This window comes from Hordeum vulgare, chromosome 6H (assembly GCF_904849725.1).
Source record: "Hordeum vulgare subsp. vulgare chromosome 6H, MorexV3_pseudomolecules_assembly, whole genome shotgun sequence".
NCBI classification, from domain to species: Eukaryota; Viridiplantae; Streptophyta; class Magnoliopsida; order Poales; family Poaceae; genus Hordeum; species Hordeum vulgare.
In genome coordinates, this window is record NC_058523.1 from 65,596,024 (window position 1) to 65,668,112 (window position 72,089).

The 72,089-nt window shown below is 42.7% G+C and overlaps 2 protein-coding genes and 2 non-coding genes across 4 annotated transcripts in view; 3 read left to right on the forward strand and 1 right to left on the reverse strand.

Annotated features, from left to right (window-relative positions):
- LOC123405101 (disease resistance protein RGA5-like) overlaps positions 1 to 887 on the reverse strand; it is a 4,714-nt gene extending 3,827 nt beyond the window's left edge. Inside the window, exons 1-2 of the mRNA XM_045098935.1 lie at positions 481 to 887; positions 1 to 383 (exon numbers count right to left, since the gene is read on the reverse strand). The exon at positions 1 to 383 is cut by the window's left edge and continues 10 nt beyond it. Coding sequence (XP_044954870.1) covers positions 1 to 383; positions 481 to 887 — 790 coding nt within the window. The remainder of the gene's footprint in view (positions 384 to 480) is intronic.
- Positions 888 to 22,204: 21,317 nt separating this feature from the next.
- LOC123405102 lies at positions 22,205 to 40,922 on the forward strand. The gene is given in 5 exon segments (XM_045098936.1): positions 22,205 to 22,435; positions 38,013 to 38,409; positions 38,412 to 38,648; positions 40,682 to 40,815; positions 40,860 to 40,922. Coding segments are annotated over 5 exon segments (1,062 nt in total).
- Positions 40,923 to 42,022: 1,100 nt separating this feature from the next.
- Positions 42,023 to 42,109, forward strand: LOC123406774. Its single transcript, XR_006612430.1, has one exon. It is a non-coding gene; the product is annotated as a small nucleolar RNA SNOR75 (small nucleolar RNA).
- Positions 42,110 to 42,385: 276 nt separating this feature from the next.
- Positions 42,386 to 42,480, forward strand: LOC123406531. Its single transcript, XR_006612218.1, has one exon. It is a non-coding gene; the product is annotated as a small nucleolar RNA Z103 (small nucleolar RNA).
- The last annotated feature ends 29,609 nt before the right edge of the window (positions 42,481 to 72,089 follow it).

The window sequence follows — 72,089 nt, forward strand, 5'->3', positions numbered from 1 at the left end:
TGAGATGTTCTCTAAGACAACCAATGATATCTTGCACCTCGTGAGCATGAGATGACTCTTCCTTCATCCCAAGCTTCAATTGTAGACCACTAAGGAGGCTTGCCATATCAGGTCTTTGGGAAATGGATATAAATGCCTTGCAACCGAATTGTCCTCCGATCTCATCATACACTTGCTTGGCAAGTGTAGTTTTACCAAGACCACCAAAGCCAACAATAGCCACCACCTTGAGGTTATCCTGGGTTTCTGTCAAGCAACTTACAAGCTCTTTCTTTGGGCCATCAATACCGACAAGGCCTGCTGCTTGCTTGTAGATCGCCGATATCCGAGGATCGACTGAAACGATCCGAGAAGTAGAATTGATACAATCATCAATCTTGTACCTTTGTATCAGAACAAGAGAGCTAGATATTTACTGGTTTCATATGAATGATATTGAAAGCTAGGAGCTCCTATATTGAAAGAAAAACAATATTGTACCGCATGCGTCGTTCATTTGCCTGTAGAACAAGGACCTTGAGCTCCTCCATCCGATGAGCAATGCGATGACGCTTGCGCAACGTCTTGAGACGTCTAGCGGTCTTCTTGATAAATCCCGTTTTGACATCAGTGCCTCCAAGGTCACGCATGAAGTCATCTATGCAATTCTCCATGTCATAGGACATCTCCCTGACATGATCTCTCCAGTTTTTGGCCAAGGGATCAAGCTCGTCCATGAGCTCAAGCTTCTCAAGCAGGGCTTTCATGGTGCTTAGCTCATCCTTGAGGAATGAGGCCTGTCTCCTCACCCCTGTGAGCTTAGTGTACTTGTCACCCATCAGTGTGGCAAGCTTGCTGATGAGGGGGTTCATCACCCCTATGGCGGCGCTGACGATTTGTGCAGACATCTTGATGTGAGTTGTCTTATCCTACGCGCTCAATAGCCATGCCCGTGTGTTGCTCTTACCGATGAAGCAGGCGAAAACTTGTCTATTTCCTCTTGTGAGAGAAGATAGGGGCACAACAGCAAAATCCAACAGGTGAGGCGGAGCTCGAGAGGTGGACGGCGGCTGCACGTAGTTGTATAACATATTATGGGCATAAATCAATAGCTCAGCCTGAAGATGCTTCTTCAACTAAATGACACAATGCATGTGTGATATCATCATTCGCTTCAGCTAGTGGATGGACGATCGCTGTCATTGTTTTAAAAACAGTTTTAAGTAACTTGGCTGGACTTGTACTTTTTATATTTGCTTAGTAATTAACTAATTATAATATGTCATATTTTAATTTATGTTTGATGTGATCAAGTATGCTTATAGCCTTATAGGTCAGGCGGCCTGGGCTGCAATCTAGCGCAACACAATAAATGTTTGTGACAAGCCAATTCTATTTCACAGAAATCTACCTAGACTTCATTGTTTTTCTGCAATTTATGGTGCAGTAAAATTGCCTCGTTGATGGATGCGACAAGTATTTAGATGGAGCATAAAAGAATTTGAAGCAAACAAAACCTGAAGGGCAACCATTTTTTGGATAAATAAATGAATGCACTATGCTTCTATGGAAAACTGGCTTGGTCTGAATATCATCCTCAGGTTGTTACAATATGATCCAAGGAATACTTCTAACGTATAGCTTCTGTGTCATTCTTCAGCTCACCGAGTCCCTTGATATCCTCCAAGGAGCTCCACCCCAGTTCAATTCAAAGTTCAAACCCATCTAGAGTGCACAAGCCGTTGTGTTTCAGTAGAGAGATTCACGTATTGGTCGGCTGAAACCAATAAATACGTCAATCGAAACAATTGGTTAATAGCTGTCAGATCGATTTCGTAGTGGCATAGTTCGTTCGATACTTATTTTTTTTTACTCTGGGATGCTTACAATGCAAAAGAGGACGTATGTGCTTGGATTCCCCGAACCGTGCAAGTGATCGAACTTGTGATAGGCTAGATGCATTGGTCCCTGATGCTGTCCCATCTGCTGCGCCTCCACCACTTAAATTCAGGAATATAGAGATAGTCCGTATTTTCGCTACCAACAAGGTGGTCCGAGGTTAAATAAAAAGGTAATCCGACTGTCACAGCCGTATATACGAACTGACGCCTCACTCGACAGTTCATTTGGTCCAATCTGGACAGTAGAATCTGGGCACCTTTGCACGCTCGATGATATTCTTCTTGCTGCTCTCTTCATCCGTGTAGCATTCTTCAGAGATCTCATCTCAGGTGCCAAGTCCATAAATATCACGCAGGTTTCAGCGTCGCCGGCAAAGAAATCAAAAGGAACGCGGTTGGTCGCGCGCAATCTTTGCAGGCATCGCACATCCTGCATCGAGAATTCGAGATCAATCTTTGCAGGCATTGCTTTTCCCGATTAAGTAGAGTCTGGCTGCCGGCGCGTTCATTTGCCGGCTAACCCTGGCTGGCCAGTTGCAGATTCTTCAGAAACTGCGGCCGCGCGTCCAGGAATTTTCCAGTGGCCGGTTACGTGGTGTCAAATAATCAACCAAATATTCCCCGCAAAAAAGAAGAAGGAAAAAAGATCAACCAAATATGTGGTGTCAAAAGCGGGATATCGCAATTAACATCCCTGAAAGTCAAGTAGTCAACCAGCCCCCTTTTTTTCCTCCTGAAAAATCTATATTCTTGCACTTCTCATGTCATATCGTGGTTGGCTATTCCAGCTAATTTCCTGAAACCACGGATGAGTGATAAGGCAGCAAAATTCTTAACTGACAACAACGTCTAATAATGCTTGCACAAGTAACAACAGCGAGACTACTTATTAATTACATGTTTGACAATCTATGCTAATCCTTAAAAAGAGAAAAGACAATCTATGCTGCAAACTTAGCTTCGGAAGCCTAAAGGTAGGAGAGATAGACACCCGCTAGCCATCTTTATGCACGGTGTGCATGTGTGACGGTGGAACCAGTCTCACGTAAGCGTACGTGTAAAGTCGGTCCGGGACGCTTCATCCCACAATACCGCCGGAAAAGAATAAGATTAGTAGCGTCAAAAAAATTGACAAATCATCGCCCATAACTTTTGTGTTCTACTCGTGCATAGAATCTACGCATAGAAAACCTGGCTCGGATGCCACTGTTGGGTAACGTAGCATAAATTCAAAATTTTCCTACGCCATATTCAGATCTTCCTATGGAGAGACCAGTAACGAGAGAGGGGTAAGAGCATCTTCATACCTTTGAAGATCGCTAAGCGGAAGCGTTGCTAGAACGCGGTTGATGGAGTCGTACTCGCGGCGATTCAGATCGCGGTGTGATTCCGATTGAGTGCCGAACTACGGCACCTCCGCGTTCAACACACGTGCAGCCCTGTGACGTCTCCCGCACCTTGATCCAGCAAGGAGGAGGGAGAGGTAGGAGAAGTTCTCCGGCAGCATGACGGCGTGGTGTCGATGGAGAGACGAGGTCTCCCGGCAGGGCTTCGCTAAGCACCGGCAGAGAGGAGGAGGAAGAAGGGCAGGGCTGCGCCGAGGGAGAGGGAGAAGTCTGTCTCCCAAGGGCCAAAACCCCTCTCTATTTATAGGAGGAGGGGGAGGGGGTGCGCCACCCCTAGGGTTCCCCCCTAGGTGGTGTGGCAGCCACCAAATGGGAGGGGGGTGGCGGCCAGGGCAGGGAAAGGGGGGGGCGCCCTAGGTGGGCCTTGGGCCTCCCTGCGCCTAGGGTTCCCCCCTTCTCTGGTGCGCATGGGCTGGGTGGGGGCACACCAGCCCACCTAGGGGCTGGTTCCCTTCCCCACTTAGCCCATCTAGCCTCCCGAGGTCGTTGCCCCCTTCGGTGGACCCCCGGGGCCACCTCCGGTGGTCCTGGTACGTTACCGGTGATGCCCGAAACACTTCCGGTGTCCGAAACCATCCGTCCTATATATCAATCTTTACCTCCGGACCATTCCGGAGCTCCTCGTGACGTCCGGGATCTCATCCGGGACTCCGAACAACTTTCGATAACCTCGTATAACAATTCCCTATAACCCTAGCATCATCGAACCTTAAGTGTCTAGACCCTACGGGTTCGGGAGACAGGCACACATGACCGAGACACCTCTCCGGCCAATAACCATCAGCGGGGTCTGGATACCCATGGTGGCTCCCACTTGCTCCACGATGATCTCATCGGATGAACCACGATGTCAAGGATTCAATCAGTCCCGTATACAATTCCCTTTGTCTGTCGGTATAGAACTTGCCCGAGATTCGATCGTCGGTATACCTATACCTTGTTCAATCTCGTTACCGGTAAGTCTCTTTACTCGTTCCGTAGCACGTCATCGTGTGACTAACTCCTTAGTCACATTGAGCTCATGATGATGTTCTACCGAGTGGGCCCAGAGATACCTCTCCGTCATACGGAGTGACAAATCCCGATCTCGATTCGTACCAACCCAACAGACACTTTCGGAGTTACCCGTAGTGCACCTTTATAGTCACCCAGTTACGTTGTGACGTTTGATACACCCAAAGCACTCCTACGGTATCCGGGAGTTGCACAATCTCACGGTCGAAGGAAAAGACACTTGACGCTAGAAAAGCTTTAGCATACGAACAACACGATCTAATGCTATGCTTAGGATTGGGTCTTGTCCATCACATCATTCTCCCAATGATGTGATCCCGTTATCAATGACATTTAATGCCCATGATCAGGAAACCATGATCATCTATTGACTAACGAGCTAGCCAACTAGAGGCTTGCTAGGGACATATTGTGATCTATTTATTCACACATGTATTACTGTTTCCTGTTAATACAATTATAGCATGAACAATAGAGGATTATCATGAACAAGGAAATATGATAATAACCATTTTATTATTGCCTCTAGGGCATATTTCCAACAGTCTCCCACTTGCACTAGAGTCAATAATCTAGTTACATTGTGATGTATCGAACACCCATAGCATTATGGTGTTGATCATGTTTTGCTCGTGGAAGAGGTTTAGTCAACGGGTCTGCAATATTCAGATCCGTGTGTACTATACAAATATCTATTACTCCACTCTGGACATGGTCCTGGATGGAGTTGTAGCGGCGTTTGATGTGCTTCGTCTTCCGGTGAAACCTGGGCTCCTTGGCTATGGCAATGGCCCCAGTGTTATCACAGAAGAGTGTCATTGGACCCGACGCGCTTGGAACCACTCCAAGGTCGGTGATGAGCTCCTTCATTCAAATTCCTTCATGAGCCGCTTCTGAAGCAGCTATGTACTCCGCTTCACATGTAGATGCTGCCACGACTTCTTGCTTGCTGCTGCACCAGCTCACTGCCCCACCATTCAACACATATACGTATCCGGTCTGTGACTTAGAGTCATACGGATCTGTGTCGAAGCTAGCGTCGACGTAACCCTTTACGACGAGCTCTTCGTCACCTCCATAAATGAGAAACATTTCCTTAGTCCTTTTCAGGTACTTAAGGATATTCTTGACCGTTGTCCAGTGTTCCATACCGGGATCACTTTGGTACCTCCCTACCAAACTTATGGCAAGGTTTATATCAGGTCTGATACACAACATGACATACATTAGAGAGCCCACGACTGAAGCGTAGGGGACATAACTCATCTTCTCTCTATCTGCTGCCGTGGTCGGCGACTGAGTCTTACTCAATCTCATACCTTGCAAAACTGGCAAGAACCCTTTCTTTGAGTTTTCCATATTGAACTTCTTCAATATCTTGTCAAGGTATGTACTTTGCGAAAGACCTATGAGGCGTCTTGATCTATCTCTATAGATCTTGATGCCTAATATGTATGCAGCTTCTCCAAGGTCCTTCATTGAAAAACTCTTGTTCAAATAGGCCTTTATGCTCTCCAACATTTCCGTATTGTTCCCCATCAATAATATGTCATCCACATACAATATGAGGAAAGCTACAGAGCTCTCACTCACTTTCTTGTACAGACAGGCTTCTCCGTAAACCTGTATGAACCCAAACGCTTTAATCACCTCATTAAAGCGAAAGTTCCAACTCCGAGATGCTTGCACCAACCCATAGATGGAGCGCTGGAGCTTGCACACTTTGTTAGCACCCTTAGGGTCGACAAAACCTTCTGGTTGCATCATATACAACTCTTCCTTAAGGTTCCCGTTAAGGAACGCTGTTTTGACGTCCATTTGCCAAATTTCATAATCATAAAAGGCGGCAATTGCTAACATGATTCGGACTGATTTCAGCTTCGCTATGGGAGAGAAAGTCTCTTCGTAGTCAACTCCTTGAATTTGTCGAAAACCCTTTGCGACAAGTCGAGCTTTATAAATGGTTACATTACCGTTTGCATCAGTCTTCTTCTTGAAGATCCATTTATTTTCTATGGCTAGCCGGTCATCGGGCAAGTCCACCAAAGTCCATACTTTGTTCTCATGCATGGAGCCTATCTCGGATTTCACAGCTTCAAGCCATTTGTTGGAATCCGGGCCCGCCATCGCTTCTTCATACTTCGAAGGTTCACCGTTGTCTAACAACATGATTTCCATCACACGGTTGCCGTACCACTCTGGTGTGGAGCGTGCCCTTGTGGACCTTCGCGGTTCAATAGTAACTTGATCCGAAGCTTCATGATCATCATCATTAACTTCCTCTTCAGTTGGTGTAGGCGCCAGAGGAACAACTTCCCGCGCTGCGCTACTATCCTGTTCGAGAGGGGGTGTAATTACCTCATCAAGTTCTACCACTACAAGGATTCTGGTCTACTACAACAAAATTTATTGCGACAACTATCTTTCGTTGTAATAAGATCCTATATTGCCACAAAATTCTAGTTCGTGGCAACAGGATCTATAGATTGCCACAGGTTTGTTTTGTCGCGCCAAGTACTCATTTTGTTGCAATAGAAGCCATGTATTGCCACAAGTTGCATCAACGTTGTAATATGGTAGTGATATTGCGACAGTTGTGTACCGTTGCATGAATTGTTCATTTTGTTGCAAAAAGGACTAGGTATTGCAACAAAGTATACCTTTATGGTAATATTTAGACATATATTGAAACAATTCTAACATGTGGCGCTAGACATAGATATTGTTGCAATAACTTGTCTTTGTATTGCAACAAAAACATGTATTGTTGTAATAGGGCGACTTTTTGCCTCACCTACGTTGTGTTGCAATAACTAGTACATATTGCGACAATTGTGCATCCATGGTAATACATACAACATATTGCAATAATCCTCTAGTTTTGCGAAAAAGGAGCAACATATTGCAACGATATTCTCTACGATGCTCTTGATTTTGTTTCTTTATTTAGTATACTATTTCTCAGGATGTGATTCAAGGGACGCACTAGTTTATAAGATATTATATGACGAAGTACTTTTAAATACACATTAAACATATCGTTGAATTATTTTTGAATACGCATTGAATATTTTAGTAATATACGTTGAAGAATTCACAATACATAATTAACATTTATAGTTTTTTTTGAAAAAAATCTTAATACATAATGACGGTGCAGCCCACCAGGGCGGCTACATGTATGAGGTCAGTGTTCACTACAAGCTAGCTTAATATTCCATCGTGTTTGACAAAATTTATCCGGTTTAATTCGAGTTTGTTTGGAATGGATGCAAGGACGGTTGTTCGGTGGACTACCAGATCACCATCCAAGATCGAGTTTTGAAGCCACAGGAACTGGGAGAGATCGAGAGGGGAGAAGAGATTAAAGGGAAGAAGGAAGCCATGACATCAAGAAGAGATTGATACGCAACAAAGGAAGAAGAGAAAAACGGACGACAATCATGACAGGCAACCACCAAAGGATAAATTTTGTATTTTGACCCTTTTCTGAAAGTTGATCGAGATCTGATCCCAGATTGGAAAACTTTTGAGATCTGACTCTTTTCGTATTGCAGGGGTCCATAAGGGTATGGTATAACAACATACCGCCGAGGACCTTGATGGTAGGATGCATATCCTACCATAATATTTTTCTAAGTATCGAATACAATGCGTGTTCGCACCTACGTCGGACATCTTGGCGGTAGAGTTGTATAGGCTATCGTCAACATATTTGACGATAAGGATGCGTCATGCTGACGTGGATAAGTTTCCTACCGTCAGGGACCTCGACGATAGGCTGTTATACCCTAACACCATGAGCCCCGACTATAGGAAAAAGATTAGATTCCAATTTTTTATAAATTAATGTCAAATCTTGATAACTTTCATAAAAGATCGAAATACGAAATTTTACCACCACTAGACGGGCGCCCCATCAAAACCCCACCGGCCGCGTCTCCTCCTCTGCACGAGCTCTTCATCATGTGGCGCGCTTCATCAGACACCCGGACTGTCGTGTCTGGTCCTTCAAATATCTGGAATCTGTTTTAAATTGTTACAGACACTGCATATGGATGTTTTGCTTATGTCTGAATATCCTGAATGTAAATTATCATTTTAAGTAGTTCGCTGTGTTATCCATATAGCATTTTTTTAATAAGAAATCACCATGTGTATTGTACTTGTTTCTTAAATTTGCCATGCCAAACGTGTTGTACGTTCCACGACATTTTTATATAACTTGCCATGGAAAATTTATTTTTTGTTTCTATGATGCCAATTTTTGCTTATTAAAGATGATGGCAATTTTTCGTAGCACAACACAAACTGGATTTTACTTGTCAAAGCGATAGAAAAGAAAAGAAACTGAGCTTTTCTTCTGATTTGCACGGGGCGATGGACAATGTTCAGGCCATGGGTTTCCCATCGAACGATGTTGTTCGTTGAGGTCGATCCTCTTACCCAAGGACTCGTTCGGTCTAGCGGGGTCTTGAGATTTCCCGTCGGTGTGTACTTTTTAACCTCCCGCTAAAAGATCCTGAATTAGTGTCTTTGTTTCCACCAAAAAAATAGTCTATATCTAACCTTCCCGCTAAATACCTTCCTAACAACCCACAATTATTGTTCTATCTATAAACCAAACCACGGCGTCTTCATGGGCGATTGGATCTGAGCTCTCGTCCCTGGTTCCTCTCTGCTGCCCCCCGTCATGACGGCGTCAACGCAGCAAACCACACTTGAGTCAGCTGCACGGGGTCAGGTTATTCTTCCTCGGTTCCTCCCGATCTCCTCCCATCCTAGAACCTCCAGATTTCCTTGATCTCGCCCTCCTCCCTCTCCTCTACGCTCGCTGGCGTGGGCCGCCTCTCTGTGTCCTCGGCCATGCTGCCCAGGAGCGATGCGGTCTGGCGTCGGCACCGACGGAGTTCCCATCTTTTCCCCATGCATCGCGACCGCAGTGTCATCAATCCCGTGTCTGGACCAAGCACGACACCATGTCGGTGTTGCTCGCCACATGGACGACCCGGAGGAGGAGACATTGCGACCAGGTTTATCACAAAGCCGCATCCCTGAACCTCCATATCAAGCGCGGTAGATCAGTATTTTTTTGGTATTCCCTACTCCATTGCAAGCCGCATCCTTAAACCTTCATAGAATGATGTATCGCTGAACCTGCAATTAGCCAGTGCTGTACACCTGTCTCTTATTTTTGACTGAACATGCATGTCAAGTTTAATTGGCTGAACCTGCAAGTCACTTCAATTGGCTGAACCTATAAAGTGTATTTAATTACAGTTTGATGTTCAGAGTAACATCAAGCTCTTGTTTTTATATTAAATTCGCTGCCGTCTTAGATTGTCAATATTTTTGGGCGTCTCCTGCTCTCCCTCTTTTAGATTTAGTTTTTGGTCTCATACTGAAGCTGCTAGATGTAATGTAGACTCAGGGCCAGAACAGAGAAGAAGCAGAGCAGGTTCATCACCCATGAACCTCCATAGCTAGCCCTGTAGATCAGTCTTCTTTTTTTGGTATTCGGCAGCCAATTAGGCTGCAACTTGTCTTCCTTCCAAGTGCGTGGCACCTAGATCGGCATCTCTCTGCAGTTTTTGTTAGATTGCATAGGCTGAATTGAAGTCAGTGTCGTGAGGATTCAGATAAAATTCCATCTACATGTGTTTTTTGTTAATATGTGTTTGTATGATCATCAGAGCTATAATTACATTCAGAGAGCCACAACTCTTGTACATCATCAGGAATATCACCGATCATGTTTGGGTGCTAGCTCTCTGTTTCACTATACAGGCCAACATGTGTCGGGAGCATGACATTTCTTGATCTCGATTCACTTTGTTATATTTCTTGTTCACCTATAATTTCAAGATGGTTTAGCTGACAGCTCGCATGTAATTTCAAGGTGGTTATAAATCTGCACTTTTACCTCTCTACAATTATTAATCCCTTAAAAAGTTATTTTGAGTGTGGCTAGACTGGATGGTTGAAATCATATATTTACATTTGTTCTCTCCCAGATCATGTAGCAGTGTGATTATTTTTTGCAGTTTTCCTAAGTATCCTGTTTTCTTATTCTAGCTTTTGTATTGTTGCATTGACAACACTGGGGAGATTTTACACTCAAGGAAGATTGAGCAATCAGAGTATATATATTGACGTATGATGATAAATGAACAATGTCGAATTATCTTCTAAATTTGTGTGGTGTATTTTCTGCTCAAAAAAATTTGTATGATTAAGCATGTGTATTGGTAAGCCCTCTCCGGTTTTAGATTTGTGGTCAGATCATTCTATATAGGCTGACTAAACTGAGTTTATGATAATTGAAATAAACTGACTAAACTTACTGTATGAATGAAACTGAGAGTGAAGTAGTATTTCTTTGTACTATTGCATAGCTTGACATGAAAAAGTAAGCTCTATGGGATGAGATCATTGATTCATTTTAATTGTATAATTTGTTCTCTGCATTATTGGGATACGGAGGATTCAAGCTGAAAAATATATTCAATGGAATAGTGGACTCAAGGTCATGCAAAATATTATCGCAATCTAGCATCTAGGATCAAAAGAAGACAATCATAGATAATTTTCCTGTCACTTTTTTATTCCTACTTTAAATATTGTGATTCTTTTGATATTTTTTCAAATTATGATATTGCCTACAGAATGGCACAATGATGAATTCAACACAAGATCCTGATGGTAGGAGACCGAGTACAATACAGAGACAACTTGGTAATAACACCTATGTTCACTTGAATTTATGCCACATCAGAGTAGGTAATTAACATTTTGGGTTAACATGCAGTTTGGGGTGCGTCAGGTAATGTCCACCCTTGAGAGGAAAGAAATGACACACATGACTCCTGCTCTCTTGTTTGATTGTATGGTCCAGATACATTTTTTCTATTTTTGCACCACAACTATAGATTCTATACTAGTTGCTCCCAGAACTACACTATATTTTTTATACAAATTTCTTTCGGGACAAATTTATGGAGTTAGATTTACCTATCATTCGAAATTTTTGATACATCAAACATATAATGTAGGTGCTTCTGTGGTTACAGTATAGACTCATAGTAAGCATAGCTTTGCAATTCTAACGATATATTGTGATAGGTTTTCTTCATAGACCATAGTAGTCGAGTTAGTCTGACGACATTTATTTTTAACAATGTTGCTGGAATAATGGTATGTTATATGTTATGCTGGTGTCCTTAACTATAACTTTTTTGATTTCTTGATAGCAGGATCCAAAGAAGTAGCTAGACTGGACTCGAGATCACAGAAGACCCAAAAAATTAGCTGGACTGGAATCAAGATCACAGACAGTTTAGTAATTATTATGGCTTTCTATCAAAAAGAACTTAATTAGGATGGATGGGTTACATTTGAGTTTCATTTGATGGTTTGCTATGACAATTATAAACTCTATGAATCTATATATTACTTCCTCTCTAAATTAATATAAGAGCGTTTAGATCACTTTTAGTGATCTAAACGCTCTTATATTAGTTTACGGAGGGAGTATATGTATGTTTTTAATATTGTAATTGAATGCCTGTAAAATTTTACCACAACCCACTCTTGGTTGCCACATGTTAGCACCACGGAAAATAGTGCTGCATTAAATCTCAGTTGCCATACCTACCTGTTCTATTGCACTAGGATGTTGTAACAGAGCACTTTATATTGTCAGAATAGATTTGGCGCCACAATTGTTTTGCATGGTGTGACCAACGTAGGTTTTGTTGTAATAGAGTATCGCCACGAAAACTTTACATTGTCGTAGTATCTTCTCGCTACAAACATGGTGCTCGTTGTGATAACTATTTGCTGCCGTCAAGCTATGTTTTGTTGAAATAGAGCATCGCCATGAAAAGTTTAAATTGTCGCAACAGTTTCTCGCTACAAATTTTTTACCTGTTGTGATACCTATTTATCACCACCAAAACAAGTTTGTTGCAATTTCCGGTTACAACGAATGGAATATTTGTTGCCATAAGTTAATGCCACAAGTGTTGCAGTTCGTGGCAAAACTCCTAATGCCACGAAAACAAGGATTTTCGCCATAGTTTGTTGCCACGATTGACTATTGCCACAAAAGAGCATGTGCCACAAAACGAGCGTCGTTGTCATAGGTTATTGCCACAAATGTCCTCCGCCATGAAGTATCGAGCACCACAATTTGTTGCATGTTGCATTAAAGCTATCTCCACAAATCAAATTGTGGAAGCAGGTGAGTGTTGCCACGGGAAAACATGTGGCCACTTCCCACATGGATGTTGCAATAACACCGCTTTATTGCCCCGATTGCTTTTTCGTGGCAATAACCTATTACCATGTGTCCAGTCGCAACGGCTGCCAACGAATGTCATTTCGTGGCAATAGGTACTTATCACCACAAATCGGCATGTAATGCGACGAACAATTTTGTTGTAATAGACCCAAATCCTTGTAGTGTACCTTCCTCCCACTTACTTCTTTCGAGAGAAACTCTTTCTCTAGAAAGGATCCGTTCTTGGCAACAAAGGTTTTACCTTCGGATCTAAGATAGAAGGTATACCCAATAGTTTCCTTAGGGTATCCTATGAATAAGCATTTCTCCGCTTTGGGTTCGAGCTTTTCTGGTTGAAGTTTCTTCACATAAGCATCGCAGCCCCAAACTTTAAGAAACGACAACTTAGGTTTCTTGCCATACCATAGTTCATATGGTGTCGTCTCAACGGATTTAGACGGTGCCCTATTTAAAGTGAATGCTGCAGTTTCTAATGCGTATCCCCAAAATGATAGCGGTAAGTCGGTAAGAGACATCATAGATCGTACCATATCTAATAAAGTGCGATTACGACGTTCAGACACTCTGTTGCGTTGCGGTGTGCTAGGCGGCGTCAGTTGTGAAACGATTCCACACTTCCTTAGGTGTGTGCCAAACTTGTGACTCAAATATTCTCCTCCACGATCAGATCGTAGACACTTAATTTTTCTGTCACGTTGATTCTCAACCTCACTCTGAAATTCCTTGAACTTTTCAAACGTCTCAGATTTGTGCTTCATCAAGTAGATATACCCATACCTACTCAAATCATCGGTGAGAGTGAGAACATAACGATAGCCACCGTGAGCTTCAATGTTCATTGGACCACACACATCAGTATGTATTATTTCCAATAAGTCGGTTGCTCTCTCCATTATTCCTGAGAATGGAGTCTTAGTCATCTTTCCCATGAGGCACGGGTCACATGTGTCAAATGATTCAAAGTCAAGAGACTCTAATAGTCCATTAGTATGGAGCTTCTTCATGCGCTTAACGCCGATATGACCAAGGCGGCGGTGCCACAAGTATGTGGGACTATCATTATCAACTTTACATCTTTTGGTACTCACACTATGAATATGCGTAACATCACGATCGAGATTCATCAAGAATAAACCATTCACCAGCGGAGCATGACCATAAAACATATCACTCATATAAATAGAACAACCATTATTCTCTGACTTAAATGAGTAGCCGTCTCGCATCAAGCAAGACCCTGATACAATGTTCATGCTTAAAGCTGGTACTAAATAACAATTATTAAGGTTTAAAACTAATCCTGACGGTAGATGTAGAGGTAACGCGCCGACGACGATCACATCGACCTTGGAGCCATTCCCGACGCGCATCGTCACCTCGTCCTTGGCCAATCTCCGCTTATTCCGCAGTTCCTGCTTTGAGTTGCAAATGTGAGCAACAACACCGGTATCAAATACCCAGGAGCTACTACGAGCGTTGGTAAGGTACACATCAATAACATGTATATCACATATACCTTTAACGTTGCCGGCCTTCTTGTCCGCTAAGTATTTGGGGCAGTTCCGCTTCCAGAGACCCTTTCCCTTGTAATAGAAGCACTCAGTCTCAGGCTTGGGTCCATTCTTTTTCTTCTTCCCGGTATCTGGCTTACCGGGCGCGGCAACGTCTTTGCCGTCTTTCTTGAAGTTCTTCTTACCCTTGCCCTTCTTGAAACTAGTGGTCTTGTTGACCATCAACACTTGATGCTCTTTCTTGATTTCTACTTCTGCAGACTTGAGCATCGAGTACAACTTGGGAATGGTCTTCTCCATCCCTTGCATGTTGTAGTTAAGCACAAAGCCTTTGTAGCTTGGTGGGAGAGACTGGAGGATTCTGTCAATTATAGCATCATCCGGAAGTTCGACTCGTAGTGAAGTCAGACGACCGTGTAACCCAGACATTTTGAGTATGTGCTCACTGACAGAACTGTTTTCCTCCATCTTACAGCTAAAGAACTTGTCGGAGACTTCATATCTCTTGACACGGGCATGAGCTTGAAAAACTTGCTTCAGCTCTTGGAACATCTCATATGCTCCGTGTTGCTCAAAACGCCTTTGGAGCCCCGTTTCTAAACTGTATAACATGCCACACCTAACCAGAGAGTACTCATCACTCCGTGTTTGCCAGACGTTCAGAATGTCCTGGGCTGTTGCGGGAGCGGGAGGGTCACCTAGCGGCGCACCAAGGACATAAGCCTTTTTAGCTGCTTCAAGGATGAGCTTCAGGTTGCGAACCCAGTCCGCATAGTTGCTACCATCATCTTTTAGCTTGTTTTTCTCTAGGAATGCGTTGAAATTGAGGTTGACGTTGGCCATCTACAATATTTATAAAGACAACTTTTAGACTAAGTTCTTGACAATTAAGTTCATTTAATCAAATTAAGTATGAACTCCCACTTAAATCGACATCCCTCTAGTCATCTAAGTGATACATGATCCATGTTGACTAACCCATGTCCGATCATCACGTGAGACGGACTAGTCACCATGGTGAGCAACTTCATGCTGATCGTATTCAACCATACGACTCATGTTCGACCTTTCGGTCTCTTGTATTCGAGGTCATGTCTGTACATGCTAAGCTCGTTGAGTCAACCTAGGTGTTTCGCGTGTGTAAATCTGGCTTACACCCGTTGTATGCGAACGTTAGAATCTATCACACCCGATCATCACGTGGTGCTTCGAGACAACGATCCTTCGCAACGGTGCACACTTAGGGGAATACGTTCTCGAAATTTTAACAGGGATCATCTTATTATGCTACCTTCGTTCTAAGCAATAAGATGAAAAACATGATAAACATCACAATGCAATCATATAGTGACATGATATGGCCATTATCATCTTTGCCCTTTCGATCTCCATCTTCAGGCATCGCATGATCATCATCGTCACCGGCGTGACACCATGATCTCCATCATTATGATCTCCATCATCGTGTCTCCGTGAAGTCATCACGCCAACTACTACTATCACTACTACTATAGCTAACCGTTAGCAATGAAGTAAAAGTAGTAAGCACATGGCGTTGCATCTCATACAATAAATTAAGACAACTCCTATGGCTCCTGCCGGTTGTCATACTCATAGACATGCAAGTCGTGAAACCTATTACAATAACATGATCATCTCATACATCATACATGCAACATCACAATTTGGCCATATCACATCACATGTCAAACCCTACAAAAACAAGTTAGACGTCCTCTAATTGTTGTTGCAAGTTTTACGTGGCTGATTTGGTTTCTAGCAAGAACGCCTTCTTACCTATGTGACAGCCACAACGATGATATGCCAAAGCTATTTACCGTTCATAAGGACCCTTTTCATCAAATCCAATCCGACTAGAGTAGGAGAGACAAACACCCGCTAGCCACCTTTATGCACGGTGTGCATGTCTGTCGGTGGAACCAGTCTCACGTAAGCGTACGTGTAAAGTCGGTCCGGGACGCTTCATCCCACAATACCGCCGGAAAATAATAAGACTAGTAGCGGCAAGCAAATTGACAAATCATCGCCCACAACTTTTGTGTTCTACTCGTGCATAGAATCTACGCATAGAAAACCTGGCTCGGATGCCACTGTTGGGTAACGTAGCATAAATTCAAAATTTTCCTATGCCATATTCAGATCTTCCTATGGAGAGACCAGCAACGAGAGAGGGGTAAGAGCATCTTCATACCTTTGAAGATCGCTAAGCGGAAGCGTTGCTAGAACGCGGTTGATGGAGTCGTACTCGCGGCAATTCAGATCGCGGTGTGATTCCGATCGAGTGCCGAACTACGGCACCTCCGCGCTCAACACACGTGCAGCCCGGTGACGTCTCCCGCACCTTGATCTAGCAAGGAGGAGGGAGAGGTAGGTAAAGTTCTCCGGCAGCACGACGGCGTGGTGTCGATGGAGAGACAAGGTCTCCCGGCAGGGCTTCGCCAAGCACCGGTAGAGAGGAGGAGGAAGAACGGCAGGGCTGCGCCGAGGGAGATGGAGAAGTCTGTCTCCCAAGGGCCAAAACCCCTCTCTATTTATAGGAGGAGGGGGAGGGGGTGCGCCACCCCTAGGGTTCCCCCCTAGGTGGTGCGGCAGCCACCAGATGGGAGGGGGGCGGTGGCCAGGGCAGGGAAAGGGGGGGGCACCCTAGGTGGGCCTTGGGCCTCCCCTGCGCCTAGGGTTCCCCCCTTCCCCCTTCTCTGGTGCGCATGGGCTGGGTGGGGGGCGCACCAGCCACCTAGGGGCTGGTTCCCTTCCCCACTTAGCCCATCTAGCCTCCCGGGGTCGTTGCCCCCCTTCGGTGAACCCCCAGGGCCACCTCCGGTGGTCCCGGTGGTCCCAGTGGTCCCAGTACGTTACCGGTGATGCCCAAAACACTTCCGGTGTCCGAAACCATCCGTCCTATATATCAATCTTTACCTCCGGACCATTCCGGAGCTCCTTGTTACGTCCGGGATCTCATCCGGGACTCCGAACAACTTTTGATAACCTCGTATAAGAATTCCCTATAACCCTAGCGTCATCGAACCATAAGTGTGTAGACCCTACGGGTTCGGGAGACAGGCAGACATGACCGAGAGACCTCTCCGGCCAATAACCATCAACGGGGTCTGGATACTCATGGTGGCTCCCACTTGCTCCACGATGTTCTCATCGGATGAACCACGATGTCAAGGATTCAATCAATCCCGTATACAATTCCCTTTGTCTGTCGGTATAGAACTTGCCCGAGATTCGATCGTCGGTATACCTATACCTTTTTTCAATCTCGTTACCGGTAAGTCTCTTTACTCGTTCCGTAGCACGTCATCGTGTAACTAACTCCTTAGTCACATTGAGCTCATGATGATGTTCTACCGAGTGGGTCCAAAGATACCTCTCCATCATACGGAGTGACAAATCCCGATCTCGATTCGTACCAACCCAACAGACACTTTCGGAGGTACCCGTAGTGCACCTTTATAGTCACCCAGTTACGTTGTGACGTTTGATACACCCAAAGCACTCCTACGGTATCCGGGAGTTGCACAATCTCACGATCGAAGGAAAAGACACTTGACATTAGAAAAGCTTTAGCATACGAACAACACGATCTAGTGCTATGCTTAGGATTGGGTCTTGTCCATCACATCATTCTCCCAATGATGTGATCCCGTTATCAATGACATCTAATGCCCATGATCAGGAAACCATGATCATCTATTGACTAACGAGCTAGCCAACTAGAGGCTTGCTAGGGACATATTGTGATCTATTTATTCACACATGTATTACTGTTTCCTGTTAATACAATTATATCATGAACAATAGACGATTATCATGAACAAGGAAATATGATAATAACCATTTTATTATTGCCTCTAGGGCATATTTCCAACACCCTTCCCTAGACCTTAATTGGGGTAGGGTGCGTCCACACAAACATTCACCACAATAATTGAACAACCACGATTTGGTAGAGAGGAGGAACCCTTTGGTGGCAACTCCACATTATTGTGCCATTGTCGCCGGCATCCACCGAACCCTATCGAAAACAAAGGTTTTACACAGACCCCTACGTCCCTCCTCCTAACCGAGCCTCATAGAGGGGGCCAACCACTAGCAGGTGAGAGCAAGCCGTCAACCTCACCGCACTAAGAACCCCACATCAAAGCCGCACCAACACCAGAGACACAAGACAAGGATGATGCATAACAACACCACACACGGGAACGATCCCTGATAACGTCACATCCAATGAGAAGCTGACCAACGACTAACCAAAGGCTCACAACGTACTAACCACCGCTAGACGATAAACAACAATAGGAAGATGGTCGACCAGTAGATGCAGCAGCACCACAACAATTCCACTACCACGTGTAGGAAAGGCCTCGGCCGCACCACCAATGATGAGGTAATGTATATACTTCTCGCCCCTCGTTGGACCCCAAGTGGAAGGTGGAGATGTAGTCAGCAGCAAATTTCCCTTACACGGAAACTGTAAGGTTTATCGAACCAGGAGGACGCCTAGGCTCAACAAGTAGGTGTATTCCATCCTGGTACTAGCAGAAGACGTGGACCTGCACACACAACAAATAACTTTGCTCCCAATGAGTACAGAGAGGTTGTCAATCTCTTCGGCCTTGTAGTTTGCAAAGGATCAAAACACAAGCGGGAAGGTAATAGTGATTGCAACGGAAAAGTAAATAAAGCGGTAAATGATGGAGGTGTAAACAATGATGGTGATATGGATCGGAGTCACATGACGTTCCCTAGTGATGTCTCTCTCCCAAAAAACGATAAACAACTATGCTTGGGTAAACAAATCACAGTTGGGCAATTGACAGAATTATGATCGCACCGCAATGCTAATTATGCTCCTTGATAGTTAGAGGTTCAATAGTAATGGGAAGTACGCCAAGACAAGTAGACCGTTTATTCATCAGCATCTACTTACTAATCATACACCTTGAGATATCTATCCAGAACATCTCTCCGGTATTAAGTTGCGAGCCCCACCCAAAGTGTAAACTCAAAGAAACGGACAACCGCATTAACAAACTATGCGTAAGGTAAACAATCCTTGCAACCGTGGTCACAAGCACCATTGTTGTCTCCCTGGTGGCAACAAGCACATCCCCTAGTCCCATGTTTCTGTCACTCAAGCTAGACATCGAGGGGCCCGAACCCACAATCATGCATAACACTCCCTCTTGGATTTACAATCTACTACTTGGCCAAAGCAATAAAAAGCAACAGAGAACATGCATGAATCACTAAGGAACATAATATAAAAGGATAATCAAATATATAACTCATAACAGTCTAAACATAATCTCATAATTCATCGGATCCCAACAAACCGAGCATAGCAATAGAAAGAGAATTACATAGATGCCTTGATCATGTAGGGAAGCTCACAAGGACTAACCATTGAAGCACAAGATTGGAGAGAAGACATCACATAGCTACTGGTCATGGACTAATGGTCCAAGGAGAACTACTCACGGCACATCCAGGAGGCGTCCATGGTGGTGGAGAAGCTCTCGGAGGTCAATCCTCCCTCCAGCAGGGTGCCGGGCAGAGGTCTCCTGACGCTCCCATTCTCGGAAGCGCTGCGGCGGCGGAACGATGGAGAAATTCGCAATTCCAGATAGTCTATGAGGGTTTACTCTTGGGACTCTAAATATAGGCCAAAGGAGGGCACTGGAGGAGGTGGAACCCACCTAGGCGACCTCCTAGCGCGGTCTAGGGCCCTACCGCGCCAGCAGGCCGCCTGGGAGGCCCCTGCCCCCCCTTTGGTGATACAGAAGCTTCTGTTTCGCTGATTTTTTTATATTTTTTCTGGATTTTTTCGGGCTTCGGAAAATTGCGTAAAAGCCCCTACAAAATTGACATCAGCAGACATAAACTAGCACTGGGTGCACTGAGTTAGTAGGTTAGTCCAAATATGTGTAAAATGATATAAAAGTGTAGCAAAACATATAACAATGTCACCCAAAAGATCATGGAACAAGCAAAAATTATAGATACGTTTGGGACGTATCAACATCCCCAAGCTTATTTTCTGCTCGTCCTCAAGTAGATAAATGATAACACAATAGTTTCTGTGGTGACATGCTAACACACATATAAGAACTTCAAAGTAAAGCAAGTGAGATATGCAATTCAAGTCAAGACAATAACAAGCAAGAGTCTATATCTAGTATTGAATTTAGCAAAGTAAGAACATAAAGGTGCAAGAGCTATCGGTGTCCGTGACTCGAATGTCTCCAAATGGTGTTTGCGTGCAAGAAGTGGGAGATGGGTTGAGATCATAAAATATTTATTTATTTTAGTTGAGAACTCACTCTACTAAACCTCACACTTAGTCTCCTTCGGAATCTTATTTTGACTCATCCCTAGATCACTTGCCAGGCACAAGTCAAAATGATCCTCTCCCTTTCGATTTTGAACACTCATGCAATGGATGAGCGTAAACAAGATATGTTGGCACTTAGTATGGAAAATAGAATAATGATGGGGAAGGAAGACAAAAAGGTGTGAAAGGCTCACATCAATGAGGACAACCATAGGCGAGAGAAAGCCAAATGATAGATATGATGTGAGGAGTAGGGATTGCCATGTAACGAATGCACATACGAGCTAAGGTAAGCTCTCCAATGGAACTAGTCGGGGTGCATCCAACTTGTTTGCTCATGAAGACCTAGAGCTCATTTGAGGAGGCTCATCATTGGAATATGCAAACCAAGTTCTATAGTGTAAGGAACCCCACATATTTATGCATGAATGATAATCTCTATATAGTACCAATATAGTAATGGAGTACAAGTGCGGATATTTCAAAAGGAATAGTAGTCTTGCCCCCTTCTCTCTTTTTATTTCCCTTTTTTATTTTTGTTTTTTCATTTTCTCTTTTTTGTGGCCTCTTTGGCTCTTTCTTTTTATCTCTTATTTGTCCTCTTTGTCCTCTTTGGGATCTTTCCTCTCTTAAGGGCAACACTCTATGTTTTACATGAATAAAAAGAAAAATCATCACACTTTATAAGAAGGGATTTTTATTTTTGTGCCCCTGGTTCGTTAGTTCTACTCATTCACCCCCATGCTCTTAACTTTTGCTCACATTTCCCCACTCCCTTGCCCGAAACCCTCAGAACTGGTTACGGCGGACGTTGCTGTCGGGTCAATGGCTTGATCGTCAACTCTGACTAGTGGGGCCGCATAGGATGGAGTCCACATTTTTACCATTACATGGTAACCAGTGGGCCGCGAAACTGACACTCACCATAACCTGAATCAGATCCAGTCGCTTCCATGCCGCCCCCTCCGCCGTTGTAGTGCCGTCTCTACCGCCTCCGCCGCACTCTTGCCGCCTCCGCCATACTCGTGCCGCCTCCGCCGCATCTACCCTCTATCCCATCTAGGATTAGGAAGCGATTTCGGGGGGGGGGGGCACCCCGTCCGGCCCATCGACTGTGAAGATGATTGGGTCGAATAAGAGGCTAATAATTCATGGATTCCACCTGGGTAAGCATCGTTTTCCTCTAAATTGATTAGGAGATCCGTAAATTAGGCTGTATTTGACCACCGTTTGCGTGAATTAGCGCAATTTATCTGAAAATTTTAGGCCTAATTGCGCCCTTTAACTTATTTCAATCGAATAGGGTTGATCCTGCACTTGCTTTTCGGCTAGCGGTTAGAATGGAAACTAGCGAGCTGCGTGGAACTAAACCGTGTGTGATTTCTGGATTTTTCTATCCTAAATTGGTAGAAACCACCGTTTTGTTCGGAGATTTCCGCGAGGCACTCTGTTGTGAGTATCCGTGGAGCCCTACCGATGCTGTTGAACTGAGATATTTTGACAGTACTGAGCAGAGATTTCTCCCATTAACTTGTGATGAGTATCTGGAATTGCTATTTAGTTTGAATGCTGATAGCCGTTTCGGTAAAATCCATATCGGTGTGCTTCAGGCACGCAAACAACGTATCCTGAAGGGTGTTCAGACATCATCTGTCTCTGCTAATAGCGAGTGTCCTCGCAGTCTTTGTAGGTCGAGACCAAGTAAACCTAGTGGTTCTGAAAGCCACAACATGTCGGCTGCCGCTAATTCTGCCACTTCTCCTCTCCCTTCTGCACCTGATGTAGAAGTAGATGCAGAACCTGACGAGGAAGTGCCTTTACATGATGATGAGGATGAGATTCTATTCCCTGAACTGGTAGATAGAGTCAGTCAACAGGCAGTGGAAGATAAATATGCAGAGGAGCCTAGCAGCCGTGCTAGATTTGATGACACTGATGATGAAGAGAGGGAGGAGAACATCGTCTCCTTAGTTTTACAAGAATATGATGGTGAGGACATGCCAACAACTGAGTGGAACAGCGAGAATCCTGACCTTACTCCAGGAACCGTATTCGAATCGATGGTGGACTATCGTAATGCAGTGACTACATATTGCATTCTCACTGAAAACTCTTATGAGGTTGATAGGAGTGAGCCAGGAAGATTCACTGTTAATTGCCCTTATGATAGGTGTAGGTGGAGGTTGCATGCATCCACTATGCGAAAGAGCAAATTGTTCCAGTTATTACAACTGAATATTGTTATCATATTATTTATCCATTCAGATCATGTGTACTATTTCTTAATTGTATTTGACATCATTTTTCATTTTGTTTCAGATAAAAAGCAACCCACACGGGCACACTTGCCCACCTGGAGGGGAGGGGGAAAGGAAAAATATAAGCTTGCAAAGACTAGGTGGGTGGCAGATGCAATCTTGGATTGGGTGAGCGAAACACCAACAATTGGTCCAACAACACTCCATGGGAAGCTATTTGAGAAGTACAAGATTAATGTACAATACATGAAGATTTTCTATGCTAAGGGAAGGGTGATACGTCTCCATCGTATCTACTTTTCCAAACTATTTTGCCCTTGTTTTGGACTCTAATTTGCATGATTTGAATGGAACTAACCCGGACTAACGCTGTTTTGTGCAGAATTGCCATGGTGTTGTTTTTGCGCAGAAATAAAAGTTCTCGGAATGACCTGGAAATTTACGAGGATTTTTTGTGGAATATATAAAAAATGCTGACGCAAGAATTACCTGGACACGCGGAGCCAGGAGCCCACAAGCCCAGGAGGCGCGGGCCCCCCTGGCCGCGCCTGGCAGGTTTGTGAGGCCCTCGTGGCTCCGCAGCCTCCAACTCCAGCTCTATATATTCTCTCTTGCCCAGAAAAAATTAAGAGAGAAGAGTTCATCGCGTTTCACGACATGGAGCCGCCGCCACCACCTGTTCTTCCTCGGGAGGGCAGATCTGGAGTCCGTTGTGGGCTCCGGAGAGGGGAAATCGACGTCGTCGTCATCACCAACCATCCTTCATCGCCAATTCCATGATGCTCTTCACCGTTCGTGAGTAATCTCATCGTAGGCTTGCTCGACGGTGATGGGTTGGATGAGATCTATCATGTAATCGAGTTAGTTTTGGTGGGGTTTGATCCCTAGTATCCACTATGTTCTAAGATTGATGTTGCTACTACTTTGTTATGCTTAATGCTTGTCACTAGGGCCCAAGTGCCATGATCTCAGATCTGAACCTATTATGTTTCCATCAATATATGTGTGTTCTTGATCCTATCTTGCAAGTTGTAGTCACCTACTATGTGTTATGACCTGGCAACCCCGGAGTGACAATAGCCGTAACCACTCCCGAAGATGACCATAGTATGAGGAGTTCATGTATTCACTATGTGCTAATGCTTTGTTCCGGTTCTCTATTAAAAGGAGACCTTAATATCCCTTAGTTTCCATTAGGACCCCACTGCCACGGGAGGGATGGACAATAGATATCATGCAAGTTCTTTTGCATAAGCACGTATGACTAAATACGGAATACATGCCTACATTACATTGACGAACTGGCGCTAGTTACATATCACCCTATGTTATAACTGTTACATGATGAATGTCATCCGACATAATTATCCATCACTGCTCCAATGCCTACGAGCTTTTCCTATACTGGTTCTTGCTAAGTTACTTTATCGCTACTGCTATCACTACTGCTACTGTTACCGCTGCTACCGTTACTATCACACTACTTTGCTACTTAAACTTTACTTCACATACTAAGTCTTTCAGGTGTGGTTGAATTTACAACTCAACTGCTAATACTCGAGTATATTCTTTGGCTTCCCCTTGTGTCGAACCAACAAATTTGGGTTGAATACTCTACCCTCGAAAACTGTTGCGATCCCCTATACTTGTGGGTTATCAAGACCTTTTTCTAGCGCCGTTGCCGGGGAAGCATAACTCTATTCTCTGAGTCACTTGGGATTTATGTCTGTTGATCACTATGAGGAATCGAAGAGATCCAAAAACTAAAGTGTTGCCCTCAACTACGAGGACACGTAAGGAACTGCCATCTAGCTCTGCACTTGATCTACCTTCAGTTATGAGTAAATTTGCGACGCCACCACCTATTGGTAATTCTGATATGTCGCCTGTGCTTGATGATGCTACTTCTGCTATCCATGATGCTTATAATGATGCTTTGCTTGACACTGCTTTGCCACTGGGTGCATTTCTTGATGCACAAATTGCTAGAGTTACTGCTGAATGTGATGATACTTCTGAAACTGATGAAATTATTGAAGTGGAAAGTGCTGTTTCACCTATTAGACCTAGCTCTCCTAGATATGAATTGCCTAATATACCTGAGGGCTATGTTATGGAGGGAGAGGTAGCTGAGGACTTTCTTGCTTGTAAGGATAGCTATGATCTCGAGAATTTATTGCGCAAGTGGAAAGAAAAATCTCTGAATGCTAGAATGAAATACGATCCTAAGGTTGCTACTTCACCCATCTTTGTCACTGATAAGGATTATGAATTCTCTGTCGATCCTGAGTTAATCACTTTGGTTGAATCTGATCCTTTTCATGGTTATGAATCTGAAATGGTTGTAGCACATCTTACTAAGCTGAATGATTAGCCACCCTATTCACGAGTGAGGAAAAAGTTCGCCATTACTATATCCTTAAGTTATTTCTTTTCTCGCTAAAGGGTGATGCTAAGACTTGGTTTATTTCTCTTGCTCCTGGTTGTGTGCGTAGTCCCCAGGATATGATATACTACTTCTGTGAGAAATATTTTCCTGCCCATAAGAAACAAGCTTCCTTGTAGGATATATATAACTTTGTACAAGTTGAAGAAGAGAGTCTCCCACAAGCTTGGGGGAGGCTTATCCAGTTACTGAATGCTTTGCCTGATCACCCTCTTGAGAAAAATGAAATACCTGATATCTTTTATAATGGACTAACCGATGCTTCTAGGGACCACCTAGATAGTTGTGATGGTTGTGTTTTCAGGGAAAGAACTGTGGAAAAAGCTGAAATTCTATTGAATAATATCTTGAGCAATGATAATGCTTGGACTATTCCCGAACCACCTCCGAAGCCAACTCCAAATAAAAGAGGTATTCTATTCCTCAGTCCTGAAGATATGCAAGAAGCCAAGAAATCTATGCAAGAGAAAGGTATTAAATCTGAAGATGTTAAGAATGTACCACCTATCGAAGAAATACATGGTCTTGATAACCCGACACAGGTAGTAGAGGTAAATTCTCTTCGTAGATTCAATGAGAGTGATATTCCTTATGATAAACCTGCTAGCTTATGCTTAGATGAATTTGATAACTTTGTTGCCAAACAACAAAGTTTCAATGATTATGTTAGCAGACAATTGAGACAAAATGCTCGTATGATTGATCATATAAGTGCTTGTGTGGATAGAAATGTCAATGATCTTAAGCTTTTGAGTAAACATGCCTCTATGGTCACTACTCAAGTAGAACAAGTACTTATGGCTCAAAATGACTTGCTCAATGAGTTGAATGGAAATTCTATTAGAGTTGTCACTAGAGGTGGTAGAATGACTCAGGAACTTTTGTATCCCGAGGGCCATCCTAAGAGAATTGAACAAGATTCTCAAGGAGTTAACACTGCTGCACCTAGTCATCCTGGTATTAGGAAGAAAAAGAAAGATGATAGGAACTTGCATGCTAGCAAACCTGTTGCTATTACACCCGAGAATCCAAATGATGTCTCTGTTTCTGATGCCGAAACACAATCTGGTGATGAACCTGAGCCTAGTGATAATATTGATAGTGGTGTTCATGTTGATTCTCAACCTAGTAATGATAAGAATGTGGAGATTGAACCTGTTGTTGATCTTGATAACACACAACCTAAGAACAAGAGATACGATAAGAACGACTTTATTGCTAGGAACATGGTAAAGAAAGAGAACCATGGGTTCAGAAACCAATGCCCTTTCCTCCCAAACCATCCAAGAAAAAGGATGATGAGGATTTTGAGCGCTTTGTTGAAATGATTAGACCTGTCTTTCTGCAAATGCGTTTGACAGATATGCTCAAAATGTCTCCTTATGCTAAGTACATGAAAGATATTGTGACTAATAAAAGGAAGATACCTGAGGTTGAGATTTTGCTACCTTTTGAGCTTGTGTTGGGTTTTTCCCTTGAAGAGGAAAGGGTGATGCGGCACAGTAGCAGTAAGTATTTCCCTTAGTTTTGAGAACCAAGGTATCAATCCAGTAGAAGTATCAAGCCAAGTTTTTGAAGTACCTGCGCAAAAACAGCAAACTTGCACCCAACGCTACAAAGGGGTGGTCAATCCCTTCACAATTGATTGCAAGGTGAGATATGAAGGTGGAAAGTGCAACAAAGTAAATGTGTGGAGCTTAAAATATGATGCGAAGTAGACCCGGGGGCCATAGTGTTCACTAGAGGCTTCTCTCAAAATAGCAAATATTACGGTGGGTGAACGAATTACTATCGAGCAATTGATAGAACCGCGCAAAGTCAGGACGATATCTAAGGCAATGATCATACATATAGGCATCACGTCCGAGACAAGGTTCCACTCGAGGCAGAGTCCAAGATAGTTCTAGAAGCAAAATTGAAGCCAGCGTAGAAGATTTGTATAATCATCCAAAGACTCAAGCCATGAGCGGGACAATTTCTAATCATCGATTTCATTCTCTCCCAAGATTGTGCAACATGTTCATGATCAAGTTGCTTAAAATTCATTATATCATTACGGAGAGATATAATCTTAGCAGGCGGAAAAATACTTGGATATATAAGCATCTTTGCACTTGTTCCAAGAATCAATACTATTTTTGGGGAAAGATGAAAACCAAGTTTTTGCTCGATCTCACAATGAGAATGGAAATAGCTTCAATTTAATCACATCATTATCCACATCTTTCTTCTTTTGCATATCACAAAGCTCAATGAATGTATTAAGATGTGATGCGACGTCTTCACTAGGAAGGCCGGAGAATTGCTCTTTCATAACAAGATTCAACAAAGCAGCATTGATTTCATATGATTCCACACTAGTGGTGGGAGCAAACGGAGTACTAATAAAATCATTATTATTAGTATTCGAGAAGTCACAAAGTTTGGTGTTTTCAGTCATGGTGACTTCAGCAAGCAGACAAGCGCACAAGCAAACAGAAAGCAAGCGTAAGAAAAGGCCGAACGAAAAAGGCAAATATTTTTGTAAATTTTTGTTTTTCAGAAGTGGGAGAGAGGAAAACGAGAGGAAAAAAAAGTAAATACAAGAGATGAGTTTGCGACACTTACTTGGATAAGCTTCACTTAGAATTACCCCCGGTGCCAGAAATTGACACGTTGACGGGAGACTATTCTTGACTTGATCCTCCCCGGCAACGGCGCCAGAAATTCTTCTTGCTACCTCTTGAGCTTGCATTGGTTTTTTCCCTTGAAGAGGAAAGGGTGATGCAGCATAGTAGCAGTAAGTATTTCCCTTAGTTTTCAGAACCAAGGTATCAATCCAGTAGGAGTATCAAGCCAAGTTTCCAAAGTACATGCGCAAAAATAGCAAACTTGCACCCAACGGTACAAAGGGTTTATCAATCCCTTCACGATTGATTGCAAGGTGAGATCTGAAGGTGGAAAGTGCAACAAAGTAAAAGTGTGGAGCTGAAAATATGATGTGAAGTAGACCCGGGGGCCATAGTGTTCACTAGAGGCTTCTCTCAAAATAGCAAATATTACAGTGGTTGAACGAATTACTGTCGAGCAACTGATAGAACCGCGCAAAGTCATGACGACATCTAAGGCAATGATCATACATATAGGCATCACGTCCGAGACAAGTAGACCGATACTTTCTGCATCTACTACTATTACTCCACACATCGACCGCTATCCAGCATGCATCTAGTGTATTGAGTTCATGACAAACAGAGTAACGCCTTAAGCAAGATGACATGATGTAGAGGGATAAATTCATGCAATAGATATAACCCCCATATTTTTACCCTTGATGGCAACAACACGATGCATGCCTCGCTACCCCTTTTGTCACTGGATGAGGTCACCGCACGGTATGAACCCAAAACCAAGAACTTCTCCAATTGCAAGAATCATAGATCAAGTTGGCCAAACAAAACCCACAACTCGAAGAGAATTACAAGGATATGAAATCATGCATATAAGAGATCGGAAGAAACTCAAATAATATTCATAGATAATCTGATCATAAATCCCCAATTCATCGGATCTCGACAAACACACCGCAAAAGAAGATTACATCGGATAGATCTCCATGAAGATCATGGAGAACTTTGTATTGAATATCCAAGAGAGAGAAGAAGCCATCTAGCTACTAGCTATGGACTCGAAGGTCTATGGTGAACTACTCACGCATCATCAGAGAGGCAATGGTGTTGATGAAGAAGCCCTCCGTGTCCGAATCCCCCCTCCGGCAGGGCACCAGAACGTGCCCCAGATGGGATCTTGCGGAGACAAAATCTTGCGGTGGCGGAAAAGTATTTTCGTGGATCTCTCCCGTGGTTTTGGATTTTTCGGGGATTTATAGGCGGAAGAAGTAGGGTAGACGAGCCACACGGGGCCCACAAGCCTGCTAGGCAGGCCCCCCTAGCCGCGCCTAGGGGGCTTGTGGCCTCCCCTGGTGGCCTCTGCCTTGGTTCTCACGCCCCGTGCGTATCTTCTGTTCCGGAAAAAAATCTTTTCGGAGGTTTCATTCCGTTTGGACTCTGTTTAATATTCTCCTCTGAAAAGGGTCAAAAACACGGAAAAAACAGGAACTGGCACTTGGTACTGAGTTAATAAGTTAGTCCCAAAAAAGATATAAAAGGCATACAAAACATCCAAAGTTTCACAAGATAATAGCATGGAACCATAAAAAATTATAGATACGTTGGAGACGTATCAAGCATCCCCAAGCTTAACTCCTGCTCGTCCTCAAGTAGGGAAGTGATAAAGACTGAATTTTTGATGTGGAATGCTACCTAGCATAGTTGTCCTTCGCAACTTCTTGCATGTGACATGAATGTTCAGATCCGTAAGATTCAAAACAATAGTTTGCTATTGACATGAAAACAATAATACTTCAAGCAAACTAGCAAGGTAATCATGAACTTTTGAAATAACAAGGCCAAAGAAAATTGTCCCTACAAAATCATATAGTCTGCCCATGTTCCATCATGCCCACGCAACTAATTTAAATCATGCACAACCCCGGTATTGGTCAAGTAATTGTTTTTGCACTCTTACTTTCTCAAACCTTTTTCAACTCTCACGCAATACATGAGCGTGAGCCATGGATATAACACTATAGGTGGGATAGAGTGTGGTGGAGGTTGTGAGACAAAAAGGAGGAGATGGTCACATCGACTCGGCTTATCAAAGGGCTATGGAGATGCCCATTAATAGATATCAATGTGAAAGAGTAGGGATTACCATGCAATGTATGCACTTACAGCTATAAGTATGTGAAAGCTCAAAAGTAGAACTAGTGGGTGTGCATCCAACTTGCTTGCTCACGAAGACCTAGGGCAATTTTGAGGAATCCCATCATTGGAATATACAAGACAAGTTATATAATGAAGATTCCCACTAGCATATGGTGGTGACAAAACAAGAGACTCTCAATCATGAAGAACATGGTGCTATTATGAAGCACAAGTGTGGAAAAGATAGTAGCATTGTCCCTTCCCTCTTTTTCTCTCATTTTTTTATATTTTTTTGGGCTCTTTGGCCTCTTTCCATGTTTCTCTTTTTTTTGGTGGGCAACTTTGGCCTCTTTTTTTTATTTCGACAATGCTCTAATAATGATGATCATCACACTTTAATTTACTCACAACTCAATGCTTAGAACGATGATGACTCTATAGGAAATGCCTCCGGCAGTGTACCGGGATGTGCAACGATCTAGCTTGGCGTATGACGTTGAAAACATCTCGCTAGCTATCTTACGATCATGCAACGGCAGTATGAAAGTGAAGGCACAAGTCAGGAGACGGAACGGTGGGAGTTGCATGGCAATATATCTCGGAATGGCTATGAAAATGCCATAGTAGGCAGGTATGGTGGCTGTTTTGAGGAAGGCATATGGTGGGATTGTGCACCGATGAAAGTTGTGCGACACTAGAGAGGCTAGCAGTGGTGGAAGGTGAAAGTGCATCGATACCATGGACTCACATTAGTCATGAAGAACTCACATACTTATTGCGGAAGTTTTTATTAGTAATCGAAACAAAGTGCTAAACGCATACTCTTAGGGGAAGGGTTGGTAGGTGTTAACCATCGCGCGATCCCGACCACAACACAAATGATGACAATCAATAGATCAATTATGTTCCGACTTCCTAACATAGCGGTTCACCATACGTGCATGTTACAGGAATCACTAACTTCAACACAAGTATTTCTAGATCCACAACACCCTACTAACATAACTCTTAATATTACCAAATTCATGTATCAAAACTATTGAGAGGAATCAAACTTCTCTTTCTAATCAATGCACATGAAGATGGAAGTTTTATTGTATCCTCTTTGGGTGCCTATCACCTTTGGGACTACTTTCATAGCACAAGCCAACTACCAAGTTACTCAGAGAGATCACTCTCAAAAAGATATAACTGAAGATCGAGAGTTCTTATTTCTTCAAAATATAACACCGCCGTGCCCTAAAAGATCTAAGTGAAGCACTTAGAGCAAAGTTATCTAGCTCAAAACATATAAGCGAAGATCAAAGCGTATTCTAGCAAATTCACGATGAGTGCATGTCTCTCTCAAAAGGTGTGCAGCAAGGATGATTGTGACACAAAAAAAAGACTCCTACGATACAAGACACTCCAAGCAAAACACATATCATGTGGTGAATAAAAATATAGCTCCAAGTAATGTTACCGATGGATTGAAGACGAAAGAGGGGATACCTTCCCGGGGCATCCCCAAGCTTAGGCTTTTTGGTGTCCTTGATTTTTTCTTGGGATGCCTTGGGCATCCCCAAGCTTGAGCTCTTTCCACTCTTTATTCCTTTGTCCATGAGAACATCACCCAAAACATGAAAACTTCACAACACAAAATTTAAACAGAAACTCATGACATCATTAGCACAAGAAAACAAACTACCACCTCTTGAGGTACTGTAGCAAACTTGATTTCTATTTATATTGGTGTTAGATTACTGTATTCTCACTTTTCCATGGCTAGTACCCCCTGATACTATCCATAGTTTCATCAAAATAAGCAACCAACACAACAAAAACATAATTTTTCAAAAACAGACCAGTCTGTAGCAATTTGTATACTTCGTATACTTATGCTATCTCAATTGAAATCTAATATTCCCTTCCTTCATATCGATGACAACACCAATAGTCCTTAGGAAAGGTCTACCAAGAATGATAGGACATGTAGGATTGCAATCAATATCAAGCACAATGAAATCCATGGGTACATAGTTCCTATTTGAAATAATAAGAGCATCATTGATCCGTCATAGTTTTTAATCTTGATTTTGATAGTAGGTTCCCACTCATCATGAAGTTTTCTAGGAATAGAAACTTCCAATTCAAGTTTCTCTTCAAGATATTTTATCATAGCATCGACGATATGATCGGTAAAGGCCTTGTTTTGGCTATAAGCGTGTGGAGAGTTTAGCATGGATTGCATCCAGGAAATACATTCAATCAAAGAGCAACTATCATAATTGAATTCCATGAAATCCAAAGTAGTAATTTCATTACTACTCAAAGTTTTCATATCCTCTACTCCATTTTCAATGCTTTTAGCATCAAGATAGATAGACTCCGAATCATTGTTTTTTTTCAACCAAGGTGGATTCATATCCAGCCCCATCATCATTAGGTTTGACACTAGAAAACAAGGATTCAATGGGAGTCACACCAAGCACTTTAAGATCTTCGTGATTCTCATCACGAGAACACGCCTTTTTAAGCCATTCATGTCTAGCACGAATTTGGGCGGTTCTTTCTTTACTCTCATTCATGGAAACACGCATAGCTTTCAAAGTTTCATCCATATTGATCTTGGGAGGAGCACATCTAACTTTCAAAGCATCAATATCAATAGACATTCTATCAACGCTCCTAGCCAAATCTTCAATTTTGAGTAGTTTTTCTTCTATGGACGCGTTGAAAATCTTTTGCGAGTTGATAAACTCTTTAATAGTACTCTCTAGATTAGAGGGTAATTTATTGTAATTTCCATGAGCATTGTTGTAGGAGTTGCCAAATTATTAGAGGGATTACTAGGAAAAGGCCTAGGAATATAGTTTCCTCTAAAAGCATTGTTGTTGCCAAAATTATTCCTACCAACAAAATTAACGTCAAAGCTCTCATTGCTACTCCCAATCAAGGAAGACAAGGGCATATCATTTGGATCTAAAGGAGCACCTTTACTAGCAAACAATTTCATTAACTCATCCATCTTAGCACTCAACGAGTTAATTTCTTCTATAGCTTGTACCTTTTTACTAGTAGGTGACCTTTGAGTGTGCCACCGAGAATAGTTCGTCGTGATATTGTCTAGGAGTTTTGTGGCTTATCCTAATGTGATTTGCATGAAGGTTCCACTCGAGGCAGAGTCCAAGATAGTTCTAGAAGCAAAATTGAAGCCAACGTAGAAGATTTGTATAATCATCCAAAGACTCAAGCCATGAGCGGGACAATTTCTAATCATCGATTTCATTCTCTCCCAAGATTGTGCAACATGTTCATGATCAAGTTGCTTAAAATTCATGATATCATTACGGAGAGATATAATCTTAGCAGGCGGAAAAATACTTGGATATATAAGCATCTTTGCACTTGTTCCAAGAATCAATACTATTTTTGGGGAAAGATGAAAACCAAGTTTTTGCTCGATCTCGCAATGAGAATGGAAATAGCTTCAAATTAATCACATCATTATCCACATCTTTCTTCTTTTGCATATCACAAAGCTCAATGAACGTATTAAGATGTGATGCGACGTCTTCACTAGGAAGGCCGGAGAATTGCTCTTTCATAACAAGATTCAACAAAGCAGCATTGATTTCATATGATTCCACACTAGTGGTGGGAGCAAACGGAGTACTAATAAAATCATTATTATTAGTGTTCGAGAAGTCACAAAGTTTGGTGTTTTCAGTCATGGTGACTTCAGCAAGCAGACAAGCGCACAAGCAAACAGAAAGCAAGCGAAAGAAAAGGGCGAACGAAAAAGGCAAATATTTTTGTAAATTTTTGTTTTTCAGAAGTGGGAGAGAGGAAAACGAGAGGAAAAAAAAGTAAATACAAGAGATGAGTTTGCGACACTTACTTGGATAAGCTTCACTTAGAATTACCCCCGGTGCCAGAAATTGACACGTTGACGGGAGACTATTCTTGACTTGATCCTCCCCGGCAACGGCGCCAGAAATTCTTCTTGCTACCTCTTGAGCTTGCATTGGTTTTTTCCCTTGAAGAGGAAAGGGTGATGCAGCATAGTAGCAGTAAGTATTTCCCTTAGTTTTCAGAACCAAGGTATCAATCCAGTAGGAGTATCAAGCCAAGTTTCCAAAGTACATGCGCAAAAATAGCAAACTTGCACCCAACGTTACAAAGGGGTTATCAATCCCTTCACGATTGATTGCAAGGTGAGATCTGAAGGTGGAAAGTGCAACAAAGTAAAAGTGTGGAGCTGAAAATATGATGTGAAGTAGACCCGGGGGCCATAGTGTTCACTAGAGGCTTCTCTCAAAATAGCAAATATTACAGTGGTTGAACGAATTACTGTCGAGCAACTGATAGAACCGCGCAAAGTCATGACGACATCTAAGGCAATGATCATACATATAGGCATCACGTCCGAGACAAGTAGACCGATACTTTCTGCATCTACTACTATTACTCCACACATCGACCGCTATCCAGCATGCATCTAGTGTATTGAGTTCATGACAAACAGAGTAACGCCTTAAGCAAGATGACATGATGTAGAGGGATAAATTCATGCAATAGATATAACCCCCATATTTTTACCCTTGATGGCAACGACACGATGCGTGCCTCGCTACCCCTTTTGTCACTGGATGAGGTCACTGCACGGTATGAACCCAAAACCAAGAACTTCTCCCATTGCAAGAATCATAGATCAAGTTGGCCAAACAAAACCCACAACTCAAAGAGAATTACAAGGATATGAAATCATGCATATAAGATATTGTTGCGGAAACAAAAGTCCTTCCCTGGCGCTTAGGAATTCTTCTTGTTACTTCTCTGGTTTGTGTCGGTTTTTCCCTTGAAGAGGAAAGGGTGATGCAGCACAGGAGCAATAAGTATTTCCCTCAGTTTGAGAACCAAGGTATCGATCCAGAAGGAGGGCCTTGTCAAGTCCAAAGTACCTACGCAAACACAAACAAGCTTGCACCCAACGCTTCAAAGGGGTTGTCAATCCCTTCAAGATTGTTTGCAAAGTGAGATCTGAAGGCGAAAAGTGCAATGAAGTAAAAAGTGTAAGGCTGAAAATATGGTGTGGAGTAGACCCTGGGGGCCATAGTGTTCACTAGAGGCTTCTCTCAGAATAGCAAATATCACGGTGGGTGAAAAAATTACTGTCGACCAATTGATAGAACCGCGCAAAGTCATGACGATATCTAAGGCAATGATCATGCATATAGGCATCACGTCCAAGACAAGTATACCAATACTTTCTGCATCTACTACTATTACTCCACACATCGACCGCTATCCAGCATGCATCTAGTGTATTGAGTTCATGACGAACAAAGTAACGCTTTAAGCAAGATGACACGATGTAGAGGGATAATCTCAAACCAATGATGAAAACCCCATCTTTTTACCCTTGATGGCAACAACATGATGCGTGCCTCGCTACCCCTTCTGTCACTGGGTGAGGTTACCGCACGGTATGAACCCAAAACCAAGACTTCTCCCATTGCAAGAATCATAGATCTAGTTGGCCAGACAAAACCCACAACTCCAAGAGAATTACAAGGATATGAAATCATGCATAAGAGAGATCAGAAGAAACTCAAATAAGATTCATAGATAATCTAATCATAAATCCACAATTCATCGGATCTCGACAAACACACCGCAAAAGAGGATTACATCAGATAGATCTCCATGAAGATCATGGAGAACTTTGTATTGAAGATCCAAGAGAGAGAAGAAGCCATCTAGTTACTAGCTATGGACCCGTAGGTCTATGGTGAACTACTCACGCATCATCGGAGAGGTCATGGTGTTGATGGAGAAGCCCTCCATGTCCAAATCCCCCCACCGGCAGGGCACCAGGACGTGCCCTAGATGGGATCTTGCGGAGACAGAAGTTTGCGGCGGCGGAAAAGCGATTGCGATGATCTCTTGATTTTTTCTTGGAATTTATGGGATTATATAGGCGAAAGATCTAGGTCAGGGGACCTCCAGGGGGCCCACAAGCCTGGATGGCGCGCCCCCTGGCCGCGGGGTGGGGGCTTGTGGGGCCCCTGGAGCTCCTGTGGCTTGTCTCACAAGTTCTCCGATCTTCTTCCGTTCCAAAAAAAATCTTTTCGGGGATTTTCTTCTGTTTGGACTCTGTTTCAAAATCTCCTCTGAAAGGGGTAAAAAACATGGAAAAAACAGGAACTGGCACTTGGCACTGAGTTAATAAGTTAGTCCCAGAAAATAAATAAAAAGCATGCAAAACATCCAAAGTTTGACAAGATAATAGCATGGAACCATCAAAAATTATAGATACGTTGGAGACGTATCAGAGATCAGAAGAAACTCAAATAAGATTCATAGATAATCTGATCATAAATCCACAATTCATCGGATCTCGACAAACACACCGCAAAAGAAGATTACATAGGATAGATCTCCATGAAGATCATGGAGAACTTTGTATTGAAGATCCAAGAGAGAGAAGAAGCCATCTAGCTACTAGCTGTGGACTCGAAGGTCTATGGTGAACTACTCACGCATCATCGGAGAAGCAATGGTGTTGATGAAGAAGCCCTCCGTATCCGAATCCCCCCTCCGGCTGGGCACCAGAACATGCCCCAGATGGGATCTTGCGGAGACAGAAGCTTGCGGCGACGGAAAAGTATTTTCGTGGATCTCTCCCGTGGTTTTGGATTTTTCGGGGATTTATAGGTGGAAGAAGTAGGGCAGCCGAGCCACAGGGGGCCCACAAGCCTGCTAGGCGCAGGCCCCCCTGGCCGCGCCTAGGGGGCTTGTGGCCTCCCCTGGTGGCCTCTGCCTTGGTTCTCACGCCCCCTGCATATCTTCTGTTCCGGAAAAAAATCTTTTTGGAGGTTTTATTCCCTTTGGACTCCGTTTAATATTCTCCTTTGAAAAGGGCCAAAAACACGGAAAAAACATGAACTGGCACTTGACACTGAGTTAATAAGTTAGTCCCAAAAAAGATATAGAAGGCATACAAAACATCCGAAGTTTGACAAGATAATAGCGTGGAACCATAAAAAATTATAGATACGTTGGAGACATATCAGATTTCCACCATGCTTGCTAATTACACCTTCAAGGGTGGAACTCCTAAGAAACTAGGTGATCCCGGAGTGCCCACTATACCTTGCTCCATTAAAGGAAATTATGTTAGAACTGCTTTATGCGATCTTGGAGCCGGTGTTAGTGTCACTACAAGAAATATGCTCATACATGACGTTCTTTAAGATGTCGTTGATGAATTCGTCATAAATCTATGACGATTTCATCCGAGATTGTTGTAAGCCATTTGAGGAGATCAAATCTACATATAAATTACGACGATGTGAGTCAACAACGTCGTAACCGCATAAGATGAGATTGTCATAACTTTTATGACGATTATAAAAATGTCGTAACATGTTCTAACTATGTTGACATGTCACTCGTGGGTCCATTCTAGCCCACCTCATCGTAGTTTGTGAAGCAACCTGCTATTCTGTCATTCCAAAAATTCTCGAAAAAATCTCATAAATACTTTGGATCATATATTCCTCAAATATGTGAATACCCTTCCTTCCATAGTTCAAAAATAATTCAGCAATATTTATTTTCCTATTATGTTCAGAATAGAACTTTGTGAAGAAAGTGCTATTTCTATTTCTTTGATTACCCTCATATTTTTTGGGCACGTTTTTCTATCCAAATAATTATCTCATGAAATTCTTATAGTGCCTTAATGTGCCCAAAACTCATTTTGGGCATTCGGAAAATGAAAAACGAAATTTTCATGCAAAGAAAATGAAAGCTCCCTTTAAAAACATTGTTTGTCATTCTAATATGCACCCATGTATATAATAAGACATCATTTCTTTGAAATTTTCACGTGAAATTATAGAATAAAAACAAAAGAAAAAATACAATTCATACGTTTTATTCTCATTGATGGATTTAGTTGTCACACGGATCGATGACATGGCATCCATCCACCCACCCACCCATCCATCTCACATCCATCCATCCATCTATCTATAGAAAATAAGGAAAAAAGAAAAGGGAAACCCCCACCGACAGCCCAACTACCCAAACCCTAAGTCAGACCTCATCGAACCCTCCTCCTCCCCATCCCCCTCCTCTCGCCGCCACCAACTACTCCCCATCCCCTCCTCTCGCCGCCACCACCTCCTCCCCATCCCCCTCTGCCGCCCGCATCTTCCACCGTGTCCGCGTGGCCGCCTGTGCCCTCCGCGCCTCCGCACCCTCTAGGGTCAAGGCGCCACCACCCGCCGCCGAGGCCGACCACCGCGTCCTGCTCTACTACACCTCCCTCGACGTCATCCAGGGCACCTACGAGGACTGCCGCGCCGCGCACGCCATCCCGCAGGGGCTCCGCGCCTCCATCGACGAGCGCGACCTTGCGATGGACGCTTGCTACCTCGAGGAGCTCACGACGCTCCTCCCACGTGCCCGCCGGATCACGCTCCCGTAGGTCTTCGTAGGGGCCGCCACCTCAGCAGCGCCGAGGAGCTCCATCACTTGCATGAGTTGGGCGAGCTCCGACGCGTCGTGGCCGGTGCCACGTCCCTCACTACCTGCGGCCGGTGCGGCGGCGAGCGGTGCGTCCTGTGCGGCAGCTGCGATAGGCGCCACAAGCGATACAGCCTCAAGGGCGGCGGTGGGTTCTGCACCTACACAGGCTGCAACGAGAACGGCCTCGTCCAGTCCACATCAACGGGTAGTACCAGTACCAGTTACTTACTCTTTGCAAGCTATGCTCACGACAATTAAATCTAAATCTGAGTTTGTTCGGTTACGTGACCCAAGTAAATGGTTCATACCAGGCTTTTTTTGTCTCTTTATCATCTTGTAAATAAGTAAAAGATTATTGTAGGCATCTAAATGTTCCACTTGAAAAAAAATGGAAGAGAAATTTCAGTTGATATAAATTAATTAGCATATGCATTGCACCATGAATGTGATGAGAGACCCAAAGCTGTAGGTGCAAGAAGGATGCATTTTCCACGCTCTCCTAAAAATGCCTTGTGCTTCCTTGAAGTTTCCTCCAGATGCAAAATAAATAGTAGTACAATGATATGGATGAAGATATCATCTGCACGTACAGTGTACACACGGTGTGTCCTACTCGTGCATCAGCCGTAGATCGGTAGATGAGAGTACATATTGTTACTGGTCATCATGTCATGTGTGCAAGTGCAACCAATCTGGAACTCTATGGATGGAGACACACCCTAGCTTTATCATCTTGTAAATAAATAGATTGACTGAAACTGTCATTTTCCGTAACAGTATGTTATCAACAAGAAGTATGGGCAGGATGCCACCAATGTTGGAGATGAAGGTGGTTTTGCTCCTAACATTCAGGTATTCCCCTGTTCTTATAGGTTTGGGATGAGATTCTTATGTCTTTGTGTTTTGATGTACTCCCCCCGTCCCAAAATAATTACAATTTTATATTAGAGCTAGTATAAAGTTGAGAGTGAACATGCCACAGATATGTGAAATAGTTTTATGCCGTGTCTTTGTCTGTTTTGACATATTGAGTGTTTCTCTTCATCTATGGCAGAACCAAAAATAAGGAGCCGCCTTCAGTGGACCTTTCACGGAGTAAATCACAGCATCAAGAGGCTTCTGAAGGCACATATTCTGATGATGAGACCATAGGATCTCTGCTTAGGTAAGCTCATTCAGCTTCATATACATAAAAAACTGATCACTGAATGTTCATGATGTTAGTTGTTAAAACTCATTGATTTATATGCTATGATTTTCTTCCCTCAACACATTTTACTAGGACTAACTACTTTTGTTTTCTCCTATATTGTTTCTATACTAGCACATGTGCCCGTACATTGCAACGGGAAAAATAAGTCCTCGCACGTTCCAGACGATCTATCTATGCTACCACTCTCTTTGCCATCATGGTCATGTTGTCCATCTACTCACAACGAATACGATCGATCTTAGATGATGAGCTTCACTATCACACTCGGGTATGCTGCTTTCACAATCCCGTCATGTGCCTCACAATGAATTTTATTATCCCCACACTCTTTTAACAGAACAGAACAAATCTAAAATATCTACCTACAAAATTGTTATACTAAGCAAGCCAAATTTGAGTAATTATAGTAGAGTCGACCTCTGAGTATTTAATTTTTTGTTATTTGTTTAATCCTATTGTAACGCGTGGACGGGATTTGAGTAATCAGGCAAACACAAAACCATGCATTGTGAGCTGATAAAATAAAGCAGGATGTCCATATGCCCACAAGTGAATTGTAGACCACCAATCCTTTTGAATTGTGAGCTGATCTTTCATATGGGTTGTTTGCTATCGCTTGCTAATGATTATGTTGATGTTCTTGACTGGAATGGATGTAAATAGAGTGCCATCTAGGATATCTGTTAAGCCACTGGCCCAGTTAGTTTTTTTCTAGTACATGCACCATGAAGGCAAGTTTGATGCTTGACTAGACGTCTCTGATGTGCATGTTTACTGCCATGTCTCTTTATACTTGTATGTTGAATCTAGGAGTAACATGGGAATTTTTTTTGCACTGGTGTATGTGTTTACATATAAGGAGTTAAGTACATGTTTGCTACAGCAGAGCAGAGTAGATGTATCACCATTGATTTCATTATGGATTTACTGATACACTACCATCCAATCGTCCGACAACATGTTTGTGTTGTTGTGGTGTTTGTTTGACTCACTGTCATCTTACATTCTGTTCTTTTTGTATACAGCCCACCAGAAGAAGGCTGTGAAGATCTTCCCCTGCCCTACCTCTGGACCTCTTCACCCCATCGTGCAATGCCAGACCCGCAAGTACAATATGAAGGCGAGGGCTGGCAGAGGCTTCACCCTCGAGGAGCTCAAGGTGATTATCGTTCTTTTGCTATGTTTCCTTCCATCTCTGAATAGCCTATGAATGATGCAACATCATCAGTTCACACAATTGGTCTATACCTGAACATGGAATTTTAAATGTTTGCTCTGTAAGAAGATTAAAATTCCATTGTGTTGTACATTGCATCAATTGCTGACTTACTTTTGTTCTCCACTTTCGGAGAAGTTTTTATCCATTATGTTTACTTGTGTTCTGTCTGTGTGGCTTTGAATTGCTCGCCCCCTCTTACAATTGATGCATGCTGCTTGAGTTTAGATTCACAAACTATCTTCTGCACCGAGGGCTGGTTGTAACCATATTGAAACAAAACTGATGATTCACTGAGCAACACTGCACCAAAAGAAGAAATATTTGAAAATATACGGTTTTGCTCACCGTTCACATAGTTTGTTGTCTCCTACTAATGCCATGTCCTTCATGGATTACATCATATAGATTGATAGCCAAGATTCATTTATCGGAGTCCATTAGGTGGATGGATGCCAAGGGGAAAATAAATTATCAAGGAGACAAATTAATGGAAAGCATTCTCAGTAGAGAAGTGTTAGTAAATAAATTGAATTTATGTGTGGGTCTGTTTTTGTAAATAGCATTGAACAACAGCAAAACTGAACTATGTATGTTGTGTCTTCTTAAGCATTCACATGCATGGGCTGAAAATGCAATGATACATATTTGATTCAGAAATAGGACAGAAAGTACAGACATTTCCTTTATATATTCCAAGCAGATCAGACATGAAAGTTATATGGATAGCTTATCTTGTAGCGTAATTCAGCGCTGTACGTTGCCTAGAGATACTTTGGGTTAAGATTCTAGCACGAACCATTCCTTGAGACGGTTTTGGCATTCAACTTCTCATACATATCTTAGCACTGAACTGAATTTTGTTTGGATAGTGGTATTTGGGATGCCATGAGGTATCTGATGCTTGGTCTGCTTTCATGGCCTTGTTTCTCGTTCGATTGGCAGTAGATTGTTCTTATACAAGGAGCTTCCTGTTACTATACCCCCGTTTACAAATATCAACTATATTGTTCTTTCTGCAGTAGATTCATCAGTGATGATCAACACTTATTAGGTGTCTCATGATACAGTATATTATTAAACTGTGCATATTCGACATCTGAAGTCATGTTTTTGTATCTCTACCCACTCTTAATTTTTTAGCTGGTTCTCTCTATGATGATGAAAATAGATGACGAGTCTGATGTAATCCATTCTATTAAACCATGTTGACAATCGAGGCATTTGTATGAGAGAGCATTAATTCATTTATTTGTGATTTTTCTGTTTTCAAATATAACTATTTTTGACATTAAGACAACAGTTTGTGATCTATTTGATGATAATTTCCTCCAACTTATTCTGAATGTCTAGTAAGCAGCACATTCTGTCATGGATGCTCTATAGTTGTCTTGTCTTAAGTAAATAGAAACTCCTATACCATTTTTTGTTTGCTGTGAGAAGTGAAGATATCATATCCATACCACGTTTCTGCACTTACTGTGATGATCAATTGCTATTTTCCTTGGATTATATGGACCTGAGGATACTTTCCCCAAATTATCGACTATGACTATACAATGCACAAATATAATCCCATCAGGATTCCAAGCCAGAAATCTGATCCATTTTTTATGTCTTACTATTGTCTTCTGGTTAATATTTTGAGTGCTAGTCAGGTTTCCTTTCTCCAATCTGGCTAAAGAATTACCCCAGTTGACACCAGAAATCAACTCAGCATCAAGCTCTATCTAAATCAATAATGCTCTTTGGTAGTCCCTTTTTCATGTTTTCATTTGATTCGATCTAAAACTTCTGAAGGTAATAAATTAGAGTCTCTGGTGCACTTATTGATAGTGTAATTTAGTGATGTATGTTGCCGAAAGGATTTTTTGGGCTAATATTCTTACACCCTGGTATGCACTTGGTTATCACAGTAATGTGGAGTAGCTTGTTTTGTATTATCTTACATGTCTACTAATTATTGTGTCATTGACTCCTACTTGTGTTAGTGCTTAAATTCCTCTAGTAAAGCGAAAATACCATAAAGATATTGAGTTTGCTTGTCTGCATTTCCTTTGTCCAGAATTTCCTGGAACAATCTTAGATAGTTTGAAGTTTAATTGTCAGTTTCTGTGACCTGTTTAGGTTGGACTAATTATACTCCAGAATTTATATATCAGGATTCTTAACATCATCTTGAGGATGACACAAATCTTTTTATTTCTAATATTTCTAATATTTGTTTCCTTTTGATTGATTCCTGTGGAGTGTATTGTTCTTGTAGGTTGACAAGCTGTGGAATCTCGAGCATGCCTCATAGGAGAGCGGAATGAAGTCCACTGTACTGTTGGGACAGTAGCAGATGTGCCATTATTCTATTGTGCAATTTTGTTCATTCTTGCTATATTCCTGTGTAAGGAAATGTATTCATGAGATGATTTATTGTGTTATGTAAACCTGGGAGATGTATTTTGTGATGTTATATGATGGATGATTTTAATTCGACTTGGAGTTTTTTTGATTTGAATATGAAATAATGTTGGATTTAATACTGGACAAATAATTGGATTGAAAAGGCCCAACAAATAGAAATGAATCCAAATTTTGGAACAAAAAGTTGCTGAATTCCAAAATGAAAAGGGCAAAAACTGAAACTGGACCAAATGTATTTGGGCACTAAAAGGCTAGGGCCCAAATAATAATGCTATACAAAAATTCGAAAAAAATACTAGAAGTGGCTGTAAATAGGCTAAGGCCCAAAAAGAAGCCCAATAAGAAAAAACCCCAAAAACTAAAACCAGCCCGTGTGATCAGTTGAAATGGGTTGGGCTGATTTCAACCATGACGTTTTGATTTCGTCGTAATTTTGCCACGTAGGACTGCCACGTAGGATTGGGTTTGATTGTCAACGATGATTTAGTATCGTTGTAAAGGTTACGACAATACAGGAATCGTCGTAAAAGTTACGACGATTTTAATCAAAACGTCGCTGCTGTTCATTTGTGACGCTCCGTTTTTGACGCTTGGTTTTTCGTCATGAGATAGTCGTAAATTAAAAACCGTGACGATGTAGCGACGAAAAAATAGCGTCGTGTATTAGCTTATTCCTTGTAGTGTGTTATGCCTCTCTCTTTATATTGTAGACTTGAATTGGATAAGTTGACACCTACTAAAATGTCTTTGCAAATGGCCGACAAATCAACTGCTTTTCCTATCGGCATTTGCGAGGATGTGCCTGTTGTGGTTGCAAACGTTACTATCTTAACGAACTTTGTTATTTTGGATATTCCTGAGGATGATGCCATGGCGGTCATCCTTGGAAGATCCTTTTTAAACACTGCAGGGGCTGTTATTGAATGCAACAAAGGCAATGCCAGTTTCCATGTTAATGGTAAGGAGCACACGGTGCACTTTCCAAAGAAACAATATCGAGTTCATTGCATCAATGCTATTGAAAAAACTTCATCAATTCTTATTGGAAGCTTTGAATGCCCTATACCTACTGTCAGGATGAAGTATGATATACTTGTTGGGGATATGCACATCCCCCTTGAGGTAACCTAGTGATTATTCGAAAATTCTCCGGTTTTATGTGATTCGAAAAAAGTTTGTCAAGGAGACTTGATCAACCTCATTGACATATTTCTTTTGATGACCATGAGATGGATGAATCTATAAGTCACAACCTTTTGTTCCCAACTTTTACTTTCTGTTGTTTAGAAAAGTGACCTGAAAATAAAAGTTCTCCAAATGCCCTGAAATTCAAGTATGATTTTTTCTGGAATATTTGAAAATTTCTGAGAGAGAAAGCTAGTGAGGGCGATGCACCAGTGGGACACAAGCCCAGGAAGTGTGGCCACCCCCTGGGCGCGCCTGGCAGGCTTGTGGGCCCCACGTTCCCCCCTCCACTTATTCCAGCTCCCATCTCCTTCTTCTACCTCCAGAAAAAATCATTCCAGAGCTCAAACCCGTGTTCTTGCTCTTTGTGCTGCATTTTTCGATCTCCTTGAGCAAAGCCCCATTCACCAAACTGTTTTCGGGAATTGTTCCTTGGTATGTGACTCCTCCATTGATCCAATTAGTTTTTGTTCTAGTGCTTTATTCGTTGCATATTTTTGCTGCCTTGGTGACCCTATTCTTGAGCTTTGCATGTTAATTTTAGTTAGTCCCAAGTAGTTTTGATGCATGATATGGCCTCTAGGCACTTGTAGGAGTAGTTGCTATGAGTTTTGTTGAGGCTTGTTCACTTTTCTTTTGAGACACTAGAAATTTCAGAACAAGAAGATGTTCAGGAGAAACTATCATGGTGATTCCTCAAGCAAAAGGGGTCCCCGTCTCTCGATTCGGTAGCCCGATCCTTATCAGCCGAGAAACGCACAGGTACAACCATGTGAATGGCCTTCCAATGAATTCATGATTGATGCAGGTTTCAAGGACGAGTTTGGTACATTTGTTCACAACGCCGGGCTCGAAGAATTCATCTCCAACAAATGCGAACAGTATACTACACTCACTGCCTCTTTTTTTGTAGATTCAAATTTCTAGTTGGCCGTGACTCATCCATATTGTTTGATCTTTATGACAAATTGTATACCATGGATTTAGAGGATTTTAATAGAATTTTCAAGATACCTGATTGGGGTAGTCCCAATGATCCTCCTAAGTCTTCGGTTAGAGATTTTATTTCTAGTAAAACTGTTGGAGAAACTAGAGATATTACGCAGGCTACCATGGGGAGCATTTATTTACATGCCTTACATTATTTTGCCCTCTTCATAGGCAGATGCATTAACGGGAAGATTGAGCATTGTCACCTCTGCGCACCCGACCTTAGTATTCTTAAGAGCGTAGTAACGGGTGATAGAAGTTTCAACATGGGAGCTATAATCACGAGGAGGCTAAATAATAATGCTAATGAAGGGGATTTCTTTGGTGGGATCTATGCCACTCGCATAGCAAATTTTCTTGGAATACCCATCCACGAAGGAGATCCCCCGCTCCATACAGCTTTCCTTGATCGCGCCGCTATGACACGTTATCAGTTCCTTGTGAGGGATAATGAATCCCTCCTATACCGGTTAATATTTAACCGACAACGTGTTTTCCATATTACCCTTCCTGCTCCTGCCTTCTTTGACTTTCAGGGAAAACGGAGATATTACATAACCAGAGGATAGGCAGATGAGTATGAGAGGGAGGCGAAGGCTGCTCGCCTCCGTGAGGTAGCTATTCAAGCGGTAGCTGCCGCGTTCCCGTACAACACGCATTATGATTTTGGATATCGCCCGGACCAGCCGTGGGAGTAGAACAACATAGGCCAAAAGCCTAAGCTTGGGGGAGTACATGTTTCTCACCGACTTTATATTCATGCTCACACTTTCACCTTGTTAGTCGGTGTTCACACTTTGCCATTGTATCATCCATGCTAGTTTATTTCTTTTTCTCTCTTTCTTCTCGTGTGTTTGTTTAAGTTGAGAAAAACAAAAAAAATTAGTTGTAAGTTTACTTTCCAGCTTGCTTAGTGGTAATTTAAAAAGAAAACCCAAAAAGATTTCCCGTTCTTGTTTTGCTTGTTGGGAGCTTTCCCGTGTAAATAGTTTTATTTTTCTTTGGGTCAAGGTAGAAGACCATGGTTAAAATGTTTAGTGGCTGTCATGTGCACTAATTGTTTATCCTTCAAAGAGCCATATTACCTTGTCTTCTCCTCTGAGTTTGCTTGCAGATTCTAGCTTAGTCCAATGCACGAACACTCTTACTACTATTCACTTCATTCGGTCGTGCAAGTGAAAGGCAATAATGACGATATATGATGAAGTGACTGAGCCTGGAAAAGCTGGTATGAGCTTGACCTATTTTGTTTTTGTAAATATTACTAGCTCATCGTTCCTAATTCATCATTGTTATGAGAGAAACATTTTTATAATGGCAACTTAGAGATCATAGTTTCTCATGCCATGCTTAATTAGCTAGGAGCTTATAATGGTTTTTCTTGGATGCCAACATGAATTTCAAGATGATTATGATGTAGTATGATAGGATGGTATCCTCCTTTGAATGATTCAAGTGGCTTGACTTGGCACATGTTCACACATGTAGTTGAAACAAAATCAACATAGCCTCTATGATATTCATGTTTATGGTGATTTATATCGTACTGGTGCTTGCACTCAACATTGGTTAATTTCAAAGCATATTGATGATTGTTGTCGCTCTCTAGTTGGTCGCTTCCGAGTCTTTTGCTAGCCTTCACTTGTACTAAGCAGGAATACTGCTTGTGCATCCACTTCCATAAACCCAATGTTGTTCCATATGAGTCCACCATACCTACCTATATGCGGTTTCTACCTGCCGTTCCAAGTAAATTTGCATGTGTCACTCTCTAAATCTTCAAATAATAATCTGTTTTGTATGCCCGAACTGCTCATGTGGTGACAAGGGGCGGTCAGTATCTTCCATGCTAGGCGTGTTATCCTCGATACATGTTTATTCACTATCACTCACAAGAAAGGGGCCGGTAATCGGAATGCCCAGTTCCATGCTCAAATCGAAAGTATAAATGCAAACAAGACTCGCCCTGGATTGTTGTTGGTATGGACGACACCCGAGGATTCGGCTAGTCGTGGAGTGTGATTGATCAGTGGTAGGGGAGTCAAAACTTTACTTTTCTGTTTGGGAACCGCCTATAATATGTGTAGCATGGAAGATGGGGAAAACTCTTGGTCATCGCGTTAATAATGAAAACATGCCACCCAAAATTATTTATCTGTGTTTTAAAAGCTTGAGCTCTAGCACCTCTGCAAATCAATACTTCCCTGTGTGAAGGGCCTATCTATTTATATTTCTGTTGAGTCATCCTCTTCTTTTAAAAGCACCAGTTAGAGAGCACCTCCGTCATTTTTATGCTTTGCTATTAATTGATATTGAGTATGACTGACTCGATCTTCTTTGTCATGAATTACAATGTTCAGTCAGCCCTTGGTCTTTGAAGATGCTCTGCGTTTATGTTTTGTGGTCTCAGAAAGGGCTAGCGAGATACTGTCAGTTCGTAAAAGTAAGGCTTTTCAGTTTGTCTCTTTCAACAAGATCAAGCGGAGTTCGTAAAAGTTTTTCTTTTGTCTTTTTCAGTTTGTCAACTGAATTGCTTGAGGACAAGTAAGGCTTTAAGCTTGAGGGAGTTGATACGTCTCCATCGTATCTACTTTTCCAAACTCTTTTGCCCTTGTTTTGGACTCTAATTTGCATGATTTGAATGGAACTAACCCGTACTGATGCTGTTTTCAGCAGAATTGCCATGGTGTTGTTTTTGCGCAGAAATAAAAGTTCTCGGAATGACCTGGAAATTTACGAGGATTTTTTGTGGAATATATAAAAAATACTGGCGCAAGAATTACCTGGAGACGCGGAGGCGGGAGCCCACAAGCCCAAGAGGCGCGGGCCCCCCTGGCCGCGCCTAGCAGGCTTGTGAGGCCCTCGTGGCTCCACAACCTCCAACTCCAGCTCTATATATTCTATCTTGCCTAGAAAAAATTAAGAGAGAAGAGTTCATCGCGTTTCCCAACACGGAGCCGCCGCCACCACCTGTTCTTCCTCGGGAGGGCATATCTGGAGTCCGTTCTGGGCTCCAGAGAGGGGAAATCGACGTCGTCGTCATCACCAACCATCCTTCATCGCCAATTCCATGACGCTCTTCACCGTTCGTGAGTAATCTCATCGTAGGCTTGCTGGGCAGTGATGGGTTGGATGAGATCTATCATGTAATCGAGTTAGTTTTGATGGGGTTTGATCCCTAGTATCCACTATGTTCTAAGATTGATGTTGCTACTACTTTGCTATGCTTAATGCTTGTCACTAGGGCCCGAGTGCCATGATCTCAGATCTGAACCTATTATGTTTTCATCAATATATGTGTGTTCTTGATTCTATCTTGCAAGTTGTAGTCACCTACTATGTGTTATGACCCGGCAACCCTGGAGTGACAATAGCCGGAACCATTCCTGGAGATGATCATAGTATGAGGAGTTCATGTATTCCCTATGTGCTAATGCTTTGTTCCGGTTCTCTATTAAAAGGAGACCTTAATATCCCGTAGTTTCCATTAGGACCCCGCTGCCACGGGAGGGATGGACAATAGATGTCATGCAAGTTCTTTTCCATAAGCACGCATGACTAAATACGGAATACATGCCTACATTACATTGACGAACTGGAGCTAGTTACATATCACCCCATGTTATAACTGTTACATGATGAATCTCATCCGACATAATTATCCATCACCGATCCAATGCCTATGAGCTTTTCCTATACTGGTTCTTGCTAAGTTACTTTACCGCTACTGCTCTCACTACTGCTACTATTACCGCTGCTACCGTTACTATCGCACTACTTTGCTACTGAAACTTTACTACAGATACTAAGTCTTTCAGGTGTGGTTGAATTGACAACTCAACTGCTAATACTCGAGAATATTCTTTGGCTTCCCCTTGTGTCGAACCAACAAATTTGGGTTGAATACCCTACCCTCAAAAACTGATGCGACCCCCTATACTTGTGGGTTATCAAAGGGCTCTTGATAGGATTAACGGTCCATGGAATGAGAGTTGTAAGTTTCTTTACACCTTCAAAGCTGAAGTGGAGACGGCTAGTTCATGGAGTGTTGTAGAGATTGATAACATACAGTTAAGTACAAATTAAAAGGGAAGACAATGGAGAAGGAGTGCTTCAGGAGGGCTTTTGTTTGTTCCAAGGCTTGCTGGCAGGGGTTTCTGAATGGTTGTAGGCCCTATTTGGCTGTCGATGCGACTGCTTTGAATGGAAGATGGAGAGGCCAGCTAGCAGCAGCTTTTGCAGTTGATGGACACAACTGGCTATTCCTAGTTGCATTTGGTGTGTTGGAGGTAGAGAGTGAGGAGAGTTGGGTCTGGTTTCTGCACCAGTTGCGCAACATTATAGGTAGACCCTCAGGTTTAGTTATACACACACATGATTAAAAGGGTTTAGAAACTGCAGTAGAAATTGCATTCCTTGGAGTGGAACATAGGAAATGTATGCGACACCTAGCGCAAAATTTTAAAAAGAAATTCAAAGGCAAAGTTTATGATGAGAATCTATGGCCAGCATCATACACATGCAGCTTGAGGAAGCATGAGCACCATTTGAGAGTGTTGTATGCTCATAATAATTTAGTGAAGGAGTACATTGATGAACATCATGGAAAGTTGTGGTCAAGAAGCAAATTCAATGCAATCTGCAAAGTAGACTATGTGACCAATAACCTCGCTGAGTGTTCCAATGCAAAGTTCAAGTCAGTGAAAGGGCTTTTGTTGTGGAAGCATTTGATAAGATCAGGCAGATGATCATGGTAAATATGGCTCTTCGTAAAAGAATTATGGAAACACAATATGTTGGCCATCTTATGCTCCCATCTCTGATTAAGGCATTGCATGCCTAGGCAAGAGGACTAAGAATGAAATGCATTCGACCGTCGACATACGAGGCTGAGGTGACATGCACTGACAATAAAAATAGGGAAAGGAGATATCTAGTGAACCTTACATCCAATGAATGCAGCTGTAGGCAATGGCAGATCCGCGGGAAGTCGTGCATACATGCCCTACATCTCATGACTGTTATTGGAGGTGAAGATGGTGAAGTTGATCAGTATTGCTCTGAATATTTCTCTGTTGCCAAATTTAGGGCTGCTTATGCTGAAAATGTTCCCGCACTCTTGGGAAAATACCAATGGAACATAGTAGACCCAGGGTTCAAACTCCATTCTCCTGTACTGACTAGACCACCAGGAAGATCAAGGAAAAACAGGATAAGAGCTGGTGAAGAGGGCCGTGTAAAAAACAACGTAAGTGCAAAAGATGTGGTATCTTAGGGCATATTGCTAGGCTTGTAACAATCCAGTTGATGCATCATTTGGAGAAGAGGAACAATGGGCAGCAGCAAATGCAGAGGAGCATGCAGCAGCAGAGGAGAATGCAACAAGTTTAGAGGATAATGCAGTAGCAGAGGAGAATGCATCAAGTTTAGAGAATGAAGCAACTGAAGTAGCAACTTGGTATGTGTGCTTTTTTGCATTTGTTCTCTTTTTTATCGATGGATAAGCTTATTTCTGTTTGACCCAGATCTAGGATAATTAGAGGCACAAGACGGAAAAGACCTAGAGAGGAAGAAACTTCGGTTGAACCATCATCTGATGTGGAATTTGAAACCATGGCTTATGAAGATTTTGAAGCTATAAGAGAGGAGGAAGTTATTTTGTCTGAAGTTCCTTTAAAGATTAGTGAGCCCACAGATGACCATCAACTGGTCATCACTTGCTCGACCAGTCAAATCTCAACAAAACCGCCACCACCAGAAGTGAAGATCAGAAGCAACAAGACAAAGCTTTCAAAAGCACAAAATATCCCAGCCGGGGAAACCAGAAGCAAGACAGTTAACCCATCCCGGAACACAAGCAGCAAGGCAAAGATTTGAATTTGAACTTGAATACAAGTCATAAACTTTGAACTTTAAAGATTTGTAATAAGGATTCTGTCATCAATTTAAAGTACTGTGAAAACTTGTAAGGTGTAATAATTCTATATGTAAACTTTGAATTTGAACTAGTGAGGCAAACTTTGAATTTTAGGCAAACTTTCAATTTGAACCAACACTTCAGTCCATTCCCCTATGGTGTGAGATGCACAGTTTGCTGAACTATTATAAACGTTAGGTGATCAATCCGATCTCTTTTGCGTCTACAAAACTTGTAGTCATGAGAAATGTGCTCCAAATGAGCTCCCAAGCTAGGGTAAACAGCCTCATTTGTAATCAAGTTTTTTTGGACCTACTCCAAATGAGCCAAATATTTTTTATTAACACCAAATCAATCTATATAGTGTAGATTCGAAAAATCACTATTTATTGAATTAATCTTTCTATTTGTACATTGTTTTTCAAAAAATATACTTCAATAGAAAAACCATTAAAAACACGTTTACAATATGAAAATGGAAAACTAAGTTCACATCCTTCTTATTCACTTTGAAATCTAGCTTTGGTGATTTTTTGATTTTTTTTAAATTTTCAAAAACCGAAGGGAAACCCTACCTCCTCTCCTTGGTCTCTATGAAACGTTGTACATGATAGCTCATATGTGTCCATCAACGTCCGGTTCTTCCTTTCCGCCACACCATTTTGTTGAGGGGTATATGGTGCTGAATATTGATGTTTTTTTTACCTCATCACCTAGAAACTCATCCAAGGTGTAGTTCTTGAACTTGGTGCTGTTGTCACTTCTAATCATCAAAATCTTTGCTTCATGTTGATGTTGAGCTTCATTAGCAAAGTTGATGACAGTTTGTTGAGTCTCACTCTTCCTCTTGAAGAAATATACCCAGTTGTATCTTGAGTAGTCGTCAACAATCACCAAGGAGTACTTTCTGCCCCCAAGACTATCAAATGATGGAGGACCGTAGAGATCCATATGAAGGAGCTCCAACAGCCTCTTAGTGTAAATGAGAGTCGTTGGACGATGAGCAGTTTCATGAATCTTTCCTTCAATGCACGCACTTCAAGCACGATCTCTAGCAAAAATACACATGCGTTAGTCCACGAATATGGTCCCCTTTGAGGAGACTTTGCAAAGATCTCATATTGACATGAGCTAGTCGGCGATGCCAATGCCAGCCCACATCAACTTTAGCCATTAGACAAGTCACAGTCTTAGTGGGTCGCTTTGAAAAGTTCACCACATAGAGACCATTTTCGACATATCCAACATAGGCTACTTTAAGAGTCTTTCTCCACAAAAGGACCACAGTATCAAGATTAAAGAATGTGGAAAAGCCCATAATTGCAAGTTGACGAACCGAAAGTAAATTGTAAGCAAGGGACTCAACAAGCATGACCTTCTCAATAGATAACTCTTGAGAGATGACCACCTTACCAAATCCCAATACCTTTGACGATGATGCATCGGCGAGTTGGACATGGGTGGGCATAGATGGGGAAGGATGCACATCCACCACTAAGTCCTTCCTTCCGGTCATATGATTTGTTGCTCCAGTATCAAGCAAACATGACACCCCATCGGAAGCGAACTCCTGCAATAGATCAAGGCTTGGTTTTAGGTACCCATTTTTGGATGGGTCCTTTAATGTTAGAGACAAGGGTCTTAGGAACCCAAATACCCCATTCAATGGACTCATAGTAAGAACCAACGAATCTGGCATACACATGCCCATCACCAGCACGACATAAAACATAGGAAGGATTGAGTTTGCCGACTGTGTTGGTAGGAATAGTTTTGCCCTTCTTGACACTACCATTCTCCACCTTGTTCCTGTTCACCTCCTGAGTCCCTTCGCCCTCTTTGACAAAGATGTCCATGAGGGTAAGGGATCGTTTGTTCCTGTTCTTCCTTTTTCCTTTTGACTTGGATGTAAGTCCAAGTCCCTCCTTTCCTACCACACCCTTTTGATTGCTTAAGAGGTCGTTCAGGTTCTGCTCTCCTTGGATGCATGACACAAGGCCCTTCTCAAGTTTATCCTTCAACTTGGCATTTTCCTCCACAAGATGTACATGCTCACAACAAGGGTTAGTTGTACAAGCATTATCAATTAAAACGAAAGGAGGACAAGTAGAGATTTCCTTGGTAAGCTTTGCTTGGAGTTGATCATCAGACTCTTTCAAGGAGAAATGAGCACCTTTCAAGACCTTGTGAGCCTTGTCAAGTGTGTCGAACTCCACTTTGAGTCTGTCATGGCCAACCCCAAGAGCATCCTTTTCAGACTTAAGCATACGAGTAAGAATAGTAGCATGATCTCGTTCCTTTTGCAATTTAGCGCAATCACCGTTGTATGACTCCTCAAGAGCCAAACGAAGAGTGCACTCCTTTTCTAGTGCAATAGATAGTTCAGCAATCTCATCGGCATAGTCACGACTATGTCCTTGCGGCTCGAAGATGGTCTCCTCATGAGACTCGATGAGATCATTAGCCTCACCCAGTTGTTCCAAAAGAGCAACAAAGTGCTTCTTGGGTTCTCCTTTGATCGTGCACAGAAATTTGTCAAGATCATGCTCATTAAGTTCCACAACATCACTATCATCAACACAATTCAACAATGAAGGAGCAGTAGTGATGTTGGTCTTAATGCTGGGTGTTACCTGATCGATACCTTTGGCCATGAGGCACTTGGCGATGTGGTTATCATTGGGGGCGTTGAAGAGAGACACATTCTTGGGAGATGGAGTGGTAATGGCGACAGTCGCAGTTGCCACCATATCGTCAACGTCATCATCATCGGAGGTGTACTTTTCAAGTGCCACCATAACCTTTGGGTGGGGTTTCTTGACAAAGTTGTTCTTGTTTGGGAATGACTTGCTTTTGTCTTTGCGAATGATCTTGCCCCATTGTCTTCCCTCTTCTCATAGGGACATTCTGCCACGAAATGACTCACATTACCACAGTTATGGCATGTCCTCACTCGTTGCTTGGATTTGACAACTTGAGTTGTTCTTGGTGAAGTTGGGTCTTGAGTTCCTCTTGTTGCCCCAGAATTGCCTTGACGCAAGAGCCATGTGCTCGTGATAAGCATACTTAGTGTCTTCAGGGCAGCTCTCCTCTTCCTCATCCTCTTCTTCTTCTTCAGAAGCAGCCTTTGCCTTTAGAGCAAGGTTGGGTGAAGCTGTCTTTGACCGAAATCGAGCAAGTGCATTGTCAGCAGTCTCGTTCATGATTGACATTGCAATGAATTCATCCAACACCTCACTGGAAGACAAGGAGTGGAAATCTGGTCGTTGGCAAATAACTGATGACATGGCTTTGTTGAAAGACATGATGGCCTTGAGAAACTTGCGCTTGATCCATGTGTCATCCACATCCTTGCTCCCATGATCCTTGAGAGCAACAGCAATAGCAGTCACCCTTCGATAGAGATCACGAGGGTCATCATCTTCCTTCATCACAAACTAATCGGCGTTATCAAGTACCACTTCATAGTTGGACTGTTGAATGCTTGAGCTTCCCTTGTACAGCACTATAATGTGCTCCCAACAATCCTTAGCCAGAGTGAAGGGGCGCAAGTGAGGAAGATCTTTAGGAGGTACTGCGGACTGAAGAATAAACAATGCAGCGTGATTATATTAATTGTCCGCTTCTTCTCTTGGAGTGAGGTTGCTTGGGTCATGAGGATAGTAGCCTTGCTCGATGATTCTCCATAAATTTGATGAACTGTGATTCAAATGAGACTTAACAGAAAACACCCAGTTAGCAAAATCACCCTTTACAAGCTTAGGAAGAGGACCAACAGGGTTAAGACGCGGTGTGGGAACAGGTCCTCCATAGACCATGGGAGGCGGAACTGAGGCATAGGTTCTAGTCCCATTATTTTCGAGAGGGGAAGAAGGTCGCATACCTTTAGCCGCTTCCTTAGAGGAATTGGCCTCTGAATCTGTGTTGGCGGGTTTAACCACCAACGCCGGTTCGGGTGAACCTTTAATTCCCTCTATTAACTCTTTAAGCATGGTCTTGACTTCGTTCGTCAAGGACGTCTTGAGGGCGTCCATTGCCGTATTCAAGTCGTCCCTTGTGACCGAAGTCAAGGCCATGGCCTCGGGTTGCCCATGGGGAACTCCCTCATCATCTTCCATACTCTTCGGGTGGTGAAACCCTTAATAAAGAGACGTGGCTCTGATACCAATTGAAAGGATCGATATGGTTGACTAGAGGGGGGGGGGGTGAATAGGCAATGACCACTTTTTTAATTTATCTTAACAAGTTAGGGTTAGCAACATAAAGGTTCTCTAAAATGACAACAAGGAGGTTAACCTATGTGATGCTACCAACTATAAGCACTAAGGCAAGTAAGAGATAGTCAACAACAAAAGCATACACAATGTAAAGATTAGAGATAACCGCAAGTGGAACCAATGAAGACGAGGATGTGTTACCGAAGTTCCTTCCCTTTGACAGGAAGTACGTCTCCGTTGGAGTGGTGTGGAGGCACAATGCTCCCCAATACGCCACTAGGGCTACCGTATTCTCCTCACGCCCTCACACAATGCAAGGTACCGTGATTCCACTATAGGTGCCCTTGAAGGCCGCGACCAAACCTTTACAAATAAGGTTGGGGCAAACTCCACACAAAGCTTGGAGGCTCCCAACAAGACCACGGAGCTTCACCACAATGGAATGTGGCTCCGAGGTGACCTCAACCGTCTAGGGTGCTCAAACACCCAAGAGTAACAAGATCCGCAAGGGATTAGTGGAGGGAATCAATTTTCTCTTGGTGGAAATGTACATCTAGGCGTTCTCAACCAATCCCTAGGAAATCAACAAATTTGATTGGCTAGGGAGAGAGATCGGACACTTTTGAGCTTAGGGAGCAACAATGGAGATTGGGAGGGTCAAAGGTAGGGTTCTTGAGCAAGAAGAACCCTTTATGTAGTGGGGGAAAAATCCAACCGTTTTCCCAATCACAGCACGAGTCCAACGGTACTACCGCTGGCTGCAGCGGTACTACCGCTGCCACTCCAGCGGTACTACCGTTGGCTGCAGTGGTACTACCGCTAGCACTCCACTGGTACTACCGCTGCACCCATGGTAGTGCAAAGACACTACCGGGCCTACCACTGCCAAGAAAGTCTTCGCAAAAAGTCCGACGAAATACATCCATAAGGAAGGTGGTACTAAAGTCCCGGAGCGGTACTACCGCTGACCACGGGCGGTACTACCGCCAGCTCTAGCAGTACTACCGCTGGGCTAGTGGTACTACCGCTAGGCCCAGCGGTACTACCTCTAGGAGACCTTTTTTCAAGATGAGATAAACCAGAGATGGGAACAGCTCCAAAGTTGTAGGGAAAGGGGATGGAGATAAAGTGTGTGCGTGCAAAATTGAATCCACCCAAACCTTTCCACTACGGATCCCCTCTTAATAGTACGGCGTTCCTACGACTCAAAGACCACCAAAGAGAATCGTAGAGGACACCGTGCTTCTGTTCCACGGAGGGTGCCGAATCGTCTTGTGCCGTTGATATGTATTATTTGAAATCTTAATGCACACGATTAGTCCTTTAAGGTACTATCATCAATCACCAAAATTACTTAGGCATAAATATGCCCTAACAAAAACAAATACGGACATGCAGGCATCATGATCATAACCACAACAACAATATCACCATATAATCTCTCATGCTAAAGTGATAATTCTTTCACAAAGTAAAGTATGGATCAAGAACCTTATTGAGAATTAACAACCAATAGCCTATAGTCATTGAAGCAATTGCAATTTATCATAACATCGGAAAGAGCCAAATAAGAGCTTGTAAAGCAAATCCACATACTCAATCATCCTTTCGTCTTCTACAATTGCTACAACTCACGTGGTACTCATGAGATCAAAGTTTCAGTCGGACATAGAGAAAGATAGGGGCTTATAGTTTCGCCTCCCAACTATTTACCTCAAGGGTAATGTCAACAATAATAATTCATGAATACTTACTTCCGAGTTGACATATGAATATAGATCTTTCCCTAGCATATGACGTTAGCCAAGATAAAGGCGAAATAAGGAATTCGTGTAGATCACCATGATTCTTTCAAGGACAAAAAGTAAAGGTACAAGATAGGCCCTTCGCAGAGGGATGCAGAGGTTGTCATGCGCTTTTGAGGTTTGGATGTGCGACCTCTTAGTGTGAAGGAACGTCACTTTGTATTGCCTCCTGTGATAAAGAACTTTATTATGTAGTTTGTCGCTTTTATGTCTTCGTCATCACAGGTTCGTACAAAGCTTATTTTCCACACACTAATAGATCATACATATTTAGGGAGCAATTTTTATTTCTTGCACCGATGACAACTTACTTGAGGGATCTTATTCAATCCATAGGTAGGTATGGTGGATTCTCATGGCAAAACTGGGTTCAAGGTTTACGGATGCACAAGTAGTATCTCTACTTAGTGCGGGAGTTTTTGCTGATATGAGGTGGAAGCAATCGCCACATGCTAACGCATCTCTAGACATATAATCATTGTTCAGAACCAAGAGAACATAATTTATTATGTTGTCTTCCTTGTCCAACATCTACTTCTAAGCATGCAATAGTTTAGTGAGTGTTCACTAACATAGATGGTGTCCAAGATGATATATTTATATGTGAACCTCTCCTTATTTATCACTTCCTATTAATTGCAACAATGACCAAGGTCTACGTTTGTCCACCCTCAACAAGTTTCAATCATCATTCTTTTTATATGTGAAGCCATCACTTCCCATAAGATCATTACATGATCTTTCATGCTTTTGTTCTATTATCATTCTTTTGATCATGGCATGAAGCAAGGCCCTTAACTAAAACGCTGTTTATTATATGACTCACGAACTCAAATACATCAGGGGTGACACAAAGCAAAACTCAAGCCTAAAACACTAAGAACTTTATTCCACTAGAGAAAGATAAAACCAAAAAGGATCGAACTATGAAAAGGTAAAGGCAAAAGATGTGATGGTCATACGATACCGGGGCAACTCCCCAAGCTTGGCACAAGCCAAGGGGATTGCCCATACCCATGCTTAGTTGTCTTCCTTTGGAGGTGATGGTGGTGGAGTTGTTGCAACATGGGTTTGATCTTCCGTCTTCCAAGGCATAGGTGCTCCATCATGGAAACATGACCGAGTCTCCGGAATCCTCAAATCTATAGCCAACCGTATTGATTTAAATCTATACTCATACTCACAGTTTTGGTTCTGCAGGTCATAGATCTGGGCTTGGAGGTGATCAATTCTGTCATAGAGCCTGGAGAGGTGCTTCCCGATGTCATTGGCATCTATCTTGTGCTTGTTGGTGAACTCCGTGATCATCATGTGGTTGGCGTTGAGTCCACGCTCCACCATCCCTTGGCACTTGAAGACTTGTTGCTCCATTGCTTCGAGCCTCGCCTCCATGCTTCCGGTCTTCTTGGGCCCCTCAACATGACGGATGTGCAGCATCCCCTCATGCATCTCGATAGATTGAGGGTGTTGCAGCAGTCCCTTGAGGTAGGGATTGATGACCTTCTCGAAGATCTTGTCCTTTGGAGCTTTTGGGGACGCCATAGCGATCTAGATCTGCAGCAGAAACAAGCTCGAAACGAAAACAGAAGAAAATTGCGTGATACGAGGGTCAGACCTTTTGGGAAAATATATAATCATTTTTTCTCGACCAGATGGAGCACTCCACAAGAAAACGGAGTCTAGGAGGCACACGAGGTGGTCACAAGCCCCCCCAGGCGCAGCTAGGGGGGTGGCCCGTGTCTGGCAGGCTTGTCGCCTCCTCGTGCGCTTTCTGGACTACTTTAAATTTTTCTAATTTTCTAAAAATTCCAAAACAGAGAAAAATTCCTACTGGATAAGTTTTGGAGTCTGTTTACTTACCGAATCACATACCTCTTTGTTTTCGGAGTCTGAAATAGGCTGATAAATATCCCTTATGTACTCCTCCGGAGTTATGGTGTTGATAATATTGCTTTCAACATTTATGGGAGTACCTGAGATATAATGCTTGATTCTCTGCCCATTTACCACTCTCGGAAAATTACCTTCCGTGTTGTTGATCTTGATGGCACCGGAACGATATACTTGCTCAACAATGTAAGGACCTTCCCATTTAGAGAGAAGCTTGCCTGCAAAAAAACTTAAACGATAATTATATAGCAAGACATAATCACCTACATTGAACTCACGTTTTTGTATCCTTTTATCATGCCACCTCTTAACCTTTTCTTTCAACAACTTGGCATTTTCATATGCCTGAGCTCTCCATTCATCAAGCGAGCTAATATCAAATAACCTCTTCTCACGAGCAAGTTTCAAATCAAAGTTGAGCTCTTTGATTGCCCAATAAGCCTTATGCTCTAGCTCATGAGGTAAATGACATGCTTTACCGTAAACCATTTTGTACGGAGACATGCCCATGGGATTCTTATAAGCAGTTCTATAAGCCCATCGTGCATCATCGAGCTTCTTAGACCAATTCTTTCTAGACCTATTGACAGTCTTTTGCAGAATTAGTTTAATCTCCCTGTTGCTTAGCTCTACTTGACCACTGGACTGAGGGTGATAGGGAGATGCAATTCTATGATTGACATCGTACTTAGCGAGCGTCTTGCGGAAAGCACCATGAATGAAATGTGAACCACCATCAGTCATTAGATATCTAGGGACTCCAAATCTAGGGAAAATAACTTCTTTAAGCATCCTGATAGAGGTGTTGTGATCAGCACTACTAGCTGGGATAGCTTCTACCCACTTAGTAACGTAATCAACAGCAACTAGGACATGAGTATACCCGTTGGATTTTGGAAAAGGTCCCATATAATCAAAGCCCCAAACATCAAATGGTTCAATGACAAGTGAATAATTCATAGGCATTTCCCGACGTTTACCGATATTACCTATTCTTTGACATTCGTCATAAGACAAGACAAACTTACGGGCATCCTTGAAGAGAGTGGGCCATTAGAAACCTGATTGCAATACCTTGTGTGCAGTTCTATCTCCCGCATGGTGCCCTCCGTAGGCCTCGGAGTGACACTTCTGTAGGATCTGTCCCTGTTCATGTTCAGGTACACAATGTCTAATAACACCATCAACTCCTTCCTTATAAAGGTGAGGATCATCCCAAAAGTAATGTCTCAAATCAAAGAAGAATTTCTTCTTTTGCTGGTATGTGAAACTAGGTGGTATATATTTGGCAATGATATAATTTGCATAATTAACATACCATGGTGCACTACGTGAAGTATTGATGAGATTCAATTGCTCATCAGGAAAGCTATCATCAATAGGTTGTGGGTCATCAAGAACGTTCTCCAACCTAGACAAGTTATCTTCTACTGGGTTCTGAGGACCCTTCTTATCGACAACATGCAAATCAAATTCTTGTAGCAAGAGAACCCATCTGATAAGTCTAGGTTTAGCGTCTTTCTTTTCCATGAGGTACTTAATAGCAGCGTGATCAGTGTGAATAGTGACTTTGGAATCAACAATGTAAAACCTGAACTTTTCACATTTAAACACGACTGCTAAAAATTCCTTTTCAGTAGTAGCATAGTTTCTTTGGGCACTGTCTAGAGTTTTACTAGCATAGTGAATAACATTCAACTTCTTATCAACTCTTTGTCGTAGGACAACACCAACAGGATAATCACTAGCATCACACATGATTTCAAAAGGCAAGTTCCAATCAGGTGGTTGAACAATAGGTGCAGTTATCAAAGTCTTCTTAAGTATTTCGAAGGCTTCCTCACAATCATCGTCAAAAACAAAAGGAATATCCTTTTGCAATAGATTGGTAAGAGGCCTAGAAATCTTAGAGAGTCTTTAATGAACCTTCTATAGAAACCAACATGACCAAGGAAACTTCTTATACCTTTGATATCTGTGGGGCATGGCATTTTCATGATTGCATCAACCTTAGCCTTATCGACTTCAATACATCTTTCAGAAATTTTATGTCCTAAGACGATGGCTTCATTAACCATGAAGTGGCACTTCTCCCAATTCAAGACAAGGTTGGTGTCTTTACATCTCTGCAAGACTCGATCAAGGTTGCTGAGGCAATCATCAAAAGAAGACCCGTAAACAGAGAAGTCATCCATGAAAACCTCAACAATCTTTTCACAAAAGTCAGAGAATATAGCCATCATACATCTTTGAAAAGTGGCAGGTGCATTACATAAGCCAAAAGGCATACGTCTGTAAGCAAAGGTACCGAAAGAGCAGGTGAAAGTGGTTTTCTCCTGATCAGATTGTGCAACAGGTATTTGGGAGAAACCAGAATAACCATCTAGAAAGCAGAAGTGTGTGTGTTTAGACAGTATTTCTAGCATTTGGTCGATAAAAGGCAAAGGGTAATGATCTTTCCTAGTGGCTTTATTCAATTTCCTAAAATCGATCACCATCCTATAGCCAGTAATAATCCTCTGTGGGATCAATTCATCCTTATCATTAGGGACAACGGTAATACCTCCCTTCTTAGGGACACAATGCATCGGACTCACCCAATCACAATGAGCAACAGGATAGATAATACCTGCTTCCAGGAGCTTTAGTATTTCTTTTCTTACTACCTCTTTCATCTTAGGATTTAATCTTCGTTGATGATCGGCAACTGGTTTGGAATCAGGATCGGTTTTAATCTTGTGCGGGCATAGAGTGGCACTAATGCCCTTAAGATCATCAAGAGTATATCCAATAGCAGCATGGTGCTTCCTCAGAGTTATTAGTAACTTCTTTTCTTCATGCTTTGAGAGGCTAGCACTAATTATAATAAGATATATCTCTTTTTCATCAAGATAAGCATACTTAAGAGTATCTGGCAACTGTTTAAACTCAAGCACAGGTTCACCCTTTGGTGCGGGTGGATCTCCAAGCAGTTCAACAGGCAAATTATTCTTAAGGATAGGATATTGTTCAAAGACAACTCTATCTATCTCATCCCTTTCATCCATATGCATATCATTTTCATGCTCAAGAAAGTATTGCTCTAAAGGATCAGTAGGAGGCACAACAATAGAAGCTAGGGCAATCATTTCATCCTTACTAATCAACTCTTTTTCATGAGGTTGTCTACCGAACTTGGAGAAATTGAACTGATGTGACACACCTTCAAACACAACAGTGACAGTTTGCTTCTCACAATCAATATGAGCATTGACGGTATTGAGGAAGGGTCTGCCAAATATGATGGGACAAAAGCTATGTTGCGTGGTAGCAAGAACGAGGAAATTAGTAGGATACTTTGTTTTACCACACAAGACTTCAACATCTCTAACAATTCCCACAAGGCAGATATTATCTCTATTGGCAAGCTGAATAGTAACATCAATGGGTTCTATCTCGACAGGTGCAATCTCGTCTATGATTTCATCATATAAGGATCGAGGTATTGCACTAAAACTAGCACCCATGTCACATAAACCATGATAACAATGATCTCCTATCTTGACAGAAACAACAGGCGTGCCAACAACAGGCCTATGTTTGTCTCTAGCATGAGGTTTAGCAATTCTAGCAGCATCTTCACAGAAGTGAACATCATGGCCCTCGACATTGTCGGACAGAAGATCTTTGATAATAGCAATGCTAGGTACAACTCTAATTTGCTCAAGGGGTGTAGGTGTTCTAATGTAACCCCTGCGTATCACAGTTGAATCTTTAGAATGATCCTTAATCCTAACAGGGAAAGGTGGTTTCCCAATGTAAGCACTAGGGACAATAGGATCATTATAGGCGATGACTTTCTCTTCAACTGGATTGGGATTAACTACATTGACTTCTAAGGGAGGATGATATTTAAACCACTTCTCTTTAGGGAGATCAATATGAGCAGCAAATGATTCACACAATGAAGCTACTATCTCAGAGTCAAGTCCATACTTAGCGCTAGAATCACAAAAAGTATTTGTTTCAACAAAGGATTTAACGCAATCAAACTTGAAATTCATACCTGACTCCTTACCTTCATCATGCTACCAATCTTCAGAGTTGCATTTAATTCTTTCCAATAAATTCCATTTGAAGTCAATATCGCTCTTCATAAAAGAACTGGTACAAGAAGTATCAAGCATGGTGCGATCATCATGAGAAAGCCGAGCGTAGAAGTTCTGAATGATAATTTCTCTCGAGAGCTCATGGTTGGGGCATGAATTAACATTGATTTAAGCCTCCCCAAGCTTGAGCGATGCTTTCTCTGTCACGAGGCCAAAAATTATAAATATAATTCCGATCACGATGTAGTAGATGCATAGGATAAAACTTTTGTTGAAATTCCAATTTCAACTGGTTGTAGTTCCATGATCCAGTATCATCACATAGCCTATACCATGTCAATGCTTTATCCCTCAAAGATAAGGGAAAGACCTTCTTCGTGACCTCATCCTCGGGCAAACTTGCAAGCTTAAATAAACCAAAAACTTCATCTACATAGATTAGATGCAAGTCTGGATGTGATGTTCCATCTCCTGTAAAAGTATTAGCCAGCAGTTTTTCAAGCATACCCGAAGGAAATTCGTAGCAAATATTTTCAGTAGGTGCAGCAGGTTGAGGAGCAACTCCTTGTTCTTCTGTTCGAGGTAAAGATACCCCGAACAAGCTCCTCAAAGGATTAGTTTCCATAGTTACAAGTGACAATAAATTTCAGCACACTATATAAATGTTTCCTTACAAAATTCCACTTACCAAAGGCGCTTCACTCCCCGGCAACGGCGCCAGAAAAGAGTCTTGATGACCCACAAGTATAGGGGATCTATCGTAGTCCTTTCGATAAGTAAGACTGTCGAACCCAACGAGGACCAGAAGGATCTGACAAGTGGTTTTCAGCAAGGTAATATCTGCAAGCACTGAAATTATCGGTAACAAGTAGTTGTGTGATAAGATGATTCGTAGCAAGTAGCAACTAACAATAGTAACAACGGTGCACCAAAGTGGCCCAATCCCTTTTGTAGCAAGGGACAAGCCTGAACAAACTCTTATAGGAGGTAAAGCTCTCCCGAGGACCCATGGGAATTTCTGTCAAGCTAGTTTTCATCATGTTCATATGATTCGCGTTCGCTACTTTGATAGTTTGATATGTGGGTGGACCGGTGCTTGGGTGCTGCCCTTACTTGGAAAAACCTCCCACTTATGATTAACCCCTTGCGCAAGCATCCACAACTACGAAAGAAGAATTAAGACAATGTCTAACCATAGCATTATACTAGTGGATCCAAATCAGCCCCTTACGAAGCAACACATAAACTAGGGTTTAAGCTCCTGTCACTCTAGCAACCCATCATCTACTTACCTGGACAAGACCCAATCCTAAGCATGGCACTAGATCGTATTGTTTGTATGCTAAAGATTTTCTAATGTCAAGTGTCTTTTCCTTCGACCGTGAGATTGTGCAACTCCCGGATACCGTAGGAGTGTTTTGGGTGTATCAAATGTCACAACGTAACTGGGTGACTATAAAGGTGCACTATGGGTACCTCTGATAGTGTGTGTTGGGTTGGTACGAATCGAGATCGGGATTTGTCACTCCGCGTGACGGAGAGGTATCTCTGGGACCACTCGGTAGAACATCATCATGAGCTCAATGTGACTAAGGAGTTAGTCACACGATGACGTGCTACGGAACGAGTAAAGAGACTTACCGGTAACGAGATTGAACAAGGTATAGGTATACCGACGATCGAATCTCGGGCAAGTTCTATACCGATAAACAAAGGGAATTGTATACGGGATAGATTGAATCCTTGACATCGTGATTCATCCGATGAGATCTTCTTGGAGCAAGTGGGAGCCACCATGGGTATCCAGACCCCGCTGATGGTTATTGGCGGGAGAGGTGTCTCGGTCATGTCTGCCTGTCTCCCGAACCCGTAGGGTCTACACACTTAAGGTTCGATCACGCTAGGGTTATAGGGAATTGTTATACGATGTTACCGAAAGTTGTTCGGAGTCTCGGAAGAGATCCCGGACGTCACGAGGAGCTCCGGAATGGTCCATAGGTAAAGATTGATATATAAGATGGATGGTTTTGGACACCGGAAATGTTTCGGGCGTCACCGATAGTGTACCAGGACCACCGGGACCACCAGAAATGGTCCCGGGGGTCCACCGGGAGGGGCCACCAGCCCCAAGTGGTAGCATGGGACAAAATAGGGTGGGCAACCAGCCCAAAGTGGGCTGGTGCGCCTCCCACAAAGAGGCCCAAGGTGCAAGAGGTGGAGAGGGGGGGAACCCTAGGCGCTGGTGGGCCTAAGGCCCACCTAGCGGTGTGCCACCCCCTCCCCTGCCCTAGCCTCCGCACCTCCCATCTGGGGGGCTGCTGCACCACCTAGGGTGGGAACCCTAGGGGTGGCACACCCTCCCCTCCTCCTATATATAGTGGGGGTTTTGGGGATGTTTTGCATACGGTTTTCCCTCTCCCTCGGCGCAGCCCTGCCCCCCTCCTTCCTCCTCTCCCACGGTGCTTGGCGAAGCCCTACCGGGAGACCTTGTCTCTCCATCGACACCACGCCGTTGTGCTGCCGGAGATATTCCCCAACCTCTCCCTCCTCCTTGCTGGATCAAGGTGCGGGAGACCTAACCGGGCTGCACGTGTGTTGAACGCGGAGGTGCCGTGGTTCGGCACTAGATCGGAATCACACCGCAATCTGAATCGCCGCGAGTATGACTCCATCAACCGCGTGCTAGCAACACTTCCGCTTAGCGATCTTCAAAGGTATGAAGATGCACTCACCCCTCTCTCGTTGCTGGTCTCTCCATAGGAAGATCTGAAGATGGCGTAGGAAAATTTTGAATTTATGCTACGTTACCCAACAGTGGCATCCGAGCCAGGTTTTCTATGCGTAGATTCTATGCACGAGTAGAACACAAAAGGTTGTGGGCGATGATTTGTCAATTGCTTGCCACTACTAGTCTTATTATTTTCCGGTGGTATTGTGGGATGAAGCGGCCCGGACCGACCTTACACGTACGCTTACATGAGACTGGTTCCACCGACAGACATGCACACCGTGCATAAAGGTGGCTAGCGGGTGTATGTCTCTCCTACTCTAGTCAGATTGGATTTGATGAAAAGGGTCCTTATGAAGGGTAAATAGCTTTGGCATATCATCGTTGTGGCTTTCACGTAGGTAAGAAAGCGTTCTTGTTATAAACCCAAATTAGCCACATAAAACTTGCAACAACAATTAGAGGACGTCTAACTTGTTTTTGCAGGGTTTGACATGTGATGTGATATGGCCAAAGTTGTGATGTTGCATGTATGATGTATGAGATGATCATGTTATTGTAATAGGTTTCACGACTTGCATGTCGATGAGTATGACAACCCGCAAGAGCCATAGGAGTTGTCTTAATTTATTGTATGAGATGCAACGCCATGTGCTTACTACTTTTACTTCATTACTAACGGTTAGCTATAGTAGTAGTGATAGTAGTAGTTGGCGTGACGACTTCACGGAGACACGATGATGGAGATCATGATGATGGAGATCATGGTGTCACGCCGGTGACAATGATGATCATGCGATGCCTGAAGATGGAGATCGAAAGAGCAAAGATGATAATGGCCATATCATGTCACTATATGATTGCATTGTGATGTTTATCATGTTTTTCATCTTATTGCTTAGAACGACGGTAGCATAATAAGATGACCCCTCTTAAAAATTTGAGAACGTATTCCCCTAAGTGTGCACCGTTGCGAAGGATCGTTGTCTCGAAGCACCACATGATGATCGGGTGTGATAGATTCTAACGTTCGCATACAACGGGTGTAAGCCAGATTTACACACGCAAAACACCTAGGTTGACTCGACGAGCCTAGCATGTACATACATGACATCGAATACAAGAGACCGGAAGGTCGAACATGAGTCGTATGGTTGAATACGATCAGCATGAAGTTGCTCACCATGATGACTAGTCCGTCTCACGTGATGATCGGACACGGGTTAGTCAACATGGATCATGTATCACTTAGATGACTGGAGGGATGTTGATTTAAGTGGGAGTTCATACTTAATTTGATTAAATGAACTTAATTGTTATGAACTTAGTCTAAAAGTTGTCTTTATAAATATTGTAGATGGCCAACGTCAACCTCAATTTCAACGCATTCCTAGAGAAAAACAAGCTGAAAGATGATGGTAGCAACTATGCGGACTGGGTTCGCAACTTGAAGCTCATCCTTGAAGCAGCTAAAAAGGCTTATGTCCTTGATGCGCCGCTAGGTGACCCTCCCGCTCCCGCAGCATCCCAGGACATTCTGAACATCTGGCAAACATGGAGTGATGACTACTCTCTGGTTAGGTGTGGCATGTTATACAGTTTGGAAACGGGGTCCAAAGGCGTTTTGAGCAACACGGTGCATATGAGATGTTCCAAGAGCTGAAACTAGTTTTTCAAGCTCATGCCCGTGTCGGGAGATATTAAGTCTCCGACAAGTTCTTTAGCTGTAAGATGGAGGAGAACAGTTCTGTCAGTGATCACATACTCAAAATGTCTGTGTTACACGGTCGTCTGAGTTCACTTGGAGTCGAACTTCCGGATGATGCTATAATTGACAGAATCCTCCAATCTCTCCCACCAAGCTACAAAGGTTTTGTGCTGAACTACAACATGAAAGGGATGGAGAAGACCATTCCCGAGTTGTACTCGATGCTCAAGTCTACAGAAGTAGAAATCAAGAAAGAGCATCAAGTGTTGATGGTCAACAAGACCACCAGTTTCAAGAAGGGCAAGGGTAAGAAGAACTTGAAGAAAGACGGCAAAGCCGTTGCCGAGCCCGGTAAGCCAGATGTCGGGAAGAAGAAAAAGAATGGACCCAAGCGTGAGACTGACTGCTTCTATTGCAAGGGAAAAGGTCACTCGAAGCGGAACTGCCCCAAATACTTAGCGGACAAGAAGGCCGGCAACGTTAAAGGTATATGTGATATACATGTTATTGATGTTACCTTACCAGCACTCGTAGTAGCTCGTGGGTATTTGATACCGGTGATGTTGCTCACATTTGCAACTCAAAGCAGGAACTGTGGAATAAGCGGACACTGGCCAAGGACGAGGCGACGATGCGCGTCGGGAATGGCTCAAGGTCGATGTGATCGCCGTCGGCACGCTACCTCTACATCTATCGTCGGGATTAGTTTTAAACCTTAATAATTGTTATTTAGTACCAGCTTTGAGCATGGATATTGTATCAGGGTCTTGCTTAATGCGAGACGACTACTCATTTAAGTCAGAGAATAATGGTTGTTCTATTTATATGAGTGATATGTTTTATGGTCATGCTCCGCTGGTGAATGGTTTATTCTTGATGAATCTCGATCGTGATGTTACACATATTCATAGTGTGAATACCAAAAGATGTAAAGTTGATAATGATAGTCCCACATACTTGTGGCACTGCCGGCTTGGTCGTATCGGTGTTAAGCGCATGAAGAAGCTCCATACTGATGGACTATTAGAGTCTCTTGACTTTGAATCATTTGACACATGCGAACCATGCCTCATGGGCAAGATGACTAAGACTCCATTCTCAGGAATAATGGAGAGAGCGACCAACTTATTGGAAATAATACATACTGATGTGTGTAGTCCAATGAACGTTGAAGCTCGCGGTGGCTATCGTTTTGTTCTCACTCTCACCGATGATTTGAGTAGGTATGGGTATATCTACTTGATGAAGCAGAAATCCGAGACATTTGAAAAGTTCAAGGAATTTCAGAGTGAGGTCAAGAATCAATGTGACAGGAAAATTAAGTGTCTACGATCTGATCGTGGAGGAGAATATTTGAGTCACGAGTTTAGCAACGCAACAGAGTGTCCGAACGTCGTAATCGCACTTTATTAGATATGGTACGATCTATGATGTCTCTTACCGACTTACCGCTATCATTTTGGGGATACACATTAGAAACTGCAGCATTCACTTTAAATAGGGCACCGTCTAATTCCGTTGAGACGACACCGTATGAACTATGGTTTGGCAAGAAATCTAAGTTGTCGTTTCTTAAAGTTTGGGGCTGCGATGCTTATGTGAAGAAACTTCAACCAGAAAAGCTCGATCCCAAAGCGGAGAAATGCGTATTCATAGGATACCCTAAGGAAACTATTGGGTAGACCTTCTATCTTAGATCCGAAGGTAAAACCTTTGTTGCCAAGAACGGATCCTTTCTAGAGAAAGAGTTTCTCTCGAAAGAAATAAGTGGGAGGAATGTAGAACTTGATGAGGTAATTACACCCCCTCTCGAACAGGAAAGTAGCGCGGCGCGGGAAATTGTCCCTATGGCGCCTGCACCAACTGAAGAGGAAGTTAATGATAATGATCATGAAGCTTCGGATCAAGTAACTACTGAACCGCGAAGGTCCACAAGGGCATGCTCCACACCAGAGTGGTACGACAACCGTGTGATGGAAATCATGTTGTTAGACAACGGTGAAGCTTCAAACTATGAAGAAGCAATGGCGGGCCCGGATTCCAACAAATGGCTTGAATCTACGAAAACCGAGATAGGATCCATGTATGAGAACAAAGTATGGACTTTGGTGGACTTGCCCGATGACCGACGAGCCATAAAAAATAAATGGATCTTCAAGAAGAAGACTGATGCAAACGGTAAAGTAACCGTTTATAAATCTCGACTTGTCGCAAAGGGTTTTTGACAAATTCAAGGAATTGACTACGAAGAGACTTTCTCTCCCGTAGCGAAGCTGAAATCAGTCCGAATCATGTTAGCAATTGCCGCCTTTGTGATTATGAAATTTGGCAAATGGACGTCAAAACAGCGTTCCTTAATGGGAACCTTAAGGAAGAGTTTTATATGATGTAACCAGAAGGATTTGTCGACCCTAAGGGTGCTAACAAAGTGTGCAAGCTCCAGCGCTCCATCTATGGGCTCGTGCAGGCATCTCGGAGTTGGAACATTCGCTTTAATGAGGTGATTAAAGTGTTTGGGTTCATATAGGTTTATGGAGAAGCCTGTCTGTACAAGAAAGTGAGTGGGAGCTCTGTAGCTTTCCTCATATTGTATGTGGATGACATATTATTGATGGGGAATAATATAGAGATGTTGGAGAGCATAAAAGCCTATTTGAACAAGAGTTTTTCAATGAAGGACCTTGGAGAAGCTGCATACATATTAGGCATCAAGATCTATAGAGATAGATCGAGACACCTCATAGGTCTTTCGCAAAGTACATACCTTGACAAGATATTGAAGAAGTTCAATATGGAAAAGGGTTCTTGCCAGTTTTGCAAGGTATGAGATTGAGTAAGACTCAGTCACCGACCATGGCAACAGATAGAGAGAAGATGAGTACTGTCCCCTATGCTTCAGCCATAGGCTCTCTAATGTATGCCATGCTGTGTACCAGACCTGATATGAACCTTGCCATAAGTTTGGTAGGGAGGTACCAAAGTGATCCCGGTATGGAACACTGGACAATGGTCAAGAATGTCCTTAAGTACCTGAAAAGGACTAAGGAGATGTTTCTCGTTTATGGAGGTGACGAAGAGCTCGTCGTAAAGGGTTACGTCGACGCTAGCTTCGACACAGATCCGGATGACTCTAAGTCACAGACCGAATACATATATGTTTTGAATGGTGGGGCAGTGAGCTGGTGCAGCAACAAGCAAGAAGTCGTGGCAGCGTCTACATGTGAAGCGGGTACATAGCTGCTTCAGAAGCGGCTCATGAAGGAATTTGGATGAAGGAGCTCATCACCGACCTTGGAGTGGTTCCATGCACGTCGGGTCCAATGACACTCTTCTGTGATAACACTGGGGCCATTGCCATTGTCAAGGAGCCCAGGTTTCACCGGAAGACCAAGCACATCAAACGCCGCTACAACACCATCCAGGACCATGTCCAGAGTGGAGTAATAGATATTTGTAAAGTACACACGGATCTGAATATTGCAGACCCGTTGACTAAACCTCTTCCACGAGCAAAACATGATCAACACCATAATGCTATGGGTGTTCGATACATCACAATGTAACTGGATTATTGACTCTAGTGCAAGTGGGAGACTGTTGGAAATATGCCCTAGAGGCAATAATAAAATGGTTATTATCATATTTCCTTGTTCATGATAATTGTCTATTGTTCATGCTATAATTTTATTAACAGGAAATAGTAATACATGTGTGAATAAATAGTTCACAATGTGTCCCTATCAAACCTCTAGTTGGCTAGCTCGTTAGTCAATAGATGATCATGGTTTCCTGGTCATGGGCATTAGATGTCATTGATAACGGGATCACATCATTGGGAGAATGATGTGATGGACAAGACCCAATCCTAAGCATAGCACTAGATCGTATTGTTCGTATGCTAAAGCTTTTCTAATCTCAAGTGTCTTTTCCTTCGACCGTGAGATTGTGCAACTCCCGGATACCGTAGGAGTGCTTTGGGCCCACTCAGTGACTATAAAGGTGCACTACGGGTACCTCTGATAGTGTGTGTTGGGTTGGTATGAATCGAGATCGGGATTTGTCACTCCGCATGACGGAGAGGTATCTCTGGGCCCACTCGATAGAACATCATCATGATCTCAATGTGACTCAGGAGTTAGTCACACGATGACGTGCTACGGAACGAGTAAGGAGACTTACCGGTAATGAGATTGAACAAGGTATAGGTATACCAACGATCGAATCTCGGGCAAGTTCTATACCGACAGACAAAGGGAATTGTATACGGGATTGAT